The sequence below is a fragment of the Panthera uncia genome, chromosome F1, assembly GCF_023721935.1.
Source record: "Panthera uncia isolate 11264 chromosome F1, Puncia_PCG_1.0, whole genome shotgun sequence".
Classification (NCBI taxonomy): domain Eukaryota; kingdom Metazoa; phylum Chordata; class Mammalia; order Carnivora; family Felidae; genus Panthera; species Panthera uncia.
In genome coordinates, this window is record NC_064813.1 from 42,218,811 (window position 1) to 42,288,108 (window position 69,298).

At 53.0% G+C, this 69,298-nt stretch overlaps 2 protein-coding genes across 6 annotated transcripts; both read right to left on the reverse strand.

Moving 5' to 3' along the window:
- Positions 1–8,975: 8,975 nt before the first annotated feature.
- NUAK2 (NUAK family kinase 2) lies at positions 8,976–27,529 on the reverse strand. 3 transcript variants are annotated; one of them, XM_049634486.1, is made up of 8 exons: positions 27,048–27,514; positions 17,845–17,965; positions 15,198–15,349; positions 14,797–14,862; positions 12,778–12,897; positions 12,070–12,202; positions 10,439–11,128; positions 8,976–9,521 (listed from the first exon to the last, which is right to left on the reverse strand). In XM_049634486.1, the coding sequence occupies exons 1-8, from the start codon at positions 27,291–27,293 to the stop codon at positions 9,364–9,366; spliced, it is 1,686 nt and encodes a 561-aa protein (XP_049490443.1). In that variant the 5' UTR covers positions 27,294–27,514; the 3' UTR covers positions 8,976–9,363. The 3 variants fall into 3 exon arrangements, with proteins under 3 accessions (XP_049490443.1, XP_049490442.1, XP_049490444.1); XM_049634485.1 differs by having other exon boundaries at positions 9,427–11,128; positions 27,048–27,529; XM_049634487.1 differs by lacking the exon at positions 27,048–27,514 and adding an exon at positions 25,135–27,041 and having other exon boundaries at positions 9,427–11,128.
- A 15,309-nt stretch (positions 27,530–42,838) lies between these two features.
- KLHDC8A (kelch domain containing 8A) lies at positions 42,839–52,207 on the reverse strand. Of its 3 annotated transcripts, none has more exons than XM_049634489.1 (6): positions 50,139–52,207; positions 48,821–49,423; positions 45,910–46,074; positions 45,444–45,659; positions 44,733–44,834; positions 42,839–44,288 (listed from the first exon to the last, which is right to left on the reverse strand). In XM_049634489.1, exons 2-6 carry the CDS (start codon positions 49,194–49,196, stop codon positions 44,095–44,097), a joined length of 1,053 nt encoding a protein of 350 aa, XP_049490446.1. In that variant the 5' UTR covers positions 49,197–49,423; positions 50,139–52,207; the 3' UTR covers positions 42,839–44,094. The 3 variants fall into 3 exon arrangements, with proteins under 3 accessions (XP_049490446.1, XP_049490447.1, XP_049490448.1); XM_049634490.1 differs by lacking the exon at positions 50,139–52,207 and adding an exon at positions 49,782–50,131; XM_049634491.1 differs by lacking the exon at positions 50,139–52,207 and having other exon boundaries at positions 48,821–49,610.
- Positions 52,208–69,298: the final 17,091 nt, after the last annotated feature.

Consider the following 69,298-nt stretch of genomic DNA (forward strand, 5'->3'; position numbering starts at 1 on the left):
TTTTTTGTTTTTGAAATTAAATGTTTATTTATTTATTTTGACAAAGAGCCCACAGGTGAGCCAGGAAGGGGCAGAGAGAAAAGCAGAGAATCCCAAGCAGGTTCTGAGCTGTCAGTGCAGAGCCTCTGATGCGGGGCTTGAACCCACAAACCGTGAGATTATGACCTGAGCCAAAATCAAGAGTTGGATGCTTGACTGAGCCACCCAGGTGCCCCTTTGCAAATGTTTTTTTAATGTTTGGCTTAATGAAAGTGAGCTAGGTTCTTTTCTTAAAAATTAAAAAAAAATTAAGTTGCGGTAAAAAATACATAACCAAAACTTTTCCATTTTAACCATTTAAAAAAAAATTTTTTTTTAACATTCATTTATTTTTGAGAGAGAAAGCGACAGAGCATGAGCAGGGGTAGGGGCAGAGAGAGAGACAGGGAGACACAGAATCCGAAACAGGCTCCATGCTCTGAGCTGTCAGCACAGAGCCCGATGGCGGGGCTCGAACTCGTGAACCATGAGATCATGACCAGAGCTGAAGTTGGATGCTTAACCGACTGAGCCACTCAGGCGCCCCTCCATTTTAACCATTTTTAAGTGTGCAGTTCACAGTGTTAAGTACATTCACATTGTTGTACAAAATCAGATTTTTCTATCTCTTTCAGCATTCAGTCTGTTATGATATCATATACCCTGAAGCCCCAGAAAATTCCACTGTATACTTACTAGAGAAGAGAATGAAAAGGTAAACGGCATTGTCGTATTATTAGTAAAACCGCTTAACCTTCTGTATCCTCTGGAAGGGATTTGGGGAACACCCCCAGGGGTCTCCCAGGACCACACTGTGAGAACTGGGGCTCTAGAACAACACCAGAGATCTTAGTGATGATCAGTACCAGCTCTTTTGCCCCTTAAATTAATTCGGGGTGGGGAGGGGGTGACATCGAGCCCATCATCTGATGGGATTCCAAGCTGGTTCTTTCTGAGCTAAGCGGTGGGGGTGGGAGGAAGCTGAGGCTGGGTCCCTCACCTCACTAGACACATGCCGTGTCTCTCCCAGGCACGCGGGCATGGGACACAAGCGGAACAAGCTGATTCAGCTGGGAGAGAGCTGTAAGTCTGCCAGGGCTTGGGGCTCTGAGAGGCATCCCAAGGAGGGAAACCCCTCCAGGCAGGGAGAAAAGAATGGATGAGGCTGATGGTGACTCTGGCTCCTTGGGAACAGGGTTGATGAGGCTCCTCTTGCTGCCCCACCCTCCCCCAACCAGGGCTGGCAAGAGAGGGAGGTGACCAGCTCTATCCCCTGTCCCTCCTGGGTGTACATCTGCTCATTGGGACCCGGCCCGTTGTTTCCCGTGAGAGGTAGCTGAGAGTGAGTCTAGCTATCTGACCCCTCACATCTCAGCTGGGTGACCTCAAGTGAGAGCCTGCCCCCAGGACGGAGGCGCCTCGAGCCCCCAGTCAGCAGGACTTATCCCTTTACTGAAGAACCTAGTGACCAAAGAGTGCGGACCCAAAACAGCTGGTGGTCTATCCCTCGTCCATACTGGTGGTTCCCTTACAACCAAACCCAGTGGGACTTGAGTATCTTAAGATTTTTCTGTGCCAGACACACACCCTTGGCACACTTATCTCGTGCTGTTCACGATCATCCTGTAGGTGCTAGTTTATAGCTTCAGCTTTATTATATAGAAATTCCTTGAGGGAGGGGACCGTCCCTTTATTGCTTCTGTATTTTCCGTGGCACCTAGAACAACAGGAAGGTCTCAATACATGTTGATGGGTTTATTAGGGGATGGGTTTTCACTGATTTAATGATCAGATTCCCCTTTATAAGGGGCTGGGGCTGGGGCTGGGAAAGCAGGCGGAGGCCCTTCATTAAACATTTATGGAGTACCTACTCTCACTCCTTGGGTTTTCTTTGATGAGGTATCCCTTACGGAGTGTGTTGACGCATTGTCTCATTTAATCCCCGCAGCAGCATGATAGGCGGGAGTAAACTATGAGTGACTCTCTAAATAACGACAGTGTGCTCTCCTCTGCCTCAAGAAAGGATGCACTAAGCTGGGGATGTTGTCTCCGTGGCACTAGGGATGTGTGTGTGGGGGGGGTTCTCTCCAGAGCCGTGCGGGGGTGAAGGGTGTCCTGCTCATGATTAGCCAGAGTATCCTGGCAGAGGAGAGCCTGGCATGCTGTGAAAACCATTCCGCATTCCTGGCCCAGCTTCCACGCTCTCTGAGTTACGTTCCCGCTGAACTGTGGCCTCCCTCGTGTGAAGCTGCCCACAGTAACGGTGCCCAGCAGCAAACCCAGGGGTCTGGTTGGTTTGACAGCAGTCATTATTTTTCATTATAAATCAATGGGTTGGCACTTGGATGGTATCTGTTCATCTCCCGGAGCCTTGTGAGTCTGCCCCAGACTGTCCAGCACCTGTTGTAAGCAAGGTTTCTGCAGCAAAGCGTAAGCCAGCCCCTGAATGGTGAAAAGGTCTCAAAAGAGACTTGGCCGCCACCTGAGGCTCTGTTGACGGGCCACCCAGCTCTCCTCAGGCCCCACCTGGCCTCTCCGGTGGCCTTTCCATTCCCAGAGGACTGGGCACTGGGCTGGCAGGCAGAGACAGTGGTGTCCCTTAACAGAGGGAAGATCCATGCTAGTGGTTGGCCTGCTTCGGGTATGAAGTTGCTACCCACCGAGGACCCACCGGCTTGGTGGACAGAGCAGTGATCACAGCCGGGGATCAGGAAGGCTGAGAGACACTGCAGGCCAAGCCAGGAGGGTGGTTCAGAGTCCAGCCAGCCAGGGAGCTGTGAAAGGTCATCGCACCCTTTCCCCCAGCTTCCAGGTGGGGCGTGTGGCCAGTCCTGTGGCGGTGGCTGCATCCAGAGGCCCCGCAGTGCAAAGCTCAGGTCAGTGTGGCCGGGAGCCCGCATTCTCGTCCTGAGGAGAGAGCAGTGATGTGTTAGGAAGGAGGTGGTGCTGAGGCAGAACTGGATACTTCCCTCCGGAAATGAGGTTTTGGCCTCTCGGGCTGGGAAAATCCTGGCCGGCAGTGTCTGTTTATCAGGGAAGCTGAGTCAGACTGGAACCTATCTCCTAAAAAGCTTCTGCAATTTCTAGAATTCCATTGGTCAAAGCCAGCCTCCCACTCCCACGCCTTCCTTTTCTCTGGGGAATTCCTCTGGGGGAGGGCGACAGAAGGGAGAGACTAGCCCTTTCCTGGGGACTGGGGACGGAAAGCTGAAATCAGAGCTTTTGCCCATTTATGGACTTGAAGCCCCCTGCCCCCACCCCAAGATGACTCATTCCTCCAGTTTGACCCAAACACCTCGGCTGGGACTGAAAGGGTAACATTGAGGAGGCGGCATTAGCCCTGGGAGAGGACTGGAGGCAGGAGAGACAGGGGAAGAGATGATTGAAAAGGATGGGGACTTCCAGTGAGGGGAGAATTTTAGAGCCAGAAGGAGGCCGAATGAGGGAGAGAGGTTTGTATTCCAGGGAGAAGCTGCCTGCCCAGCGGTGTGAAATTCCTCTAAAGGCAGCAGGCCCCTCAAGGTAGTTTTAAGGGCCTTCTCAAACTCCGGTGGGATTCGGGCCATTTGCCAGTCTTGTTAAAATGCAGATTCCCTGGCTCTCAGCGGGCTGTGCTCAAACTCCCCTGTGATTTGAAGCAGGAAGTTCTGAAACACAGGAAGGGGGCTGGCAGTCAGGGAGCCGGCTCTTTCTTCCGGCCTTGGTTGTACAGGGCGACTTGCACCCCCTTTGCCAATGTCAGAGGCAGGGCCCCGGCCCCAAGGCGACATTTCCAAGGGTCTTCTGAAACCCGTGAAAGCCTTTGAAGATGTGCGGTTCCGAGTACAGCCCTCTCATTGTGCAGATGGGGAAACTGAGTCTCAGGAAGGTTCAGCTCCGTGAAGGACATTTTCTCCCCAACCTTCTCCCCCCGCCCAAAGAGAAAGCCCTTGGTCCTCCTCAGGAGGAGAAAGCTGATCCTAACCAGCAAAACTGCCTCCCCAGCTTAGCACCACACATGTCACCCCCCCCCCACCCCCACCACCCGCTTTCAAGCTCACGGGCAACTCATCAGCGGTGGAAAGACCTGCCCTCCAATTCAATACAATCCTAGAATCTTTACAACTCAGGACGCCACAGATTGTCTAGTCTACACTCAAAGCAGAGATTTCTTTTTTTTTTTTTAATGTTTATTTATTTTTGAGAGAGAGAGAGAGAGAGAGAGTGGAGTGTGTGTGTGTGTGTGTGTGTGAACAAGCGGGGCAGGGGCAGAGAGAGGGAAACAGAGGATCCAAAGCAGGCTCTACGCTGACAGCAGAGAGTCTGATGCAGGGCTCGAACTCACAAACCATGAGATCGTGACCTGAGAGTCCAAGTCGGATGCTTCACCGACTGAGCCACCCAGGTGCCCCAGGCAGAGATTTCTTGTAGCAATAACTCCTAAGTCTCTATCTCTCGCCCAACTCACAACTTTCTCCCAAATCTCAGACTCCTTCTATCTCTTATCTCCACTGAAGTCCTCGTGCTCCCTCGCTTCCCTACAGCCCTCCACTTGCGGGCTTTTACCGGCTCAGCTAGTGCAGACGTCATCCCTTCATCCCTCCAGGCCAAAAATTATGGTGTTGACGCCTACCCCCCCCCCCCCCCCCCCCCATTCTCAACCCGCCCCCAGAGGGCCCTAAAAAAAAAAAAAAAGTCAGATGATGCCACTCCCTCCCCTTGCTCAGAACCTCCCATAGGCCCCCCCCCCCATTTCCCTCAGAATAAAAATCATAGCTTGGGGGCACCTGGGTGGCCCAGTCGCTGGTCTAACTCTTGATTTAGGCTCCGGTCATGATCTCACTGTTCAAGGGATCCATCCCCTTGATGGGCTCCTTGCTAACAGCTCTCTTTTTTTGGGATTCTTTCTCCCTCTCTGCCCCTCCCCCGCTTACTCTTTAAAGAAACAAACAAACCAGTGTGGTGTGGAGCCTGCTTGGGATTCTCTGTCTCCGTTTCTCTCTGACACTTCCCCCCACCCCTCCCCCCACCCCACCCCCTCCTCCCCCGCCTCTCTCTCAAAATAAATACATAAACTGAAAGACAAAAAGCCATAGCTTGTATGATGGCTCGCAGGGCCCTATGTGATCTGAGCCCTCACTCTCCCTCACCTCTCTTGACCCCATCTCTCCCACTCTGTCCTTCTTCACTCGTTCTGTTCCAGCTTCACTGGCCCTTCTAGAATTTGCCTGACCCGCTCCCACTTGGAGGTCTTTGTGCTGGCTGTTCCCTACCCCTGAAACACTGTTCCCCCAAATATTCACATGGTCAGCTCCCTCCCCTCCTTTCAGGTATTTGTCGAAATGCCACCTTGTCAGGGAGGCTTTCTCTCATCATTTAAAATTTGATTCCCTGTTCCCTCCATCCCTGTACTCCACCCCTCTTCTCCTAATACTTATGACTTGTGAACGTACTGTATAATTTACATATTAAAAAAATTTTTTTAATCTTTATTTATTCTTGGGAGAGAGAGACAGACAGAGTGTGAGTGGGGGAGGAACAGAGAGAGAGGGAGAAGCAGAATCCGAAGCAGGCTCCAGGCTCCGAGCTGTTGTCACAGAGCCTGACGTGGGACTCGAACTCATGAACCGTGAGATCGTGACCTGAGCCGAAGTTGGACGCTTAATCACCTGAGCCACCCAGGCGCCCCAACTTATTATACCTATTGCTTTGTCTCTCTTCTTCCACGAGAATGGAAGGCCCCGTGAGAGCGGAGATTTTTGTCAATGTGCTTCACGAACATATCCCCAGAGCCTGAAACACTGCATGTTGTGGGCAAGTAAATACTTCTGGAAGGAATGAGCGAACACACTGTGCAGCTGACTGCCTTATCTAACTGAATTTTGTGCCTCGGTAGCCCCTCCTCACTGGTCCTGGTCCTGCTTTTTGGGCTACGGGCCTGTGAGTGTGTCCACATTTTCAGAAGACCACCCCTGTCATCTATTATGTGGTTCCCCATAATCGATGCCCCCAAATGCCCTCTCTTGCCTAAAAATGTCCAGACTCTTCAGCTAATCCTTTGTCCTGGGTCCACCTCGGTCCTCAAGATGTGCTCTGGCTGTCAGTCTTCAGATTCTGACAGGCATTGCTGAAGGAGGGCTATAGCGGGACCACTGCCCCCCACCCATCTGAATTGCCATTTCCCCTTCATGTGAGCCCACAGGAGGGCCCAAGGCAGCCCCACTGCACGAGCTGAAGAAGCTAAGAGGGGGCCGTCCTGATGGTGGGGACAGGCTAACAGGCCAGGGGGGTGTCCCTCCCTCCACACAGAGGAGCCTCGGTTCTCCCCAGCAAAGGGGATTTCCACTCAGGGACAGCCGGGATGGACTTGCCTCAAGGAAGGGCTAAGAATGGGACAGGATTCTGACGGAGACTTTTCTGTCTCGGTTTCAGAAGGCCCCTCCTGTCTCTCCGAGTCTCCCCCTCCCCCGTCCCCCTCCGTCACGCCCGCACGCCCCCCCTTCCCCAGTCCGTTGTCTGAGTTATTCACATTCCGGAAGCGCTGATGTGGCACTAAATATTCCTAGGGCTCCAGCCTTCTGCCCCAGGGGCCCAGCGTCATCTCTCCGAGCCTGCTTTCTGGAATGTTTTTGATACGAAGCTCCCTGGTAGGTGAGGAGAAGGGCCCTGCAGCATGGGATCTGCAGCCCAGAGTCTGATCTCTCTGGGGCTGTGGTAACAGACCTTCTCTCCCACCTAGATTCTTCCCCAGCGGGCTTCCCCCATATCCACTCCCTCTCCTGCCTACCGTGCCTACTTAGAAGAGGTTGAGCAAATGGACCCCGAGGAGGACAAAGACCTCAGGACCAACCACCTCTGGGTTCCCTCTCCTTCCCGGAAATTCGAGGCACCCCACCCCCCTTCCCAGATATGCTGATAGGACATGGCTGCAGGCGCTGTGGCCTCTCCCTCCCCCCACATTCCTGGCTTCCCTCCTCTGTGGCCTCCCCTCTCCCTTCCCATCCTGTCCCCCAACTTCAGCTTCTCCCCACTCCCACTCACCCCCTTTTTTCTCAGTTCCCTTTTGGGGCTTGTGGAGGTGAGGGGAAGGCACTTCGGGAGAGGGAAGTGCCAGATTCCTTGTGCCCGGAAAAGAGCCTGGCATATAATAGATGCTCAACAGGTATCTGTAGTTCCATTCACTGCCCGGCTCCCTCCCAGCCCGATCCAGGTTCGATGAGCCCCCCAACCCCGCTAAGATTTGGCATCCTGCAGATCTGGATTTGGGTTCTGGTGTTCCCACTTGCTAGCTAGGCGAGTCACTTCGTGTTTTCAAGTCTCAATTTCTTCTGTACATGAGAATGATAAAACTTGCACTGAGTTAACGAGGCCATCGCGAGCATCAAGTAACAGACATAAAGTGCTTGATATATATGTCCTTAATAAACGGTAGCGCAATTATTATCTCTTAATTGCAATTCTCTTCCGTCATCCAAACTCCCTTCCGACCTTACCTGAACTGACAACAATTTTTCTGCTGAATTTTATGTATTTTTATGCATGCCAGCTTGCTGGCCGGTCTGCAACCTCCTTGAGGCTGGGATCTTAAGTGTGGCACCAGGGACACAGCAGTTCTGTCCTCCACAGAGCTTAGCACACAATAGGGCTGGATTCCAGAATTGAATGAATAAGCGAGCACAGCCAACTCCATAGCTGAACTCCATGCTTCTTGAGGGGGAAAGGCGCTCCCTTCTATTTTGCCAGCGTCACCCAGGGTCTCGCCCAGAGCCCCAGCACTCGGTAGGACCTCCGGGGTGCCAGACGTAGGACCTCCGGGGTGCCAGACCGAAACACCCCCGTAGTAAGCCTATGCACCTTCTTGTTTGCTCTGGCATCTTGACCCGGTCGTTGCCTTGCCTCCTCCCGCTTCTGGCCCAGACCCAGTGACTGTGCCTGCCCCCCCGGATGCAAAGAGGAGACACTAAGGTCCAGATGCTGTACCCCAACAGGCACTGACGGCCGGCAGCAGGACAGGTGTGCCGTGCAGCCGGCCAGGACTGGGGATGTTCGGGGAGGGGGGGGGGCGGGTGTTGGGAGCAGCGAATGCCAGCTGCAGCTTGGGTAGCGGGGAGGGAGCCCGCCTGAGCCGGAGCCAGCCGGCTGCTGGCCTGCACTTTGTCCTTATCCTCCCTTTCATCCCGGCCCGCTGCACCCGGGAGTTTCTCAATGGAGCTGGCGTTTGGGGAATGCTCCGCAGGGGGCCGAGAGGGCTGGCCTACGAGGGGGGCATTCCAAGCATTCTTTATGTCCCGGCGGAGTCTGGCGGTGGGGGCCAGAGGGGTAGCAGCCGCGCAGCACTGGAGGAAAGGGGGTTTCTCTGGAGGGAGAGAATAAAGGCAGAGGGGTGGTCTTTAAGCTTGGGGCGGGGGACAGAGGTGGTTGGGGGAGGGGTGGGAGCAGGGCTGTATGATGCAGCAGACTCAGCCCTTCCCTTAGGGCTGAAGTCGAAGAGGAAGAGCAAAGTGGGAACCTCCGTCCAGGGCTCTCCCACCTGTGTGCTCCACAGGCTAGAACCCCGGACGGCCGCAGCACGGGAGCCTTTTGGAACTAAGAGCTGAGCTTTGTTGTTGTTGCGTTTTGCTTTTTTTTTTCTTTTTTTAATTAAAAAAAAGAATTTATTTTTGAGAGAGAGACAGTGAGAGCAGGGGAAGAAAAGAGAGAGAGGGAGACGCAGAATACGAAGCAGGCTCCAGGCTCCAAGCTGTCAGCACAGAGTCCGACTCGGGGCTCGATCCCACGAACTGTGAGATCATGACCTGAGCCGAAGTCGGTTAGAAGTCGGATGCTCAACCGACTGAGCCACCCAGGCGCCCCTGTGTTTTGCTTTTTTTTAAGCAGGTGCCCCAGTTCCCGCCTATGACAGCCCAGGGGAAATGTGGGTTAAGAGAAGGCTCGAAGGCCTGCACCCCACCTGCCCAAACAGAACAACAGAGGCTATCTTCCGACCACGGTTCTGGTTTTAATGGAGAGGTTCTTTCTAGCGACAGTGGAAGGGAAGAGGGACCATCAGGTAGACAGAATCAGGGCATGGTGGGAGGGAGCCAGAGACCCCCTCCCGGACAGTGCAGTGGGACATGTGATTGATCCCCTCCCCCCATGATCAGTAGGGAACCACTGCAAAAATATCTCCCTGTTCACAAAACTTAGGCATCGCAGTGGACTTCCCCAGAACATAGTATTCACATTATTGAAAAGAGCTAGATTCACTTTTTTAAAAACACAGGGCTGAACACATAAAAATAAATAAGGGCATCCCAGGGTCCGGAAAGCCCAGAGCAATAGACACTCCATTCTCAGTAGCAGGAGCAGCTTGGAGGCCAGAGAGGTTCAGAGTCTTCGAGGTCCAAGGTGGGGTCCAGGGGAATCTGGGCCCCTTGAGATGAAGTCCGATAGCAGCAGCCTGAGCCTTTTTGAGTCTTTTAGATCCCTAGCAGCGACTCCAGGAGGCTTGGGCCGGGTTTGGAGGACGGGAAAGAGGAGAAAACCTTCGAGGAGATAAAGGTTGGGTTCTCTTACTGTTGAGATAAATAAGGGTACACCGTAGGAGACCATTCCCAGGACACCCCAGGCACATTGCGGGGGGTGCCACGTTCCAGTTTTAGTGGTTGATGGGGATGGGACCTGTATCTGAGGAGTTCCCATCCCCACCTTAGCAGGAAGTCACCACGCACAAAACTTACTGCAAGAAAGGAGACTGGCACTGAGAGAGTGTTCTTTCCTGGTGTCTGTGGCCCTACTGTGTGAACCAGAAGCAGGCAACCCGGACTCTCGGCCACAGGCCTTCCCCTCCTCCCTCTACTAGCTTTCCCTCTACTCTCTTCTCTGCTCCACAGGGCCAAAGGCTTGGAACCCTCAATGCACTTGACTTGCCCACTTCCCGTCCAGCCCTCTCTAGGGCTCAAGTGCAAACCACCTCAGCCTTCCTGGCCAGGATACTAGTCTTAGGAGGCAGGGGCGGTGGTGGTCTCCCCTCAGGGTGCAGCTGCATTTTAGAGCCTACCCAGGATGGGGCGGCGCCCCCCCAACCCTCAGCTGAGCTTTGAGCAGACCCCCAGTGCCTGTCGGTAGGCCTCTGTCACCTCCTGGCAGTCTGTCAGGGAAAAGCAGCTATCCCCCAGGGGGTCCTGCCACCAGCGCCTCAGGCCTCTGCTTCCAGAACCCTCTGCGGGGGGCTCCTCAAGCCCCATGAGGTTGTCCACAGACACACAGCCCCGCAGCAGGGGCTCGGGGAGCCGTTCAGGCAAGTCCAGCTGGTCAAACGACTCAGAGGACAGGATGCTGTCCTCACTCATAGCCCCGGAGGGGCGGCTGGCCCGGGCCAGAGGGTGAGGGGAGGCCAGTTCATCCAAGGAGCCGAAGGTGGAAGGGGCTGGGAGCTCCAGGGCTGTGCGGGAGAACTTGCCATTGTGTTTGAGGATGCCTTTGCGATGGAGGGGCACCCCTGAGGCCTGGGGGGGCTTCTGCTCCTCAGAGTCCCCACTCACAAACACATCGCCGGTGTCCAGGAGCTCCCCAGATTCACTGGGTTCCGGAGAGGAGTAGTAGCCAGATTCCCGCTGCCGAGACTTCTTGAGGATGCCCTTCTTGGGGAGCAGGGGGGCAGCCTGCCCTGGGCTCGCAGGGCCCAGGCTGGGCTCGGGGTCTGCCCTTGCCCCTTCTGACAAGGTTGGTGCCTTCTTCTTGAGAATGCCCTTCGGCAGCTTGAGGTTGCCCCTGCCGGGGCGGAGAGAGGGATCGTCAGCCAGGTCCCCCTGGCGAGACTGGGCCATGTCGTTCTCTTTGCGGGACTTCTTGAGCGAATGCTGGCGCTCCAGGCCTGGGGCGATGCTCCCGCCTCCAGGCGCGTGCTGCTTGAAGAAGCTGCAGACCTTGGCCCCATTCTCCAGGAGCGGGCGAGAGGACCGCCGCAGCCAGTCAGCCATGGAGGCCCGGCCAGAGTCGCTGCCAGGGTGCCCGCCCTCGTGCAGAGCCTCCTGCTCCCCCACGCGGGTGGCGTAGCCCCAGTTGACCCACCAGTGACTGGCCACATCCTCCAGGGTGGCTCGGCGGGTGGGGTTCACCATCAACAACCACCGGATCAGGCCACAAGCATCTGGAAGGCAAGAGAAGACAGGGGCTTCAGGCTGGCAGCCACGAGAACGGGCACCCCGCGGCCCCTCTCACTGGTTACCCCCATTTGGGCTAAGGCTTCTCAGTCCTGTGTCAGATATGTCCACTCCCACCTGGGCTCCGTACACGCCACAGCCCACGTGGCTCCCCACAGCCTCCAACTTTCAGGGATTGACTCTGCCCATTTCTTCTTCCATCCCTCGACCCCCCAGGACCCCGGCCCCTTCTTAAAAAAATTTTTTTTTAATGTTCATTTATTTTTGAGAGAGACAGTGTGTGTGTGTGTGTGTGTGTGTGTGTGAGCAGGGGAGGGGCAGAGAGAGAGGGAGACACAGAATCCAAAGCAGGCTCCAGGCTCTGAGCTGTCAGCACAGAGCCCGACGCGGGGCTCGAACTCACAGACCGTGAGATCATGACCTGAGCCGAAGTCGGAAGCTTAACCCGACTGAGCCACCCAGGCGCCCCCTGGCCCCTTCTTTAGCCTTGTTGTACGTTAGTGTATTCTCCTTCTCTTGGCTGAATGAGACCCTGAGGGTAGAGACTGTGCTCAAGAGGAAACCAAGGTTCTCACACCCTGCTTCCTGCCTTCTCCACTGGGTGTGAAAGGACAAAGAGACTTCCAAGGATGAGGACTCAAGCAGGTGGAAATGAGGAAACTGCAGCAAAGACGGTCCAAGTTCAACCACCAGGAGCCCTTCCCAAATAGGATATAGCATCTCCCAAAGGAGAGAAGAGATACCCCTTCCTTCTCGGAGGTCACAGACCCTGGAGGCAGAGAGATGACAGCAGGAGGGGGTGGTGAGGAGCTACCCCCATCGACAGTGGGTCATCTTCTTTACTTCCCTGCCCCCACTTGGTTCCTGCCTCAGAAGCTAGGGAAGGACACACAGGGCCTGGATGAGAACACCCACGCCTCTCACTCACCAGAGGGTTTAAGCGGCTCCCTGTAGGACCCGTTGCTGATCTGTTTCACCAGCGTCTTATGGTCCTGCCCATCAAAGGGCATGGTACCATGGACCAGGATGTACAGAAGGACACCCAAGGACCAGCTGTCCACCTGAGGGAGGGCGGGCGAGAGACAGGGAGAGTGTCAGCAAGGATGCCCGCATGCCCCAGGCTGGCGGGCTTGTGGCGACACCAGAGAAGAAAGGGGTACACGCTGGAGAACTCAGGGGCTGGGGCACCTGAGGACCACATCCTTCTAGTAGTACCCAGGAGCAAAGCTGGTGACACTGTAGAAGGGACTGAGGTTCGTGAGGAAAGGTGTGGTCAATTGCCTGCCCTTGGGAGGGGCAGCCACAGACCAGAGCAGTGGTGAGGTCACCCTTCTGGGCTAGGATGGGGTGGTTGTGAGAGCGCCCGCCTCTCCAGGGAGTCTGGGTGGGTGCCAGGAAAGAGAACGGGAACCCGGAGGGTTGAGGGGGCACAGAACCAGACCAGGGGTCAGGAGACGTAAGTTCTTGTCCCAGTTTTACTGTTCTTGTGAGGACCTGGCAAGTCACTGAAGGGTAGGGGGCTGAGCTTTGGGCTCTGGAAGGAGGGAAGAAGCTGGAAAGCTAGCCCACCCCTCTCAGAGGATCTAGAGCCACAGGGGGTGCCGAGGCAGGCCGTGGGTGGAGAGTAGAGACTCACCTCTGGGCCCGTGTAGGGTTTCCCGTTGACGATCTCAGGGGAGGCGTACAGGGGGCTCCCACAGAACGTCTGCAGGAACTCGCCCTGGCGGTAGAGGTTGGAGAGCCCAAAGTCTGCAATCTGTAGGGTCGGGTCAAACACAGGTGGGGGTCATACCAAGGCCTGGATTGTTCTGCAGCTCTTAGCCTGCCCCTCTCCCGATCCCAGGGAAACCCCGGCCCTCGCAGGAGGAAAGTGTGCCCGTGCCCCCTGCCCCCTGAGCACAGCTCAGGCCCTGCAAGAGACAGCCTTGCGGAGGTCATGTCCATGAGGAATGCCTAGGTGTGTGGGGTCTCCAGGGTCCTCAGTGTTCCCCAGGCCCCTTTGCTCATGCTGTACCCCACTCCAGGGATGCACTCTCCTGCCTATAAACATCCTCCTGACCCGGCAAGCCCACCTCCCCTGACACCTCCTTTTCGCACAAAGCACAATGGCTGGCTGCAGTCCCTGCTCATCAGTCTTCCTCTTCGTACTGTCCTGTCAGTATGTCCCCCGTGCTCACCTCCTTCTGCCCCTCCCCCTCCTGCAGCTCTTCCCACAGGTGTGACCCATGGATGGGACTCAACAGACAACTACTAACTGAAGGAAGGGTCTACCAGATGTACGGAGAGAATCAACTTCTCATGCCAACCCCATGGCCCTCAGAAGCAAGGCAGCCCCATCAGTGACTACCACGTGAGGCCTGGCCTGCCCTTCCTAACAGAGGGCTCATCTCTGCCCAGATCTGGGCGGGAACATAATGGCAGAGCCGGGGGTCAGCCCAGTAGAACTAAGAAGCAAGAGTGAAGTCAGAACAAAGATCAGAGCTGTGGTCAGAGCTCAGGAAAAGGAATCTTCTCCCAGGATTCCCTGAGCCATCTGATACTGCGGGCTTGAGAGGCCCCAAGCCCGTCTTCTTACTTCCCAGGGAGACACCTTTTCCCCTAACTGTCCTCAGATACAAGCAGAGGCCAATGCCCTGCTTCTCCTGGCCTCTTCACCCCCAGCAGAGGGTCATGTGTGCCCAGGGTGGGGAGGGGCTGTTTATGAAGCTCTGGCTCCTTCATTTATAGTTTTATTGGCCTCTTATCGAGCAGTTACCATTTGAAGCCCATAAAGACGCAGACGATTGGTACAGATGGGAAGGTTCGTGCCTGTCTGGTTACGTGAGTTTACTGGCTCTGGCTCCCCTCCCCCTGCTTAGCATCAAAGAAAGCCCCACCCGGCTCCAGGAATTGGCTGGGTAAGGGGAATGAACTCAGTGCCAGGGTGCTTCAGGGCATGAGTTCAAGGGTCACGGAAGGGAAGGGACTGTGTCCTGGGTTCAGGAAGATTCTGAGGAGTGTCCGAGTGCAGGATCAAAGCCCTCCCAGGTACCTGCAGGGGTCAGCCCTTGCCATTTCCCCCTTCTAGCCCCGAGAGCTGAGCTTATCTCATCAGCATGAACCTCTCAGACCTAAGCTTAACCACTCAGGCATGGGAATTCAGAAGCTGCAGGGGGCAGAAAGCTGGTGCCGGGATGCGTGGTCTGTGGAGAAAAGTACCAAAGGGCTACCCAACTGCGACAGATTAATGTGCGTGTGCATGCGCACAGGTGTGTGCGTGCAGGCAGGTGGGGAGAACTCGGGCTGTGACCCTCTCTCCCTGCCAGTCCCAAGGTTATGTGCAAAGGCTGATCCTGGATCTTGACTCCAGTTAGCCTTATGGACGTCAAGAGCACTGGCTGAGGAGTCAGAAGACTTTGGTTCTAGCCCAGGCTCAGCCACTCCCTTGCCATGGGATCTTGAGTAAGTCACCGCTTATCTTGAGGCCTCAGTTTTTCATCCATAAAAAGAGGTACTGGAAAGGAAGGACGACGGCTGAGTTCTCTACTGCTACCCACATCTAAGTCTCAGCTTTGCTCAACTCCTTCTGGAGTCCCCTAAGCACTTGGAGATAAACACTCGGCAGAAAGGCTGTGGTGGGGTAGGGAAGCTGCTGGAAACAAGTAGCGGGGCTCACCTTAATATTTCCATTGGCATCTAAGAGGATATTCTCCAGCTTGAGATCACGGTGGACAACCCCATTCTGGAAGAGAAAGGGCAGAAGGATGGTCAGGGAGAGGTCGCCACGGAGGGACAGGACGACACGAAGGCCTCGTCTGGAAAGTGAGGTAAACACAAAGGGGGCCAAGTTGGGGGAGCACAGGCAGGCGAGGGATACCCATCTCACTGGAACACAGCGCAACAGACACAGGCCCCTCCACTCCCGAGGGAGTCAGCCAGAGACGCCAACATCCCCCGAGAGGCCCAGAGTCCAGATGGAATTTTGCCTCTGTTTCTGTCTCCCTGCGGGATCCTGGAGGGGTCATGGAATCTCTCTGGCTCAAACCAGCCCTGGAGAACCGGCAGGAGGTCGCTCACCTGGTGGCAATAGTGCACGGCCGAGACGATCTGCCGGAAGAAATGGCGGGCGTCCTGCTCACTGAGCCGCTGCCGCTCACTGATGTAGTCGTACAGGTCGCCCCGGCTGGCGTACTCCATGACGATCACAATCTTGCTGCTGTTCTCAAACACTGGGGCAGAGCAAGGCAGGAACGTGAGGTCCCTCCAGAGTACACTGTTCCCCACTGGAGGGGGGGGGTCACACACGCCTCCCTGGCCCCAAACCAGACAGGACCTTTGTCCAGGGATGTCTGCCAATGGGACGGGACAGTGGCAGGTAAGAGCAGGAAAAGGGGCCTCTAAAGCTCCCACCATCTTCCAGGAACCACGAGGTAAGGCCAAGGGAACTGGCTTAGCCTCCTTCTCTTTGGAAGTTCAGGCTTTTGAGGAATCTTAAAACTACCCCGCAAATTTCCCAGGAAGGCAGGAATCAATGGATGAGAATGAAAAGTCAGGTTCTCTGCCTCAAAACCTGGTACTGTTTGGCCTTACGACCACGGGCAAATCTCTTCTAGATACATCAGTAAGAATACAGGTTTGGGGTTTGAATCCTGGCCCCATCACTTATTAGCGGGGTGACTTTGGCCAGTTTTTCAACCAGGGTGCCTCAATTTCCTCATCTGAAGAGTAGGATATAATGGCAACCTCACAGGACTGGGTAAGAAATAGATGAAAGTCAGTGATAGCTCTGGGGCTGGCTGAGCAGGCGGGCGTAGGGTCTGATATAGAAACAAGCACTCGATAAATCGTACCTACTGTCATAGGCACGATCAGTATCCTCGTGCATAAACTTGAAAAATAATTCCCATAATAATGTTTGCCTTGAGGATCAGAAGAGGGATAAAAAGGGATAGGAAGGTGGCTTGTGAACTACACAATACCATGGAAAGCGGAGATAAGATATCTATTACCCTCAGCATCTTTGACTTCCTGGCAATCAGCCTCCCCCAAGCTCACGTGCCACTCAGGCTTTGCCCTGGCTCTAGCCGCCTGGAAAGGTAGGGAAGGACTGGTTCACCAAACTGGCCCTTTGGCTGGGTATGTGTCAGAGCACGTATGTCCGTGACATTGCATCTTTGTGTCGAACGAGTCCTAGGAGTTTGGCTTGCTCAGCCAGCCCCAGAGGCACTGTTGTCTAGCCTGTGACAAGGAGCTGAGAGAGCAGGCTTCTCCCAAGAGGGATCCCAGGTGCCAGGCTATTGGATACATGGCCAGGAGCCAGCAGGATTGTGCTCTTTTTCCACTCCCACATGAGTGCGTGGACCTGACGCATGGTGGCCCAATCTCCCGGGGCCGGGGGCGGTACCTAGATGAGATCCCACGGTTGTGGTTCCCCATATGTCTGTAAGGGTGCGTACGATCTTTGTGTCATGAAACTGGAGGTCAAGAGCCAGCCAGAGTACATCCTGGAGAGCAGCTAGATTCCGAAGACCGGAGCCTTCCCCTGGTTCACATCTCCCGAAGACTGGCAGGGGACGAATGGGGTGGAGGGGCCTGCCTGTCACATAGTAACTGTGACACCCCTACAATCACAGAATCTGAGGTGCAGGCAAGTCCACGGCCTAAGCTTCAAGACTCCGTTCCCAGACGTAGCTGGAGGTATGGGTGTGGGGGAGAATTCACACACACACACTCTCTCTGCCCAATCACCAAGCTCAACCTGGCTTAACCAATACTCTGTCATCTACCCACTCTTCCCTGGGGGAAATACAGAGAGATACAATTAGCCTTCTCAACCATTTGCCCGGGATCCCTGTGGGACAGGCTCAGGCCACGGGGCCATATCGGTGGCTCTGCTCTTAGTCTTTCCACGAACAGAACCCAAGAGAGGAGACTTCTGTCTTACTTCCCACCAGGAATATTCAGACAGAGGGCAAAGCCGCAGGCTTCCCTTCCTCCCTCCCTCCCTCCCACTGCTACTGTTATGGCTGGTTTCTCATCTAACCGATATTATGTAAAGGCTGGAAGCAGACAGGTGTGCATGGGAGGGTGCTCCCCCTCTTTTACTCATCACTCTCTCTTGCTCACTTTGTTGTCTGGGTCACAGGGAGCAGGGCAGATGCAGTAGAAAGCCGGCACTGATGTCAGAGCAAGAGGAGGCTAAGAAAGATGAGAAAAGGTAGGAGCCGGCCCCATGGCAGGAATGGTTCAGAGCCCAGGTCAGATTCTAGGAGGCCGGCTCTTGGGACGTGTGAAGGATAACACCCACGCACCCGAGACAGGTGCAGGTCTCTCCGTTCGTTCCAGCCTCCCCCAGGACGCTAAGGATCTCATCGGGTTGGGGAGGTAGGGTTCAATTATGGAAAACCTAAGAATAACAACAAGAAAGCCTACGGTCCACGGAGTTCCTCCCGTGAGCTAAATACACAGTGACATTTAATTTGATCTTTGCAACTACCCTGTGATGTAGGTGGGACTGTCCCGGTCTACACATGAGGCACTGAGGTCCACCCAGAGCCTAATTAAATTAGTTGCCCAAAGTCATAGAGCTGGGTTTCAAATCCACCTTTTGTCCAACTCTAAAATCTGGGTCTTTTCCACTTCTTTGTGTCCTGTTCTGACTGCTGCTACACACACACACACACACACACACACACACACTGCTTCGAATGCCCTGCCTCTGTACCTTCGTGGATGGCAATGATGTGGGGGTGGTTGAGTGATGACATGATCTCAATCTCTCGCCGAATGTGCATCAAGTCTTGCTCATCTTTGATTCTGTCTTTCCGGATTGACTTGATGGCCACCTGGGAACAGAGAATGCAGGAGACTGAGGAGAAGGTTTTGGCAGATAAAGGCATCCATAGATATTCTGGGAGTGCTGCCCCTGGCCACCTGCCGCTGCTAGAAGTCCACAGCGTGCACCCAGGGAAGCCATTCCATCCCTCACCAGGGCAGGTGACAGAGAGGCTGGAGAGCACCTTCCCTAGAGAAGGTTTAAACCTGGGTCGGGTGCAGTCTACACAGCAGGGAGGCATAGGGGCCAATGACCTCACCCAGAGTCCACAGATGAACAAGGAAAGTACAGCCTGCATCTGTAAGGTCCATGCTTTGTGATTTACAAAGCAAATTTACCATACGGCGCCATGATTACGATGGGGCCGGTTTTGCTCAGCACTGGATCCCTGAGGCCACGCGTCGTGCCTGGCACACAGTACGCACCGAATAAGTATGTGTTGCATTAGTAAGTACACTGGGCCTCCCAACAGTCCTGAGAGGCAGGCACAGAGTTTCATCGTCTTCATATATAGGTGGAGAAAACCGGTACCCAGAGAGGTGAAATGACCTGTTCAAAGTCATATTAGTTACTAACGGGCATAAGCACGAATGAACTTTGAAACCATAATGCTAAGTGAAAGAAGCCAGACACACAAGTGCAAATGTTCAATTCTCCTTATACAAGGTAACCAGACTAGGCACGCGCACAGGACAGCAAGTAGACTAGAGATTACCAGGGTGGGGGATGGCAGAGGTCGGGGTAGAGGTGGGGGCGGCCAGGAGCGTATTGTTTAATGTGTCTGAAGCTTCTGTCTGGGGTGATGAAAAGATTTTGGAAATGGATAATGCTGACGGTTGCACAACACTGTCATTGTGCCTAACAGGTCACTGAACTGCAAATTATATGTTCTGTATATTTTTCCACAAAAAAAAAAAAAAAAAAATTATCAAAAAAACACCCATCCCTTCAGTCGAGGTCAGGAATGTCCCTCTCCTAGCAACAAACAAACAAGACAGCGTCCTCTGGTCTTGGCTATCTCCCCTGCAAAGGTGAAAACACCATATAAGGAGTCAGCCCTCGGGCTGGTAAGTGCGGTGGGTTCAGGAAGGGCAGGAAGGGCGGAGGCAACAGGAAATGGAGAAAGAAGTGCCAGATGCCATCGCTGGTAAGCAGGACTCTTAGCCGCTGAGGAGTCTCTGTCCTTTCCCTGCTCTGCCCCACTCAGCAGCCGCAGGGACAGAAAGAGGAGAGGGACAAGGGCCCTTCCGTGTGTGCAGATGGCTCGGGCCTGGGAGCGCCAGGGGAGTCGGGGAGACCTCCTCCGGGCTCTTGTCTCTTGTCGCTGTGCCCAAGGGAGCAAGTCCCGCCCCCGCTCCGGGCCTGGGTTTTCTTTTCTGTGAAACACAGGCTGAACTAAGAAGTGTGAGGTGTGTTCCTGCTCTCAAGCTGTGAGATGAGCTGTCCAAACGTGGTTGGGGAGGGGGGGGGGAAGTGGTGGTGGCTCGGGCGCTGGGCAGGGGCCCGGGAGGGCTGTCACAGGGCTGGTCGGCTCCTGACAAGTCCTGTCCCAGGACACCAATGGTAAATTCAGGACTTCCTTTTCGGGGGGCGGGGAGGTGGACACGTTGTGAAAAAATCTGAAGGCACAGACCGAGGTAAACTGCTCCCCATTCAATTTCCCGGGAGGGTTCGCCTCCCCTCAAGGTTCAAAAGGAGACAGGGAGAAAAAGGAAACCAAGCTCCAGGGGAGGGGCCTCTAATCCACCCTTTCACAGGGCTCTGGAGGCAGACAATGGCTTCCGGCTCGCAGGGACAGTGGCCGAGCGGGCCTGCGCTCCCCATCGGACAAGAATGCGGAACAGCCTTAATCCCATAAGGGGAGCTGCGCACAATGGCCAGGCCCGGTCACCCCGGCAACGGGCCAGGGATGGCGTGCCCTCCGCCCCTCTCCTCCCCTGGAGCTGCATCCTTGAAAGAGGGGAGGCCCAGCTCTTGTGCCCTCCCGGAGCAGAGCAGGGAGGACAATGGCAGCAGGAGGGACCTGTCGCCAGGGAGCCTCGTCCCCAAGATACCGGGGAGGCCCCCGCTGCAGCTGCCGGGGACAGGGCTGCACCTCAGCGCCTTTCTTTGCGACCCGCCCCCGCTTCTGCTCCAAACCACCCTGATGAGCCAAGCAGAAAATCTCTGGCTGAGAATTGAACGGAGGGGTGGGGATGGGGAGGTGAGGGCCTGAATCCTCCTCCCGCTATGAGGAGTCAACTTGCAGAATCATTCTTGCACACCCTTCTCTCCATACCTCTTTCTCTCCCTGAAGGGGAGATTTTATGGACTAGTTCTTTTCTAAACTTCCTTGTTTTAAAAATCAGACAGTAGATAAAAGTCGTATGAGCTCTTCGGATAAAGGGCCTTAAGTATTGTGTTAATAGACAGTAAAAGAAAAATCACATAAAAATCACACAACTACATAATGAAACAAATAGTTGAGAGCTTACGATGCACATATATGTAAGAACTAGGCATATTACAACTGTACACACAAACCTATACAAGGAGATAAGGGGGGAGAGATCGAACAAAGATAAAGCCTAAAAGAAATGAGGTTCCCGGGGTGCCTGGGTGGCTCAGTCGGTTGAGCATCCGACTTGGGCTCAGGTCATGATCTCAAGGTTCGTGAGTTCGAGCCCTGCGTCGGGCTCTGGACTGACAGCTCAGAGCCTGGAGCCCGCTTCAGATTCTGTGTCTCCCTCTGTCTGCCCCTCCGCTGCTCTCACTCCGTCTCTTGCATTGTCTCAAAAATAAATAAACATTAAAAAACCTTTTTTAAAAGAAATGAGGTCCCCCCCCCCAAAAAAAAGGGGTCTGAGCAGCGGTAGGAATCCCTGAGTGGATAGAGAACACAGAAGTTGAGCCCCAAGATCCATTTCTTTCAACTCTGGAAGTCTAGGATTCCAACTCAGAGTTGTTCATCCTCAGTGAACAGTTCCATTCTTCCGCAAGCCCACTCGGGCCTCGAGGGCCAGGTCAAAGACCCCCGCGACACCCCCACATCCCTCCACCTCAAGTTATCCCCATTAGGTCCTAGGAGACTACAACTTGGTTAGCACTTCCTATGAAGGAAACAAGGTAAGTCATCAGGCCTCCAAGCAGAGCGATGTGTCACTGCCCTGGTAGGGCTGGGCCACTCTTCCCCAACCTATCCCTGCCCCACAGGACAGGCCCCTAGCCATGTGCTGTCTAGCTTGTCATAGTAAAGAAGATGCAGCAACAGCTCAGGCCTAGAAGGAGCTCGGCATCCAGAACAACTGTTTACTGTTCAACAACTGTTTACTGGTGAACATAAATCACAAATAAATAGTTATTGGCTAAGTCATCGGGCTGATCCCTGACTGATGTGACCAGTGCCCAGATAGGATTTTCTGCCCTTCTGCCATGGGTGGAGAGTCAGTCTCAGTTACAAGGACTAATTTGAGGGACCTTTGTTCTGATCTGCAAGTTGGTTGAGCAACCATTCTCTAGAATTAAAACAAACTAACTAGAGCCAAGGAGGAGGGTAACAATTGCTGAATGGATCACCCAGAGGTAGGCAGGCCACATGCCTGGAGATAATCCTGGTTCATCCTGGTATAATTATTAATAGAGCCCCTTTTACTCCCAAAGTACCTGAGTTTAGATGACATGTTATGTCGCCACCCTACTCAGAGGGGGCAGGAAACCCAGGCGCAACAATTATGTGATAATGTAAATGTGAGTGCCAGATCAGGTATCTGATCCTTATTTGTCCCTATGGCACCACGCAACTCAAGACAAGTCACTTAAATGAGCTGGTTCACTAGTGTGGCTAGTTTTAATGTCCTCATCTGAAAAATGAAAGGGCATTTATTTATTCCTCAAACACCTGCTAAAAATTACTATGTGCCTGGTGCTATGCTAGGTATTAGAGATTTAGACAAAATATGGATAGTCCCTGCACCAAGACCCTCAGCCCAAGGGGAGGACTGGTAATTAAATCCATGCCAGTCTAGTGTGACGAACAGGACAGTTGAGGTCCCTGCCTGCCCAGGGGCTCCAGGAGCGCAGACAAGAGTTTCCTTTGCCTGGGGGAACAGGGAAAGTCATCTCTGGGAGAAAACTTTGTTTTCGCTCTTAAAGGATGAGTGGGGTTTGCCAAGCCAGGGGGAGCAGGGGGTGGTAAGGTAGGGAGGGGCAACAGAGCATTATAGGCAGAGAGAAAGGTTTGTGCAAAGGCCAGAAAGAAAGGAACCATTCATGAATTGGTATATCAGGACCTCTAAGCTCCCTTCCAAATTGTAGCATTTTCTGCTAAGGTTCTTCAGAAATGGGTCACTGGCTACTATGCCAGGAAGGTTCTGGCCAAAGATTGTTGTAACGGGTTTATTTCGATGCCCTAGGCTAGATCTATGTGAATCTGCCTGGGAAAAAAGTCCTATAGATGCTGGCCCACATTGCGAAGGGAGCGGGACTTATTCCCCACCCCCCACCCCATTTTGCAAATGGCAAACACTGAAGTCCAAAAAGGCACACTACTCTTCCAAGGTTCCCTGACGCACCGAGGTGGGATTACAGCGCAAGATGGAAGTGTTGCCTGCAGAAGCGGAGTTCTCGGAAGACAAAATTTCCCTGCAGGTGCCCTGCCCTGCCTCTAGCTCCCTGCTTCCCACCCCTGGAGAAGGGAATGCCTCGCACCCTGCCTTGGGCCCGTGCAGCGCCACCAGCAGCCCTGTCCCACTTACAGACACACAGATGTGCCGGGGAGATGCGAGTTGGGGCTCGAGTGGTTAAGCACTGCCTCCCCTGCAGGAACCCAGATCAGGAATAATCTGGATGTAGGAGAGGATGGCTGAAAGGCCTTAGAAAAAGAAGATGTGCAGGTGCTGGTCCCCGGTCCCGGGAGAAAGGATACAAGCTGGGCATCTCCGGTCATGGCTATCACTAGGAGTTGGAGCCAAGATCCTCGACTCCTCTCTGGCCTTGCACGGAGCAGCTGCCATCTGGGAGGTGGGGCAAGGAGCTGGAGGATGACCCATTTAGATAACGGAGGGGAGGTTAGGCCGGGCTGGGCTGGCCTGAGCAGAGTGGGGATAGGTCTGGGGGTGGCTCACCATCTCACCAAGCCTGCCAGAGAACCACGTAGGGAGCAGGAAAGGGCTCTAGGAACGAAGGGAGCCTGAGCCGCCTCCCCTGAACCCCATGCCGTGCCCGCCCCCTCCTCGCCACCCTCCTGCCCACTCTGCCAGGTTGCCAGGCAAGGCGCTTCCCTGCTCAGCCCTCTTGTGTGGTTTGGCCAAAGCCCAAGGACAAGAGTCGCCTGCAGCCGGAGCCTCCCTCCCTGCTGCTGAGCAGGGAGGTGCAGGAGAAGCTGGGAGGGCAGCGTCACGCAGAAGAGGCCTTTGGCAGCCGGCCAGGCGGAGCCCTCCTCTGGGAGCTGGGGCTAAAGGAGAGGACTCTGAACAAAGCAAAGACCAAAGTAGTTTGGCTTAGGAAAGCTCAGCACAACCCCTTCTCTCACTCAGGGCAGGACAGACCCAGGATGGGGTATCCCAGGAGAGGGGAGGGCCAAGCAAACCAGCCTGGCTGGGATAATGACACTGTGTGTGTGTCAGCTGCCGTGCTGAGCATTTTACATACATTATCTCATGTAATCTTCTGAGAACTCCACGAGGCGGGAATTATTATAATCCCCGCTACAGGGTCTGATTCCTTCATTGGCAGATGAGGAAACAGAGATGCAGAGAGGTCACATAGCTGGTAAGCGAGAGAGTCTGAATTGGAGCCCTTACAGTCTGAGTCTGAGCTGCCCAGCCTTCCCGACGAGGTAAAAACCAGGAATGTAGAGTAGTCCACCCATTCGGGATCCCTCGACATAGTCAGCATGTGTGGGGGTGGGAGTTAGTTCCCAGTGACTGTTCCCACCCTCAGCACTGCCTGGAGCTCTGGGAAAGGTGGCCCAGGCTAGCTGTCGGAATGACAAAGCACACGGAGGGAAGCCCGGCCTCAGCTCAAGGCAACTCCAAGTCCAAGACTCCTTGTTGGTCATCCATGGCCTGGGGTGGTCAAGTCAGGAGCCCGCGTCGCCGGCATGCCATTAACTAGCCACAGGACAAACCCCATCGTCTCTCTGGGCCTCAGTTTCCCCAACTGTCAATGAAGGAATCAGACCAGCCCAGTCATTTGCAAACATTTTGAAACGCCATGCAGCAGTCCAATATATAGAAGACACAGAAGCAGCTCTGTCCCAGATCGCTATCCACTTGGACTCCCCTAATGCTCCTCGTGGCACCCCTTGGAGAGAAGACTGCCATGCACATCACCCCAAAGGCTCTACCATTCCAGGGACCCACAGCAGGTGTTTTTCTTTTGAGGGGAGGGGTGGTAAGGGGAACTGGGAGAGTCACAGGAGGAAATGTCATTTGGATACCAGGAATGTGGTCAGAGACTAGAAGATCCAGGGCAAATATTTGTTTTTCCTTTGATGCCCTCCTGGAGTAGCCATTAATCCTGCCCACCCACCCCTTCCTCTGGAGGGTCCCATCTGGCCCCTGATAATCTCATCTAAGTAGGCTGGGAAGGGGAAGTATGCTAGAAAGGTAGAGAGAATATTGGGATGGGAGTCACCCAGCAGGCGTTCCTCTGAATCCAGTCCCCACCAACAGCCCCTGTTGAATTGCCTCAGTTCAATGAACTGAGCCATTCTGGTGTCCTTCTCCCTTACAGAAGATCCTGAGGCACCAGGTCAGTCTCTCTCTCTCTCTCTCTCTCTCTCTCTCTTTTTAATGTTTATTTACTTTTGAGAGAGAGAGACAGAGCATGAGTGGGGGAGGGGGAGAGAGAGAGGGAGACCCAGAATCCGAAGCAGGCTCCAGGGTCCGAGCTGTCAGCACAGAGCCCCACGCGGGGCTCGAACTCACGAACTGTGAGATCATGACCTGAGCCAAAGTCGGATGCTCAATCGACTGAGCCACCCAGGCGCCCCAAGGTCAGTCTCTCTTAAGGGAGGACAGTGAAGAGGCAGGGATGGGGGTGGAGTGGGGAAGACAGCTCCTCTCCAGAACTGAGAGATCACTAGCACAGCAGGCAGCTCTCCTCCAAGGAAGAGGGAGACCCTGAGCACATTCCCAGTAGAAGTACAAAGTGGTCTGTCGATTAGGGAAGTTCAGGGCAGACCCCGTTCCTACTGACCTTGGGCCCCTGCGCACCGCCAGAGGCGGGAGGCCAGGGAGTACCTTCTGAATTCTCTCTGTTCTGATGTCATAAGAGCCGGAATTCCTGCTTCAGCCAATGGGGTTTGAAAACTGAAAGCTGGTTTATCTCATTCCAGAATCAATGACATCAATCTCTCTCTCTCTCTCTCTCTCTCTCTCTCTCTCACACACACACACACACACACACACACACACACAGGTGCACATACAGTGACCCAGGTCAAGAGTCTGATGGGATCTCAACTTCAATCTCAGTTTCCCAGTTTCTGGGCCACCCCAGTCCCCCAGCCCAGCCTGTCTTTCAACAAGACGCACATGCTACGAGCAGCTATTTTCCAGCTGAGCGCCTGACAAAGCCTGAGCCCAGTGGTCTCAAGCCTGGAGCCTCACCGGGCCCTCACACTTTATAGAAAGAGAAAGAGAAAAGGAAAGCCAGGAAGTACATGATTGCCCAATAGCTGTAACCTGGCAGCAGGCAACTGGGGACAGTGCCAGGCCCTAGCAGGAAAAACATACTCGGTCCTATTGATGAGGCCATGATCCACTCCCTTTCTCCAGCATCCACTCTCCTTCACCAATGAAATGACTTCTTGAATTTCAAACCAGTTACTGGCTGCAAAAGCAAACAATCTGGGGAGGTGACTGCTCCCACAGCCAATAGGGTGAACCACGGACACACAGACAAACACACACACACATGCATGTCTCATAACCAGTACCCATTTGAAGGTGGCCAAACAGTCAGTCCCTAGATCACCTGCCCTAAAAACCTTGCTAAGAAATGCAAGTTATCTGGCCCCGTCCTAGACCTCTGGAATAAAATCCTCTACAAGTGGAACCAAAGAATAAGTATTTTAAAAGAAGCACTCCAGGTGATTCCTATGCATGTTAAGTGCAAGTTTGTTAACTCTTGGCAAATTTGCTACCCTTTCAGGGCTTGCCTTTCCGGATATAAGTATCAATTCTGACTGAGGTTTCTATGTATCAGGATCAATTTAAATTCACGTTTGTATCTCATTCAATTCTAATAGCAACTTGTGAGGGAGGCTGTGGGGTTTTGTTTGTTTTTGCAGAAGGGGAAACTGAGTATAGAGATAAGTTGCTCAAGGTCTCACAGATTACTACTATTTCTATTGCCTATAACCGCCCCTCTCGTAAATTAACTAGACAGGTTTCTGAAAAGGCCCCTCACCCAAAGGTATCTTGGGGCACAGTAGACTTTGCACCAGAGCCTTGTTTCACATTTCCCAGAATAAAAAACGCATCCTAATGAAACTCTGAGTCAATTTTAGAGCTGGAAAGGACCGAAGTGTCAAGCTTACTTCCCACCCACCCCAGTGCAGAACCCCACGGCATGCTGGGCTGCCAGATTATAAGAACTGAGTTGAGAAACTGGACCTCATACATTCATTCAACCACACACTCATTTACTAAACCCATCCTATGATCTGGCACCTTCTACTTCCTCTTCCCATTCCACTCTTTTGGACAGTCTGCTCCAAGTAAAATTCAACGTAAGTCTCATCTTCTTTGGGGAGTTTTCTCATCTCAAGACAGGGCACTATCCTCTAGGCACCCTGCATCAACCGTCCTCCTCACTTACTGGGCAATCATCATGTGCTGGCTAGTGTTGGGATTCCCAGGTCTACGACCATTGTCCCTACAATCACGGGCAGACAGATCTGCAATGGATACCCCAGGCCCCCGCCCCCACTACACACGCGCGCGCGCGCGCGCGCGCGCAACCTCAGCATGGCCAAGACTAAATGCTGGCCATCCCCCCGCCCCGAGGAAGGCACTAGCCCCTGGCCCAGCCTCCATCCCTCACCGCCCGCGGACAAGTCCCAAGCCCGCCCGCCCGGCCGCGCCGGGAGAGGGAGCCGCACTTACCAAGCGCCCCGAGCTCTCCCGCGCCTTCTTCACCTTCCCGTAGGTTCCCTTGCCCAGGGTCTCGAGGAACTCGTAGCGGTGGCGCAGGTTGTGCTTGTGGTGGTGCCGCTTCACTGCCTGCTTCTTCATCTGGGGCTTGGGCGACTTGATGAGCCTGTCGGGCAGGGGCCGGGCAAGCTCGGTGGCCGGGGCGGTGGCGGCCGAAGGAGCCGGGCCGGGCCGCCGGGGGAAAGCCAACGGCTCCATGGCGGCCGGAGGGTGAGCGAGGGCGGAGGGGGAACGTGCTGCGAGGGGAGAGGTAGAGCCCGGGGCACACGTCCCGCACCAGGGCTGGGAACTCACAGCAGCAGCAGAACGCGCGGCAAGTCGCCGCGTTCCAAGTTGTTATAAACGCTTCGAGCCGGAGGCCCTGGCCACGCCCCCCCGCGCGTCCATTGGCCTGCTCGCCGGCTGTGCGTGACCAGGACGTCCCGCATTGGCTCTCCCGGGCCTCCGGCCCCGGCTCCTCCCCCAGTCGAGGCCGGGAGAGGTGTCAAGGGAGCCCCGCCCACCTGGGCCCCGGAGGGACACGCACCGGGCATTGGGGACATCAGTGGGTACTACTGGGATCTGGAACTTTTGAAGGGCCCTGGAACTGCTCTTGCTTCCGAGTGGCACCCTGTCCTAGTTACAGCCACCTGTTGTCCTTCCACTGTACTGTGTTCTCTGTGACGAAGGGGCAATCTGACAGTTCTAGATGTCACCAAAGTATTTCTCCATCTGAGTACTTTGCCTCTCTCAAGCCAAAAGTCTATGAAGTCACTGGATCACTTCTTTAAGACTATAAGGGGGGAAGGGGGAATGGAGAGGGATGGAGACTGAATCCAGCCGAGTGGGAGGGCTAGTGGAGAGCTGTTCCAGGGTTCTCACTTCACCTGTCTTCAGTTAGATCTACCTCGATTGGATCCCAGAAACGTGGTTCTGGAAAGTTCCTATCTCGTCATCAAAGAACGCTTCTAGGGTTGAGTGGCTCCCTCAAGATGTAGAGGAATTTTTGAAGTTTTGGAAGGAGTTGGAGCAGACAAAGGGAAACACCCATCCATTAAAAAATACATTGCAATCCTATTATTTAACTTGTGTTCCCTAAATCTGTATATAGCTGTCCCCTCAAAGTATTCCTCTCTGTGATTTCAGAGCCAGGAGGACGGTTGGTAGGTCATGAGATTTGGCTTGGTATTTAAGGCCCGGAGCACTGTCATTTACAAAGAAACGAAACTATCCATAGTCTGTCCTCCTTCCTCTAGATGCGAAGAGTAATAGGGAGAAAGAGACGTTTCCCCTCGTGTCTTCATGCTAACTCCAGTTTTTGAAGTGGGTCTTATTTTGCCAAAAGCCATACAGCCTGTGAGAGTATGGTAGAGCTGGGATTCAGACCCCCAGGAGGATTGTGTCTCCAGCTGTGTATTCAGGACATCAAGATCAAGATCAAGATCAAGATCAAGAAGGACTACATCCCCAGTGACTGAATTTTGCATTTAGTGTCTGCCCACTTTCCTATTTCCACTGATCCTTTGATCCTTGCTAGTGTGTGTTAGGGATGGAGAATACATCCTTTGTAGCTAGAGAGGATCCACTTAGGCAGGAAACCAACCTCCCTTCCCCCAAATCTGGAGGGCCATGGGAGGTGGCAGCCAATTTGGTATTCTTCCCTCTGCCAGCCTCCCTTCTTGCTCTGAATCATCTGAGGAATTAGAACAAGGCCCAGGTAACAGTTCCCTTGACCTGTGTCCCCTGAGGTCTCTCCCCGGAGATCTCCATCCATCCTGGGGGCCCAGCTAGCTGGGGCCATCCAGATGAACTAGAGTTCTTAAGAGGAAGCACAGGATGAACAGGGCCGAGTACTGGAAGACCTGAGTTCTAGTCCTGCTGACATCAACCAGTTCTGTGACCTTTTACTAATCACGGTATTCAGTCATTCTACAAATAATGGGGCCCACTAGGTGCTGGGCCTATGGATATACATGATGGTGACAAGGCGTACATGGTTTCTGCCCTCAGAGAATTCTCAGTCTAGTGAGAAATAAACAAGCAAATCCTAGCCAGAGGAAGATGTGTTCAAGACGGGAGAAGAACGGAATGCCCTTGGGGTGTATAACAGGAGGGAGCCCCTAGCCTGGACAGGAGGAGGTCAGTCAGAGGCAGCTTTCAGAGACAGGGCCTTTTAAGCTGAGACCTGAAGAGTGGGAGACGGCCAGATAAATCAATATCTCCTCATAAATAAGGTGAAAGAATCATACAGATGAGCCTAAGTGTCCCTTGCAGGCTTAATCTAGATTCCTATGAATTCTTCCAGATATGCCCAAGACTGCTAGTGCACGGCTAGGCCCCCCAAAAGGCACTCAATGGATGCTTATGAACCAAAGAACATACCTGCAATGTGATTCAGAGACTAAAGTGAAAGCATCTATAGATGATTGATTTTCCTCCATCACCGCTGAACTGGCCATGGCCGTGGGGAGTCGATCTCCTGCGCCTCCTGGGCCCTCCCCACCCCACTTCAGCTTCCTTTGACCAGAATGTGAATCCCTCTTTAGGGGGCAAGCCAGGCATGATCAAAGACCCCAGAGAAAAGAGATCTGCCCTGTTCCAGCCAGGTGCAGCCTGATGGCCCCTGGGGGACTACAAGACAGCAGTGATGAGCGGACCTGGCTGCTGTCTGTCCACAGAGACAGGCAAAGCAGGCAGACACAGACTCAGACAGAACCGGAACAGTTTGCGACTCGGAAATGAGCTTCACCGCTGAAACTCAACTCTCAGATTCCTTAAAGGGAGACCTGGTCTGTCGCAGCAGAGTGAGAATTCCCTGACAGGGAATCTGATTATGTCAGGGGCCTCAGCTGCTGCAGATTTTTAGGACATTCCTGGGTCATGTGCTCGGACGTGGCTGGAAAGCTGGGCTGAGCTAGGCCATGTCAGTCCTGCTTCCCCACCATCCCATCCTGGGAAGGGGAAGCCTATCCACCTACCCCCACATCCTGTCACTGATCACTGTCTGAAGGGCTCTGGGGAAAACCGTTCTTTGGGCCTACTAGATGCCACAGTGGGCAAGCAATTAGAAACAAGTGTCTGTGCCAGTCCAGACACACTTTACAACCTGTGTGCATGCGTGTCTGTGTGAGTCTAGACTAGTAAAAGCAGATGTTAATGTGGCTCAGAGTGAGGACTTCTGTGGGGTGTGGAGGGCAGGGTGCTGGTGGGAGAGCAGGTGAGGGACACCAAGGCCATGTTTTGGGGGTGAGGGGTGAAGCATTTCTTCTGAAAAAGAAACACATCTAAGATGAGCCCTGGGGGGGGGGTGGTGACTAAGAATTAGCTCTCTGCTCCCAGGAAGTATACAGTTTAGTAAAAGAAATAAGATAAATGCACAATTTCTTGTATAACCCGAGGCAGATGGTGGGAAGGTGCAAGGTGCCATGTGAGGCTGAAAGTGTGGGTCTTACTCTGGCTCAGGGGTTTGAGGGAGGGCCTCACAGGGGGTCAGGTGGGCCTGGAAGGAAGAAGTATGAGGAACAGCCTTCAGGGATGGGGTCAGTGTAGACGATTGGAGGAGATACTGAGTGTGTTGGTGGGGAGAGGGGGTGCGGGAGGGGGGAGGGCAGGGAAGGAGTGTAGAAAAGGACCAGCCAAGCACTCTCTGGATCTGATGAGCTTTAGGGGGGCTCCCAGGCCCTAGAGCATCTCCTCCCTTGGGCTTTATCTCAGTGTTGATGTCTGAGCCCATCTTTCCTTTTCTTTGGGAAAAGAGCTACTGCAGGCTGGAGGGCCCAGCTCATCATGCCCTTCCAGCCTGAGACCCCAACCATTATATTTTCTTCCCCCGGAGCTCTGAGGACAGGTTACAGCGCTCAGTCACCCCCAGGTAGTGGACAATCTGGCTTTGAAGGTGCCGACCTTCCCCTCTCAGGGGCTGGTGGAACTGTCTGGATAGGAACTGTGTGTTAGAAGTGGCCCTCCAAGATCAGGAGGTGAGAGTCCAAAGAGAGGGGTTGTAAATTCTGGAAGTGGCTGACAAGTTAGGATCCCTGACTCAATGCTGCTCTCTTCTGACCAGCCTAAGCCTAGCAAGCTTTATGGGATGCCCAAAGCTGTGACCACAAGCTTTGTTCTGCTTAGGTAATTGTTCCTGCAATGAGCCAATCACTCGTTCGTGCATTCATTCACTCATTCATTCATTCCACAAATATGTACTGAGCGACGACAATAATAGGTATGAGAATATCTAACATTTATTGAGCCAGCCCTGGTTCTGAATGGCTTAGATACAGTGTTATGTCCAAGACCACCTGGCTATAGCCGGGAGTAACAGAGCTGAGAGGCCAACCCTATCAGTCCAGCATCGTAGCTCGAGTTCCTAAGGATAGCATTGCTTTGTGGTGCCCAAATGGGCTCTGGAAATACACGATGGAATGGTGAGCTGCTCACAGTCTAAATTCTGTAAGCCTTACCAGGAGCCTGGGGGGATTGTGCGCAGCAAACACTGAAAGCCATCCCCGGATTGCTGGATTCTTATGGGAAATGGAATGTCATTCACGGGTTAGGCCTGGGAGAGGCTTGACCCTAGCTCTTGTCCCCACACCAGAAAGCTTGCCTGTCTCCTGCCTGGAGTGGCGGGGAGAGCTCATGCAGATGAAGAGTCAGGGGTCCTGGGTTCCAGCTCCTCTTTTAACCACCAACCCACCCACTGCGGTCACGGCCAAGGACTTTCTCTCTCGAGGAAGTTTCTCATCTTTCAAAAGGGATTTGATTAAACCAGCTCTGAGTTCCATTTCGACTCTGCTGTGACTCCTCTGTAATGTCTAAGAAAGGACACACTTGAAATCTTCGTCATTCCCCTTCCTTTGCCCACCTGGGAGGTCATCCCATCACTAAGAGACACTCTGGAGCCCCACCCCCTTTCCCACCCCCGGGGCCGGAATGATGTTTTGGCTCAGGAATCTGGCAATCCAGATTCTGTCACTCACTGGCTATGACTATCTCTCATCTCGTGGCAACTCCGTGGGCAAGAACTGTTGTCTTTTATATATAGCTAACGCTCTGTGCGCTGACCACTGCATAAATGGGGTCTATCCTCACCCCATTGTGCTGACGTGAAGTAGGTGCTGACGTGTGATTACCCCCATGACACGGATGAGGAAACTGAGACAGAGAAATTCAAGAACTGTGGTGTCATAAAGTTGGCGAGTCATGGGGTCAGATTGGAGCCCAGGCAATCTGGCTTCAGAAACAGCACCCCTTACCTTTTTTTTTTTTTTTTTTAATATTTATTTATTTATTTACTTACTTATTTTTTTTAAATGTCCAAGTTAGTTAGCCTATAGCGCAAAATGATTTTAAGAGTAGGTTCTAGTGATTTAGCGCCTACATATAGCACCCAGTGCTCATCCAACAAGCGTCTTCCTTAATGCCCCTTGCCCATTTAGCCCGTCCCCCCGCCCACCACCCCTCCAGCAACCCTCAGTTTGTTCTCTGTATTTAACAGTCTCTTATGCTTTGTCCCCCTCCTTGTTTTTATGTCATTTTTGCTTCTCTCCCCTTCTATTCATCTGTTTTGTATCTTAAGTTCCTCATATGAGTGAAATCATATGGTATTTGTCTTTATTTGACTAATTTGGCTTAGCATAATACCCTCTAGTTCCATCCATGTAGTTGCAAATGGCAAGATTTCATTCTTTTTGATTACTGAGTAATACTCCATTGTGTATATATATATATATATGTATATGTATATGTGTGTGTATATATATATATATATATATATATATATATCTCACATCTTCTTTATCCATTCATCCATCGATGGACATTTGGGCTCTTTCCGTACTTTGGCTTTGTCGATAGTGCTGCTATCAACATGGGGGGTGTATGTGTCCCTTCAAAACAGCACACCTGTATCCCTTGGATAAATCCCTAGTAGCACAATTGCTGGGTTGTGGGGTAGTTCTGTTTTTAATTTTTGAGGAACCTCCATACTGCAGAAACAGCACTCTTAGCCATCATACTTCAGCTTAGAGAGAATACTTGATTTGCCCAGAGTCTCCAGTAAACTCTGATTCTCTATGTCATACTTTACCCGACCTGAAATGTGCCTCATACTTGTCTTGTGGGCTTTCTGTGGGGATGAAACAAGAGGTGAAGCTGTCAGATTGATGATTTCCTATGTCTGCTTGGGGGTTTGCTGAGCCCTGGTCCTCTCAAGTCCCCCCCCCCCCCCCCCCCCCCCCTCCTGGCAGAGATTCGTGTGTGTGTGTGTGTGTGTGTGTGTGCGCGCACTATGACAGTAAGGGGCTTATCAGACTCCCTGAGCTACAGCTGATCTCATCTGGGACACAGGACTGTTAAGATAAGCTAAGAGCTAGGAAGTGGTCATTGAAACTGCCCAAGGCAGGAGCTCTGTGCTGGGGAAAGGAGAGGAGGGATCCTGACTTGGGGGAGAAGAGGAAGGGCCTGAGAAAAACTCTCAGTGCTGGTGTTGTAGCCAGAACAGGGATATTCTAAGAGTTGGGAGGTGGAGTGGGCGGCTGTTTGTGCGGATTTAGTCCAGGGCTTCTAGGCAGTAATTTGGAAAGGGTCTTCTTACCCTATTGTTAATGGCAAACCAAACCGATCCTTCTCTTTTCCTGCCCCTCATTCCTATGTGCTGTTCTCAGTGTCTGAAGCTGTGTATCTCCCATAGCTGTGAGGTTGCAGGTGAGGCAGGAGGCACCTATGCTTATGACTGGGGTAAAAGTTTTTATAGGACATAAGAAAGAAGTCCTCATCTTTACAGGGTCAGCGCTTTTCATATCCACCATGGACCCTTCACGGATCCTGTGAAGACAGGACCTTTGCTACAGGATCCTGCGGTATAGAGGCCGTCGAAGTACATGAGGCCAGGGGTACATGAGCCCCAAAAGGGCAGTCAGAGAAAGGGATTTTACACCTAGCCCTACCCTTAGCTGGCTACATGACCTGGGGCAGGTGCTTTGTTTCCCTACACCTCATTTTCTTTCTTTCTTTCTTTTTTTTTTTTTTGTTTATTTATTTTGAGAGAGAGACACAGAGAGACAGAGCGTGAGCAGGGGAGGGGCAGAGAGAGAGGGAGACACAAAATCCAAAGCAGGCTCTAGGCTCCGAGCTGTCAGCACAGAGCCCGACATGGGGCTCGAACTCACGAACCATGAGATCATGACCTGAGCCAAAGTTGGACGCTTAACCGACAGAGCCACCCGAGCGCCCCATTACACCTCATTTTCTAATTGATAGAAGGAGACCTGGAACATGGAGACTCTTTGAACACTGTTAAAGGCTCCCTGGTGGCTGGGCATTTATGGTGGTAGGTCCCGTGACTCTGAGCTCAGTACATCATACTCCATTTATTTATTTATTTATTTATTATTAATTTTATTTTTTATTTTTTAAAATTTACATCCAAATTAGTTAGCATCTAGTGCAACAATGATTTCAGGAGTAGATTCCTTAGTGCCCCTTGCCCACTTAGCCCATCCCCCCTTCCACAACGCCTCCAGGAACCCTCTGTTTGTTCTCTATATTTAAGAGTCTCTTATGTTTTTGTCCCCTTCCCTGTTTTTATATCATTTTTGTTTCCCTTCATTTATGTTCATCTGTTTTGTCTCTTAAAGTCCTCAGATGAGTGGAGAAGCTTTGTATTTTGATGAGGTCCCAGTAGTTCATTTTGCCTTTTGTTTCCCTTGCCTCCAGAGACGTGTTGAGTAAGACGTTGCTGCGGCCAAGATCAAAGAGGTTTTTGCCTGCTTTCTCCTCAAGGATTTTGATGGCTTCCTGTCTTACGTTTAGGGCTTTCATCCATTTTGAGTTTGTTTTTGTGTCTCGTGTAAGAAAGTGGTCCATGTTCATTCTTCTGCATGTGTCTGTCCAGTTTTCCCAGCACCACTTGCTGAAGACACTGTCTTTATTCCATTGGATATTCTTTCCCGCTTTGTCAAAGATTAGTTGGCCATAAGTTTGTGGGTCCATTTCTGGTTTCTCTATTCTGTTCCATTGATCTGAGTGTCTGTTCTTGTGTCAGTACCATACTATCTTGATTACAGCTTTGTAGTGGAGCTTGAAGTCTGGGATTGTGATGTCTCCTACTTTGTTTTTCTTTTTCAAGATCGCTTTGGCCATTCGGGGTCTTTTCTGGTTCCATACAAATTTTAGGATTATTTGTTCTTGCTGTGTGAAGAATGCCGGTGTTATTTTGATAGGGATTGCATTGAATATGTAGATTGTTTTGGGTAGTTATCGACATTTTAACAATATTTGTTCTTCCTACATACTCCATTTAAATGCTGCTCCCTTGAAGGGGCTGAGTGTGTTCTTCCTCCTTGTCCTGCCTCCACAGCTGACATCCTACACTCACGGAGGTCCACAGAGAACCAGGCAGGTTAGGGCATGGGAGGTACACCCAGGAGGGAGGAGAGGGGAAGGTCTGCCCAGTGCCACCTCCCTGCCCGTGCCTGGCTCCCACTGGCACCCTGAGCCTTGGCCCTCCCAGGCTGATCCTGGAATGTAAACCCCAAACAAAGCACATTCTTGAGCCGGGTCATTAGCTCCTGACCCTCGGTAAGGAAGGCAGGAGCCCGCATTTCTCTTGGCCCTGAACGACATTAGCACAGTCTGGTGCTGGGGGCTGTTATCACAAGCCTGGATTACTAGGCTGGCTGTCACCCACAGCTTATGAAGGGCCTAATCCTGACCTACTCCTCCTGTCAGAGCCTGCTGCAAAGGGAAAGGGGACCCAGTCCCTAAGCAAGGGGATTTGAAATACTGCTGATTTCCTGGACTGGATTCTTTGTGCCAGCCACAGGCTGTAGCTGGGCTCAGAGGAAGAGGGAGCATTGTAAAGGTTACTCTCAGAGTGCTGTCTCTGGGCTCTTTGATTTTCTGGCTTCATTCAACTCAGTTGTCTGCTACACATGTATTCTATTCAGTTATTTGCTATACATTTAGACATTGTGTACCCAGCACCCTGTGATGCTCTGGGCCTCCAAGGGTGGATGGCATTGTCATGGTCCTGAGAAGAATCCAGAAAGTTTTGTGTATGGGTGTGCTGTGTGGAGACGGTGGCTGCCTTCACCAGGTACACAAGGGACAGGAACCCTGCTCAGAGGCAAGGAGGGGTGGTAGGAAGGTGGGACTGTGGTCAAGGGGCTCAGAGGCCCAGACTGAGGCTGGAAATCACCCGAAGGGCTGGGGAAGCTGAAAGGGGATGTTAAGCTCTGTAAGGACACCTGGATTTGGAGATGAGAAAGATTTCTTTTTAAAAAAAATTTTAGGGGCGCCTGGGTGGTTCAGTCGGTTGAGCTTCTGACTTCGGTTCAGGTCATGATCTCCCGGTCCGTGAGTTCGAGCCCCGCGTCGGGCTCTGTGCTGACAGCTCAGAGCCTGGAGCCTGCTTCCGATTCTGTGTCTCCCTCTCTCTCTGACCCTCCCCCATTCATGCTCTGTCTCTCTCTGTCTCAAAAATAAATAAACATTAAAAAAGGTTTTTTATGTTTATTTATTTATTTTGAGAGAGAGAGAGAGTGTGTGTGTGTTCGTGTAAGCAGGAGAGGGGCAGAGACAGGGAGCTGTCAGCGCAGAGCCTATCATGGGGTTCGATTCCCACGAACCAAGAGATTATGACCAGAACTGAAATCAGGAGACGGATATTCAACTGACCGAGCCACCCAGGCGCCCCAATAAGAAAGATTTCTGAAAGTGCAGGGGCTCTAGCACCGATGTGGCAGGTGGGCTGGAGGAGAGTGATGGGCAGCACAGCCACAGGGGGAGGCTGTGATGTGGTCTTCATGCAGGAGGATGAGCGTGTGAACCCAGATGGTGGCCATGGGCATGGGGGAGAGGCCAGCCTGTGGGGTGTGTGGATGAGGAGAGTGAAGGCGGGGTGGTCATTTGTCACCAGGGCTGAGCCCGCTTCCTGCAGGTGTTGGAAGCAGAGGTCTGAGGTGAACAGAGACCAAGTTGGAAGGGCAGCTCCAGTCCAGTCGCCTTCTCCCGTAGATGGGGACACTGGATCTGGATAGGGGAACCTGGGAAAGGGATGTGTAAATTACTATTCCTTGACAAATTCCCTTAAGAATGTGAGTTGCACATTTTCTGTTGAATGGGAGGGAGGGTGCCCCAAAGTCCTCCTTCTCTTCTCCAGAAAAGGAGGGCAGGGCAGGCCACCTTGGGAGACAGTGAGTGGGACCTTAGGAGTCCCTAGCCCTGAGGGCACAGCCACATCTTCCCGAGGAGGAGCCAGGATGGCTCAGCCAGAGCCCAAGTAGGCCACCAGCTGAAAACCTGGGCGTCCTCGCCCCCCTGTCTCCACAGCAGCAGTGTGGAGGGTGGAGGGAGGCTGGGGGGAGACAGACTTCTCTCTGAACCTCCTAGAAAACTTATCAACTCTAGGTGTCACCTGAGGCATGAAGTCTTCAGACACTTTCCCGCCTCCAGCCCCTCACCCCACTGACCCTCTGAATCATCTGCCAAATATTTCCTCCTTGGAGGAGGTTTTGCATGGGAAAACAAAACAAAACAAAATGTCTCGGGAGTCAGGACTGTCCAGTCGGGCTAAATGAGAAACTGGGACTGGGCCTCTAGGAAAGTCTTCCCAGTTCTTCCCCTAAAGGAACCATCCCCTAAACTCACTCAAGGCATGTTTATCCAGCGCTGGCTCTGTGCCGGCCATGAACTAGGGGCCGAGTCTGTGAGGGCAGGTGAGAAAGACCGGGTTCCCCCATTTCCGGAGCTCATGACAACTTGTGGAAGTCACGGTTTCCCCATCTGTAGAACAGACTGACCCCAGTCTTTCCCAAACTCACAGGGATATGAGGGCGCAAGAGGCCCTCCAGGCTTTATGCCAAACCCACGCAGGTTCAGGAAGGTCCTGAACAGTCCATAGCCCCAGGGGACCCGGCCCTGGAGAAGACGGCCTGACATTTCAGCAACTCACCTTCCACCAACCAAGGCTTCGGAGAGGGGATGCCTGGGTTGGGCGTCTGACTGCAGCTCAGGTCATGATCTCCCAGTTTGTGAGTTCGAGCCCTGCATCGGGCCCTGCGCGGACAGCACAGAATCTGCTTCGGATCCTCTGTCTCCTTCTCTCTCTGCCCCTCCTCAGCTCGTGCACTCTCTCTCTCTCAAAATAAATAAATAAACATTAAAAAAATACAAATTAAAAATAAAGAAAAAAAGGGTTCTGAGCCTGGGCACCGGGGCCAAGTGTGTGAGTGTGTGCGAGGCGTGAGAGCACGTACATGTGTGTGAACAGATATACATATAGGTGTGAGAGGTGACTGGGTAAGTGTGTCTACGTGTGTTCCACACGTGGAAATGGGAGGTACGCTGTAAGAGATGTGGCCAGCACGAGGCATAAAAGTGAGCTGTGTGAGTTGTGTGAGCACGGGTGATGATCACGTGAGTGTGAATACACAAATGTGCTTGGAAAAGGTGTCTGTGCAAGAGCGAGGGGTATGTGAGTGTGTGAGATAAACATGAGTGGGCATTTGGGAGGGGTCTGTGAGCACGAAGCGCGTGTGTGTCAGGGGGCTGGCTGCCCCAGAGCACGCTGGGTGAAGTCTCAAGAAACCCCTCCGATATGAAATGCCAACTGCACGTGACCTACAAAGAGCTCGCTCTTGGGAAGAGGCGCACTTGGGCCTCTGGGCTGCAGACAATGGCTTCTTGGTGCTCTGCTTTGCACCATCGGGAACATGGGTGCTGGGGGCCCTTTGAGCCAGGCCCACAGCTCTCTGGGAGCTCAACCGAACTGGGATATTTGGAAACACAGCCCATCATGTAAAGCATTAAAACAAAGGGCCATATCACGATGGAGAATGCCAACCGGGCATGAGTTAACACAGGACACTGGAGATGTTTTGCCCTTGCAGCCAGCTGGCCTGTCATCCTCTCTCCAGAGACCATCTCTTCCGCCCTGTCACTCCTTGCACTGTGGGTGGGGATGGGCGAGGCATCACACTTTTTAAGCTGACCTTCCCCAAACCCTTCTTGAGGCATCAGTCTGCTATTCGAGGTCTGCACAGACACCTCGTTGCCTCCTGACCTCTTTTCACACCACTCCCCACTCCTGGGTGCACTTGGCACCCCAAGTCTCCGTCCCCTTGAGAGCCAGTTATAACAGCAGGATCCTCCAGGAAGCCTTCCCAGATTAGCTCAGTCTTCAGGGGACTCTTGTTGCCTCAGTCGTCCATCCACAGCATCCACTGAGTTGAGCTGGGACCCCCCCAAACGGTATGTTGACCTCCTAACCCCTGATATCTGTGAATGTGACTTTTTTAGGAAAGAGGGTCTTTGCAGATGTAATCAAGTTAAGGCGAGGTCATACTGGATTAGGACAGCCCTAATCCAGTGACTGGTGTCCTTACAAGATGAGAGAAACGTGGACACGGACACCCAGGAGAGAAGGCCGTGGAGACAGAGGCAGAGTTTGGAGTCGTGTGACCATGAGCCAAGGAACACCAAGGATTTCTGGAGCCACGAGGAGCTAGGAAGAGGCGAGGAAGCCCCCTTCCTTGACTTCAGATTTCTAGAATTGTGAGAATCCATTTCTGTTTCCTTCAGCCACCAGTTTATGGCATTTTGTTTGGGCAGGCTTAGGAAGCCAATGCGAATGGCAGCTTTTATTTTGCTCAACCTGCCTGGGTCCTTTTATGTGCCGCCTCTTTGGTCTCATCCATTGGATAACCCCAGTTCTCTGGAGCTGGAGGCCTTTGGCTCAAGGCTTTGGTCCAGTCTGTAGCCACCTGGGGACATGGATAGATGACTGACCTTTGTAGCCACTCCCCTTACTGCAGAGCTCGGAGGCGTCTTGCACACCTCTGAGCTGGGTTAGAATTTCCCTCCCCTCACTTACAAGTTGTGCCACATGGGTCAGCCACAGGGGCTCTCTGGGTCTCCGTTTCTTCTTTAATATGGGGGTTGGAAATGGCTAACCCTACCCCACCTCCCGTGTAAGATCTCGGCCAGCCAGAAAACCCAATGCAAGTGTAAGAGATTATTAGAAAAAAAAAAAATCTGGAGAAAATGAAGCAATGGAGGGGAGAGACTTCTTTACTCCTTGTGGTCCCAACCACCCCCCTCCCCCAGAGCTTGGTTGCCCAGCAAATGGACCTTCCTCCAGAGAAGGCCTGGGGAGCTTGGTCCCCATGTTTTCCAAGGACTCCAACCCCAACTGGGATTCTCGTTTTAGATGGTGTCTTGGTGATTTCACTTCCTTCATTTTCCTCAGAAGAGGACCTTGGGATATCCCACAAATCCGATCGTGGTGCTCATCTGCTTAAAATCCTTAATTTGCTCCCAATTTCTCATATGGATAAATTCCTTAGCAAGGTACGCGAGGCCTGTCTTGATCTGCCCTGCCTGCACTTCCGGCCCCTAGAATCTCCACGATGTGCAAGCTGTACCCCAAATAAGCCAGACCCTTTCTCCCAGCTGGCTTGAGAATGCCCCTACCTCTCCTTCAACAACAACAACAACAACAAGTCAGCTACTCACCTAATATACACGAATCATTTCACTTACGGGGCGGGGGGCGGGGAGGCTCTTTTTCTCATAGCGAGGAATTATTTTGTCCATTTTACAAATAAGGAAACAGACTCGGAGAGGTTAACAACATATCCATAGTCAATCAGCACACGACAGTCATGATTTGAGCCCATCTCTCTTGCCTCAAAGCCTGAGGTCATCCTCCTCTGCCTGGCTGGTCTCTCTCTTCTTTCAAAGTGCAGTTTGGGATTTTCTGGAAACCTGTCCTGACACCCCCAGTCCTTCTCTGCTGCCTAGTCACCACTGGTAGGGTACCTCTGGATTGCACTAGCAAAGGCCCGACACTTATCTCATCAAATGGAAATGCAGGTTTAGTCCCTTGTCTCCCTTCTAAGATTGCAACTGCCCAGAGGGCAGCAACTCACATCTAGTGCCAGGCACTTAATGGGTGTTGAATGTCAAACAATGGAACAGCCAACGGAATGAAAAAGCTGGAAGGGAGCTTTCCTGGGATATAAATGTAGAAATATGCTCATTTCTTCTTCTTTTTTTTTTCTCGATTTTTAACGTTTATTTCTGAGACAGCGAGCACAGGAGACGGCCAGAAACAGGGCGACAGAGGACCCGAAGCAAGCTCTGCACAGCGAGACAAAATCAAGAGTCCACCACTTAGGGGCGCCTGGGTGGCTCAGCGGGTTAGGCGGTCGACTCTGGCTCGGGTCGTGATCGGGCGGTTCATGAGTTCGAGCCCCGCGTCAGGTTCTGTGCTGACAGCTCAGAGCCTGGAACCTGCTTCAGATTCTGGGTCTCGCTCTCTCTCTGCCCCTCCTCCATGTGTGCATATATGTGTTCTCTCTCTCTCTCTCTCAAAAATAAACATTAAAAAATTTTTTTTAAGAGTCCACTGCTTAACCCACTGAGCCACTCAGGCACCCCTATGTTTATTTCTTATTAGGGAGCCCTTTCTACTCTTTCCTTGTTAATCCTCAGACTCTTTCCTTGGGAAAAGAATCTCCATATTTCCAGGTTTGGCACGTGGAACCCCTTACACGGTGCGGCGCGGCTGATTTCCTCGCCTTCCCTGTATGCTAGTTCATTTGAGGCAAAGCGGTGCTGTGGTCACAAGTTTTGAAATCAGACATGGCTCAGTCGCTTACTAGCTTGTGACCTTTGACAAGTTACATAACCTCTTCGAGCCTTAGTTTTCTCATCTGCAAAACGGGAAACTGCTTACCTCATAAAGTTGATCTAAGGCTTGGAGTACTTGTGAGATGGCATCATCATCACTCTTGTTATACAGATTGGGAAATGAAGACGAGAGGAGGGGAGGGATCTTTCCAGGGAGGGATGGTGATAGGAAAGCCTATGGCAGGAGAGGAGGAGGGAGGCCTGGAGTCAGGCCATCTCACCACAGATCCTGAGCTGCCTCCATGGCACCATGAGGTGCAGACCAAGGGGTTTACCACTGACATTCCCTATTTCCCCAGCTCGGTGAAGCACCCCGAAATGGACCTCCAAGACATAAGTCCTCAGCAGATACCAGCTCCACCTGTTAGCGGCCCTCATAGATTCTAGTGGCTAGCCCCCCATTCTCATAATGGGAAGAACTTTTTTCAGACTGGCTGTACCCCTGAGGTTCCAACCATTTAAAAATACTCAGTCCCATCCACAGATCTGGTACCATTTTGTGTGCTTGGAAAGCCCCCTCCCCCAACACACACACACACACACACACACACACACACACACGGGGCTTTGGTTTCCTCTTGGAAAGTGGGGAGGGACCCCTCCTCTCAGGGAGAATGGAAGGGGATGGCAAAGTAACGTGGAAGGGGAAGACCAGACCAGGGCTGGACTTTGGAGTGGCTTCCCTAACATGCCGTTCCATCCCTCACAGGATCTGTGGTTCCTCCAGGATCTTCTAACAGTTACTTCAGCAGCTAACAGAACCGAAGTATGGGGTTCCAGAAGCAATAAGAAGACACCCCTCCTCCCAGTCCGCTCACCAGGAACCCCCCCCCCCCCCCCCCCCCCCCCCCCCCCCCCCACCCCTGCCACAGGATGCCTCTAGCCAGGTGGGAAGGCAAGGCTGGGCCAGCAGGGGGCAGCACCCTTGGGGCCTGAGGAAGGGACAAACACCCCCGTCCCTCGAAGACCCCAGGGGCAGAGTCACTTCCTCCAGGAGTCTCCCTCTGTTCCTGCCTCATAAGAATGAATGACACCATCACACAGGAAGTGCTGACTCCCCCACAGCCCTTGGGGGGGGGGGCAGGTTTTCCTTTGTAGTCCCCGTGCTGGCACAGCTTTTCAAAATAACCGGAAATCAGAAAGAGGCGCTCTACGAGCCAGGAGGGGGCACGTCCTTCATGGCAAGTCAGTGAGCGATCCCCGTCCAACTTCAGGCAAGACAGAAGTGAACTTCGGCTGAGTGAATTGAGGCCAGGCATGAAGAGGTCAGCCTTTCCTAACACAGAGGAGTCTAGGCACTGAGAAGGACTGCCCTGTACTGGGAGTGAGGTGACCGGGCAGGAGGTGCTTTGGAGGCGGAACCCACAACAGCTGGTCGCCTGGGGCCCTATTTAGTCTGAGACAGTCAGAGGGACTATTTCATGGGGTCCCCTCTACCCATCAAGACACCCACCCACCCCACCCCTGCACCAGGTACCCGAGAGAATAGGAATATAGATTTTAATTGTTGTGCTGCTGCTGTTAACCAGAGTGCAGTTAATCCATCCTTCGTGGATTTGGATGCCACAGTGTACATGAGAAGGTTTTGCCCAGAAATGCGCTGGGGCCGCGGGTGACAAAAGGGCGAGGGGAGGGTGGCGGAAGGAGAAAGTGAGCGAGGGGAGGAGCGGGAAGCAGAGCCTGGGCTGGGCGTCTGCTGCTTCCCCATCGTCACATTACCCTCGAGGACCTGAGAGGCACGGGTCCTTCCTGGCCGAGGCTACTGACCTGAACCAGTCCCCGTGAACCTGACTCCAAGGCCAATTCTTGCTGAGGGGACTAGGGCTAGGGCAGGCCCACGGCTGACCACCAAATGGGGAAGGGATGTAGACCAAGGGAGAAGCGAGGGGTTTGGGACTCTTTGCGAACCTTCTCCGTTTGCCATCCCGAGAGACCCTCAAAATAGTTCAGAGCTGGGGAGAGGACAGTGATAGCAGCTGTCTTCGGCCCTGCCCACCCCCTACCCTGGACACGGGGGAGGTGGAACTCACAGGAAGGGGAGGTAGCCGGGACTCCTGTGTCTTTCTCTGCCTGAGCAGTAAGGGGGGGACTCTCCTCAGAGTTCAGCTGGCCTCCAGCTGGAGACTGGCTGAGTCCCTGGGACTTCGCATGGTTTCCTGGGATGGGTAGGGTTTGGAGGCGGAGGGAGGTCCCTCAGAACCCCGGGGCCTGACCCCACTAGCTGCTGACAGGAGCTGGCATCCTGGGAAGTCGCGCACACTGCTTTGACGAGACCATTCCTCTTGTGGAGAGTGGGCTGATCCGGTCCGGGGCACAGGCGCTGTGCTGAGAGCTAGGAGTCAGAGACACACAGGGCTTCCACCGCGTCGCTCAGACCCTGGTTGACGCCCCCCACAGCCAGGAGGCAGTTCTTGACGACAATGCTGGAGCAGGCGCAGCGGGGCGTGGGCATGGTGGGGAGGGCCTCCCACTTGTTCCTCCCGGGGTGGAGCGCCTCTGCTGTCTCCAGGACAGTGGGCTGGTTCCCTGAAAGCGCCAAGGGAACCGGACCTTACGAAGAAGTCCAGCCCCCAGTCCATGCCCCGCAGCGCCCCGCCCCCCCTCTGGAATCCACAAGCAGAAGCCAAGGGACTTTAGTTCCTGGGCTGCAGAAACGCTCCTTCCCTACCCTGAGCCCTCGCTCTTGTCCGACAGCCACTTTGCCCCTCCTGCCTTCTCTCCGTCCTTCTGTCTCCTCGAGAGGAAGGCTTTCTTTCCCCACCCTCTGCTTTTGCCAGAAGTTTCTAGTCACTGCTGCCTCTCTTTTGCCTTTTACTAAAAATCCGCCCCCATGGGTTTGTGAAGCCCAGCTGGGAAGAGGGGTTTTTGAATGATTTGGGGGAACGCGGTAGGCAGGCCGTGCGCAAGCAGCCGGTGCCTTCTCCTGCTCGGGCACGGTGTCAGGTAACAGCCTGGAAGCCCCATCCTTACCAAGTCCTCCGGCCACTATGACCCGTCCACTCAGAGCGCCGGCCACAAAGTCTGCCCGCCGCTTCCTGAGGAAGAACGAGCGTTCCATCTTCAGCCATCCCCCTGCGGGCCGTGGATCACGGCAGGATAAATTTAGAGAGAGTGAGACGCTTGGCGGTGACCTCCCCCACCAAGTACACACTGAGTCCCCAGAGCTCACATCCTAGGTGGGCGTCCACCCCATCTACGCTTTGTGCTCAGGGCATAAACTACGCCTCCTGCTGTTTGAAATGATGCACTCCGGGGCCTCTACACCCTCTCCCAGGCTTGCTACAGTCCAAGGAACCATAATCCCCTACAATCAATCACCTTGTTCTAACCTCTGTTCTCAAGGTCTCTGAGCTGGAGAGGAGGTTAACTAGAGGCAGTGAGCGTGGGAGTCGGGATCCTTCTGTGTCTGCATCGGTAAAAAGCCGGAAAAGCCCTCCCTCACCGGGCCCTGCCTGAATGTCGTAAGAAGAGAAAATGGGAAAGGCTTTGATAAAAATAACCAGCTAACCCAGAATAGCCCTGTCCAGAGGAGAGAATGCGATCCCAAGAGGAGGCCTGAGTGGAGAGGGCTGTTCGGACCCCTGAAAGGCTCACCCCCCTGGATCAGCGGCCTGGGCGGGCGCATGGGATGGGGACTCAGCCAGAGGGGGGTGGGCGGCTAGAGGCTGGTGCCCTGCTCACCTTGTTCCATGTCGAACACGTCCATCGTCCGGAGGAACTTGGGCTGCCGGTAGAGCCGCCCCTGCCTCAGGCCTCCCAGGCTGTACAAGCGGTCATCCAGGGTCACAAAGCTGGAGAAGGCCCGCTTACAGGGAATGTTGGGGAACTTGGTCCAGGAGCGAGTCTCGATGTCAAAAACCTCAAAGGCGTTGACTGCATACTTGGACTGTCGTCCCCCTGGAGGCCAGACCAGGGTTGGGAGGGTGGGGGGAGGGAAGGGGGGTTGGGCCACAGTAAGTCCCTGAGGGCAGGGGGCTGGGTTTCCCCTTTCCACGTTTACCCAACCACACAGGGAGCTCCCTGAGGGGTAAGGCATCGGTGATTACCCCTAAGGAGATGCTCAGCACACAGACACGGACCGCTTCCTGTGGAAACTGACCCAAGGGAGAGAAGGAGGGATAGATGTGGGACAGTAACCTGTCCTTACCTAGCACATAGATCTTGGAGCCTCGGAGGAAGGAGGTGGCAGCATATCTCGGGGTGGGCATGGGTGCTAGTGACACCCACATGTCCTTGAGCATGTCATAGTGTTGGAGGTGGTTGTGCGGACGGAGGTCCAGGCCCATCCCGCCTGCCGCATACACTCGGTAATCTAAGGAGAAAGGCCACACACAACCCCTGGCTCAGCTCACGCACACTGTGAGACAGGCCCATCAGTAATGACCTACCAAGCCAGGCCCCATCAACCCCTCGCACACCAGCACGGAGGCCAGGCCAGGTTCCCAACCGCTGCTGTGCCGGGGTGAGGTTGACGGAACCATGGAGAGTCTCTGCCATGGTTGAGCCTGAAGCCATGTCAGGCCTGAACGCCTCGATGTCCAGCCCGTGGCGGAGCCTCTCACAGGGTAGACTGCGGTGGAGTCGAGGCCTGGACAACCCTTTGCAGGTTTTGTCCCCTCTACACTCCTCCCTCCTGGGCAGCCAGAGGGGATGCCGAAGAGGAGGGGTAATCCTCTGATGTCCTCCAATAGTGGCCTGTTCCTTAGGTACTCCCTGCTTGGAACTCTCCAGACCCAGCAGGAGCCTTTGGAAATGAGGTCAGCCCTGCTGTCGCTGGCCCTGTGGGACCCTGGACTGCTGCTGATTCTTCCCCATGGGGGAATGCCATCCTCCTTCACACATGAGGTGGCTTGTGGGCTCCAGAAGACATCCTGAGCTAGATGGGATAGGGTTAGGGGTGAATGAGGGTGAGGCTTTGGAGGAGAGAAAAGCGGCCCCTTTAAGGAACCCTGCCAGGGCAGTAAGCTGGGCACTCTGAGAGGAGAAGTGAGTTCTCTCCCTTTTTCTATTGCTCTTGGTTGCAGGTAGCCTTTCAAGGCACACCCCTGCCACAGGGCATCAGAGAGGATGAGCGAGGCACCCGCGTTTCCCTGGGCCTCACCCCAGTGCCTCCTGCAGCCTATCAGAGACACAGCTTCCCCTCCTCCCCCAGCCCACAAGCCACTCTTCTTCCCGGGGACCCACCCCTGCCCGGGATTCTATCTCCCAGTAGCTGGTCCTCACTGCTTCCAGCTCTAGGAGACCTTGATTCTGTAAGGGAATTGCAGGGAGACTACTATTTCCTTCTACTGAGTACTATTTCCAATCTTATTGAACAAGGAAGAAAAAAAATCCTAACCTTAGCCTGCGGCCAGGAGACTGGCCTGCTAATATTAGAAGGACTTCCCTTACACAAGCTCCGCCTCTCCCATCCCTGTGTCACCTGAAACACACGTCCAGCCGACAGCCCTCACTCCTGCCACACCACTGCTCCTGTGCCAGCTCTTAATCATCCCTTTGGGTTCGCCTGGGTGTCCCTGAACTGCAAAGCGGGGCTGAGAGCACCGGCTCAGTACCGCCCAAGGTAGCTGCTCACCCTGTTCACCATGCGTTATGGAAATAATCCTTGTCGGTTTCTTCCAAATAGAGAATTTGGTCATCTGTGACCCCAGCCTCTGCTTCCGTGTCTGCCACACAGGCATGTGAAAGCTTATTATACTAACTCCTAAACCCATTCAATGCCACAGTTAAGAGCACAGACTCCATCATTACTCACCAGCTGTGTGACCTTGGGCAAATTATTTAACCTCTTTGGGCCCCACGTTGCTTCTCTTTAAAATGAGGATAATAATAGCACTTATCTCATCAGATAGGTTTTTGAAGATCAAAGGGGCTAAAATATATAAAGCACCCGTGGTAAGGATTCAATAAACGTTAGTTCTGTCTTTCAGCACCATCTACTGAAGCCTGGGAACAAAGGAATACCCTTTCCCTCTTTTTCTCCATGGGCCCTCCGGCTCTTATCCTTACTGATGGCCCGTGGAGGCCTCACTGGCCACTACCCTGAGGGATTCAGGCTTAGAGTTTCTCACTGGTCACCTTCATTGATCAGACTCCGACTTCTGAAAGTAGGGGCCAGACCTTCTGCCTCTTTCCTTCCTCCCTGGGACCTGGAAATGTGCCAGGGACACAGCAGACCCTCCAGAAATCCTGGCCTGATCTACAGTAGACCCCACAGGCAAATGGGATGGTTTTGCAAGAGAGGGAGGGAAGGTTGCATCCCACCAAGGCTGTCTGTCTGAGTTGCACTTGGGGTCTTCTAATTCCTGTTGGACCATTTCCCATAATACCCTGTGTGTTTCAGCCAAAGAACTTTTGAAGCCTGCTCTATGCTCTGGGCTGTACCAGGCCCAAGGAGAAAGAATGAGGGGTTTTGGGAAAGTGAAATGAAGATCCAGTAACCTCGTGGTCCCTGCATGCACCCCTTGAGAACTGTGAACCTGGGCGAGGTAGGAGCACAACCCTCAGGAACATTCTAGTCTCCATTCACTAGTATCTCTGAGACTCGGAGGCAGAAGGGGAGGTTGAGGGTAGTGGGAAAGGCCCTGCAATCAGGCCTCAAAGCCCCACCAGAGGGGCCTAGTGATGGTACAGGGATGCAGTGAACACCCCCAGGACCCCAAATATGTGTCTGGAGGTGGTGTCCCTCGAAGGCAGATCTCAGGGGATGAGGTGCTATGGGTGGGAGGCTCCTCATTCTGCTGAATGAAGGGGTCTGCGGAGACCCTGCACTAAGTCTCCAGCTCTCCTCTCTGGCCAGGCCTGCCCAGCTTGTTGGCAGGAGGCTGGTGGAGTGGAGTTCTGGCATCACATGAAATTACTAGACACTTCACCTACTGAGTCTGTTTTCCCATCTGTAAAATAAGGCCTGTGGGTCTCTAGTTTCCGTGTCTATTGTAGGGATCAAATGGGATCGGGATTGTGACAGCGGGCCCCCAACTCAGTGTTAGTTCCCATCCCTCTCCCCGTGGTCCCCCACGCCCTTCTCTCGTCCCTCCCTCAGCCCTGGCCCCACTCGCCTTTGGCCGTGACAGAAATGCCCATGGCGGCCTCACGCAGCACGCTCCTCTTCTTCCACTTGCCCTCATCGATGTTGTACATCTCCACGACCTTCAGGGGCAGCTGATTGGTGCCCACACCCCCGATCACCATGATCCGCTTCCCCAGGGCGGTGACGGCCACCCCGGCCCGGGCCGTGGGCAGGGGGGGCAGGGCGGTCCACTGGTCGGCCTCGGGGGAGTAGACCTCAAAGCAGTCCATGGGGATGCCGTTGTCGTCACATCCCCCGATGGCATAGACCTGCCCCCCGGTCTCCAGCAGGGAGCAGTAGACCCGGCGGCTGGGCAGCGGCGCCAGGCGCTTCCACTGGAAGTCCTTGACGTTAGGCACCTCCATGGCAGCCCCGGGGGCCCCGCCCGCCGCGCCCCAGTGCCCGCGGAGCGCCACGGCGCCGCGGGAGGTGCGAGCCCGGGGGGCCGCCCGCTACTCCGCGCCCCCTCTCGCCGCCTCCATCTGGCTCCCGTCCGCCGGCTCCCGCCCGACCCCGGGGCAAGGGCCCCGACGCCGGCCAGCGCTTCACAGTCCCTCCAGACTGCGCGGTCCGGCGGCGTCCGCGCCTGGCCCTGCGGGAGGGATGGGGCGAATCAAGGGCGGTCGGGGCCCCGTGCCCTCGCCTCCTCGCACCGCCGGCGGGGCGGGCTGGCTCCCGGCTCCCAGGTCCTGGCCAACTTCAAAGGGAAGGCGGCCGAGGGCGCCACCCCGCGGCGGCATCGCGCCCCGCAGCGCGGTGTCCCCCGCCCCTCCCGGCCGGCGGCTCGGACACCCGCGGGGCGCACGGGGGGCGGGGGCTTTCCGGGGCTCGCGGCGCCCGGCAGCCTCCCGGCGGAACAAGGAGTTAACACCTCCGGGCGCCGCCGCCTCTCTCCCCCCGCCCCTGCTCCCCTGCCCGCGCCCTCCCGCCCACGCCCCCGCGCCACTTACACAGCCAGGCCCGAGGAGCGCGGCGGCGGGGCGCAGACAGCGCATCACCCGGGAGCGGGGAGCCCCCCCAGGGCTGCGGGGAGCTGGGGACAGGGCGCGCTGTCCTTCCCCAGCCCGCATACCGCTGTCACACATGCAGACGAGGAGAAGGAACGAGCAGCGCGGAGAAGCGGAGCCGCCCGGGAGGAGGAGGCCCGCCAGGCTGCTCCACGCACATCCCCGCCCGCAGCCGCCACACCTGTGCAGGAAGCCGCGTGCGCCCGGCGGCGGCGGCGGAGCAGGCCGTGACCTCTTTACATAAGCGCTGGCAGCGTCCGCCCGCGGGGGAGGGGAAGGGCCCCTTGGGGAGACGCTCACCTTGTCTACAGGGTCAGAGAGGCGGGGCACTGGAGCCAAGTACCCAGATGACAGGAACCAGACTCCTTCCAGCGTGGGGGTGGGCGGTCTGTGAGTGTTTGTTTTGGATGAAGAGGCGGAGAGTCCAATTACCCGGTTTATCTACAGTACACAGACCCAGTTCGTGACAGGCTGGCTCAACAGTCAGCTTTGCTTTGGGGGAGGTATTATCAAATGGTTTAACCTCATAGAAACAAGTCATGTGGGTGTGACCCGGGGAGACCTGCCCCGGGTGCACCCAAACATAACGTATACACCGACCTGCACACACGTAGGCAGAACTTGCACATCACCCTACCCTCTCTCACCCGGAAACTGACATATTCACGGAGTAACTGACAAAGGTACAGACATGTGGATACCTAACTGGAGACACCCACATAGACAAACACATAGGGGGACCCCCCCCCCCACACACACACTCTCATCCCTTTTTCACACACCTTGGGAAGGGGAAACCCGGTTGTTCAATGTTGGCACTCAGCACCAACCCACAGGGCTTACCAAATAGTTTCTCCAAGCCACATTCTCAGCCTTTTCAGGACAGTAGACCCCCGGTAACACATCAGCCCATGACACCCGTGGGTCCCCCTGGTCTAATGGACTTCCAGGCCGATGGGGTCCTCCTTCTTCTTGGTTCCCTTGAATAGAGTCAAGTCTCCAAACGCTCAGGTTTGGCAGTCTGACACCTGAGTTTGAATTCTGGCTCTGAAATTGTTTTACCACCCTGAGCCCCAATTTCCTTATATTATTTGAATTTATCTCTTTTTATTTGGAGATAAATTGTAGATTTACATGCAGGGGGAAGAAATAGCACCATTTACCCAGTTTCCCTCGAAGGTAACATTTTGCAAAACTTATAGTACAGTAATATCACAACCAGGATATGGAAATTGATCAATGAAGGTACAGAACATTTTCACCACAAGACAAGGATTTTTTGTGTTGCCTTTTTACACCTACACCTGCTTCCCTCCCACCTTTTGTTCTCCAACCCCTGGCAACTACTACTCTGTTCTCCATTTCCCTCATTTTGTCTTTTCAAGAATGGATTAGTTAGATAAATAGAATCATAAAGTATGTAACCTTTTGGGATTGACTAGGAACCCCACCTCCGCCCCCAACATAATTCTGTGGAGCTTCATCCAGGTTGTTGCATGCGCCAGTAGGTCATTCCTTTTAATTTCTGAGTAGTGTTTCATGCTATGGATGGCTCCTGGTAGATTTTTGTGAGGATTAAATGAGATACTGTTTGTGAAACAGTTCCATTTCTGACACATTAGCAAGGGCTTGGTAAATCCCTATTAACACCATGGCCAGCAACTATTATCAACAAAATGCAGAAAAAGGGAAACGGAACAAATACAAACTTTTGCCCCTTGTTTAGAAATGACTTCCTGTGAGAAACAGAAGCCACAACTCATCTTAATATCTTGTGTTCTTGGCTTAGAAATTGAACTGCTTTTTTTTTTGTTTGAATTCTCTGTGCTTACAAAGTAAGCACCTCTAGAACCTTCAGAGGAAGGTTGTGTTCTGTTTTCTCTATTCAGTAAGAACTCATAAATTCCAAAAGAATGTGGTCTGAATTAATGAAGTTTTACAGGAAATGCCAACCGTTTCTCTTTCTTCCCAAGGATCCCAATCCGCCCAGAGGAATAGGGAACAGATCCTCGACCCCCAACTTGAACTGTGTTCAGAAGACCAGCACAGGGTGAGTAGGAAGACTGAAAGCCATAGGTCTTCCTCAAAGGGTCTCGTGGAGGACCCGTCTTCAGCTTCTTTTGTCTACTGAGCCTTTTACCAAAGCAATGGGGCAAGGCTCCTGGAGTCCCCACCCACCCCAGCTGGGGCAGCTTACAAAGCAGTTATACACAGTTCCATAAGATGTTGTGTTTGCAGAACTCCTCGAACGAACCTAAGTCCTCACACATCCATTTTCTCGTAATCTTAAAACAACCCTGGGAAAGATGACGGGGGCAGGTATCGGTTTCCACTTTTTACAGGTGAGGCAGCTGAGACTTAGTGAGGTGAAGTAACGGACTTACGACCGTCCGAGGGCCGACACCAGGGTCTAGCTTGTGAATTCCGAATCTAACCCTCTTCCACTTTAACACCGTTAAATCGCAAATGAAAGAATTGTGTATTCCTAAGGACACCAAGCTTTTCAACTGTCACCTGGCTTCCGGCTTCTTGTCCAATTACACTGAAGGAAGGAGCCCAGGCCCCCAAAGGGTTCCGGCAACAGCTCTGCCCATTGCCATATTGTGTGCTGGGCAGCATAACTGGGGAAGGACTGGAACCCAATCCCAGAATAGGCCCCCTTCTAGCCTAACGCTCATGTTCTGCAAGCACCGCCCTCCATGAGGACCGCGGGATCTAGGGACTCAGACCCTTGGAAAAGTACTGAGAATAGGATGCCTTTCAGGTCGTGGCCTGATTGCTTGTTCTGGAAGTCCTGGCTTCTCTCCATCTCCCCAACTCCTTCCCCCATGGCTCTTCCTCTCAGCCAGGTGACATCCTTTAATCCTTACACTGAGTGCACATTGAGGAAACTTGTAACCTAGCAACCGCCACTTAAGATTCCCTGAGTCACGGGCGGTTTTCCATGCCTGGGCAGAGTGCACCCAGCTGGGGCCTGAAGGGGCACCAAGCAGAGGCGGGGAGTCCGGTGACCCCTTTGATTCCTCACCACCCCGTTCCACCGGGTGGCCATTTCCCTGTCGGGGTGTTCTTCCTCACGTCAAACCCAAATCCCTCTTGCTCTGAGACCTTGCAATCGCATCAGGCCTGGGTTTCTCTTCTCTCTTAAAAAGGCTTTGACTCTTTGCCTTGGTCACAAGGTGGCACGGGGAGGGGAGAGAAGCGGGGGAAGGAAAGTTGATGAAAGCCTCCAATGATAAAGCCTTTGGTACTGTGGAGTCTTTCTTTCTTATGTGATATTGCTGCGTCAGACTTGTTGAAGGGGTGCTCAGCTCCAGAAAGAGTCACTCGGTATTTTTTTTTTTCTAAAGTTGCACCTAGGATCTAGTACAGTCTCTTTTATACAGAATACAATGCACAGTTTGACTCGGTAGCGACTGGGTTTATTAGATATTCAGCAGGGGCCCGCCGTCACCACCTTGGGGTAGCTCATGGGGAAGCTGAGGGTGGGTAGGGACAATTTCGTCCCCGTTAACTAGCAGAGTCCCGGCGTGGATGGAGGAGGTAGGTAGGGCCACAAGGGACTGGGGGAATCCCAGGTGCAGGGTACATTTTGGGGAGACAGGAGAGGGGAGCTGTTTAGTTATTAGAAGCTAGAACAGCTCCTTCTCCCTCCTCGGAAATACAGTTTACCTTCCTGTGTGGGGGGGGGGGGGCACCTGGACGCCCTCTGCAGGGTACCGTGAGGGCTGGAAAGATGCATCTTGAGCTCCTGGAGGCCGGGATCACCTTCTCTCCTTAGTTCTTTGTCTGCAGTGCCTCACAGGGCATGGCGTAGGGGAAAGTGTGTGGACTCTGGCATCAGGCAGACTGGGTCTGAATCCTGCCTCGGGCCCCTCTAGCTGTGTGACCGCGAAGAAGTCACTTATACCCCTGACTCTCAGTTCCTCATCTGGGAAAAGGGGAATAAGAAAATCTGCTTTCTAGAGTTATGGGCAGAAAGAGATGCCTGGTGTAGATGCTGGGCATGTAGGAGGTAGTCTATAACGAGTAACTTCTTTCCTCCCTGTGTGACGACAAGTTCCTGCACCCTGACTTTCTGCGTATCCAGACCGGTGAGCCCAGACAGCAGGTGCCCATTTCACACAGCAGGCATCTCACCGGGCCCCACGCTCCTGTGCCCCACTGTGTCGGGGCCTACGTCTCGGACAGGATTTCTACCCTCTGAGCGCACGGAAATCTCTCCCACTAACTAAATTGCATTCTGATCTGGAGAACAGCTGTCGCCCTTCCTGCAGAGAATCACCTTCTCATCCCTCACCAGAAGCCTGGCTGTGTTTAGGGGGTGGAAGTGACGATGGCTCATCCAATCAGAACTGAGGCCGCCTGTAGACCGAGGGAGGGGTAAATTCCTCCCCCACACCGAAAAGCCTCCCTGGGGCGTCCTCCCGCCCCGTCCCAACAGCAGCCCAGAAGAAGGATTTAGGGCTCCAGAGGACTCGGCTGGAGATGATGTGACACAGGTGCCGGCAGTCAGAACCATAATCGGCATCTGTTCACGTGGCACTGCCACCTGTGGGGTTGGCAGTCTGGGGTCCCGAGGAATGGCCACCTCCTGACCCTGCAGCCTTGACTAGATGGGCGGCGGCAGAATCAGCCACCTTCCTTCAGCCACCAGCCCCGCTCCCTCCTCCCCCAGGGCAGAGTGGGGGGCGGGGCGTGGGGCCCAGAGCGACTCAGTGGGTATCAGTTAAGGGGTGCATCTGATGGAAAGTGCGGCTCGGGTATGTGATGGTGGGATGGGGGGAAGGGATCATCTTGGTTTTCAGACTCAGGAGCTGCATGATTTAGAAGAGTCAGGAAGCTGCCCCCTCCTCTGCTGTTTCATGCATAGAGATGAGAAGGACAGGAGCAAGCGAGACCTTCTCTGAAAGACCTCGGCCCCTGCCCTGTGCTGACTGAGGAGGTCGTAAGAGGAAATGGGACTTGGAATAAAGCCTGAGGATCTGGGTTATAAAGAGGGAAGAACTTCAGAGGCCCAAGAGCCTCAGAAAATGAAAAGAGCGGCATGAGGTGGGAGGAGAGGCCGTGGCGTCACCTGCCCTGGGAGATACTGGAAATAGGTAAGACACGGGACCAAGAGCCAGGAGACTTCTGTTCCAGCCACATTTTGCCCCAACTGGGCCGTGCACCTCCGGACCAGTCTGTAAAATTAGAAGGGAGAGAGAGGAAGAGCACAGCGGGCTTGAGGTGTCTCCCAGCTGGGTGTTCTTTACTCCGAGGGGTATCCGGGGTGTGAAGTCCTACAGGAAGAGTCACTTAGCCATGGTGACAAAGCAGCAGGCCCCAGAATGGACATCCTCACATTCTTCTGAGTGGCACACATGCAGGGGTCTGGCTCCATCGGCGCTCACGGGCACCGCCAGCTACCCCAGGTTCAGTCATCAGACGGGACTTGGTGAGGACCCTTGCTTGGCTCGGCTTCTCATTTGCAACAGCTGCAGCTTTTGCTGACGGGCTGGCTCCTTGTGGGCACTGGGCACCCACTGGTGGCCTACCCATGTTTCCTGCTGGGTCCTGACAGTTCTGGGGAGCCTGTGGCCTTCCCACAGGCTGCCAGGACAAGAGGCAGAGGACTCAAGGGTTCAAGTCGTCCTGCTTCTGGCCTTTCCTCTAAATGCAAAAATGAGGGGTGCCTGGGTGGCTCAGTCGGTTAAGCCTTCCGCTCCTGCTTTTGGCTCAGGTCATGATCTCATGGCTCATGAGTTCAAGCCCCACGTTGGGGCTGGTAGTACGGGGCCTGCTTGGGAGTCTCTCTGTCCCTCGCTCTCTGCCCCTCCCCCACTCATGCGCACTCACACACTCTCTCTCTTTCTCTCTCTCAAAATAAATGAACTTTAAAAATAGATAGATAGATGGGGCACCTGGGTGGCTCAGTCGGTTAAGCGGCCGACTTCGGCTCAGGTCATGATCTCGCGGTCCGTGAGTTCGAGCCCCGCATCAGGCTCTGTGCTGGCAACTCAGAGCCTGGAGCCTGTTTCAGATTCTGTGTCTCCCTCTCTCTGACCCTCCCCCGTTCATGCTCTGTCTCTCTCTGTCTCAAAAATAAATAAACGTTAAAAAAAAAAATTAAAAAAAAAAGATATCTTAAAAATAGATAGATAGATAGATAGATAGATGGGGGCACCTGGGTGGCTCAGTCGGTTAAACGTCTGACTTCGGCTCAGGTCATGATCTCCTGGTTCATGCGTTCGAGCCCCGCGTCGGGCTCTGAATCGGAGCCTGGAGCCTGCTTCAGATTCCGTGTCTCCCTCTCTCTGTCCCTCCCCTGCTCATGCTGTCTCTCTCTCAAAAATAAATAAATACACACAAAAAAATGTTTTTTAAATAAATGCGAAAATGTGCCCTTTTGTCCCAGGTCACCAGGCGGGAGCCTGGCTGATCCCTGGGGCCAATGTAGGTGGCGGGAGGGCGAGGGCGGTGCTTATACCCTGACCCTTCTAATGCAGAGGACAGCACAGCCTTTGTGGGGGCCTGGGCGACTCTGCAGAGGGGCGGAGGGTGCAGGCTGGGAAGGCAGCAGCCACTCAAACACGGCTCCTTAAATGCCCATTAGTAAGTTAATATCGCCATTTCCAGAGCCAGCAACATCCTCCATTCTTCTTAATTAAAAAGAGCTCCATGTCCTGGCAGAGCTGAGAGAGGGCTCTGAATGATTTACACACCAGCCCCGCTGCTTCGGCTAGGAAATCAGCAAGGAAAATTGATTGGCAGATGGGCCAGCCTGCCTGTCATGAAGGGCGCGCGTGTGTGTGCAGGAGGGGCGCGGTAAGGGGGGCTGGCTGTCCTGCTGACAGGCTCCGAGTGAGCAAGGCCAGCCACTCCCTCCAGTCCCATAGATCGCAGCCTTCTGACAACAGAGGGGCAGAAGTAAGGGGCAGAAGTAACCAGAAGTAAGCTCTCCTGCTTACTTCCTGCTGGGGTCCCTCATCCTGGCAAAACTATCTTTTTTTAAAAAAAAACCTTCATTTATTTATTTTGAGAGCAAGGAGGGGAGAGGGCAGGGGAGGAGCAGAGAGAGAGAGAGAGAGAGAGAGAGAGGGAGAGAGAGAATCCCAAGCAGGCTCCAAACTATCAGCACAGAGCCTGAGGGGGGGCTCGGTCTCTCTCGAAGCACGCTGGGGATCATGACCAGAGCCTAAATCAAGAGTCAGAAGCTTAACCGACTGAGTCCCCCCAGGCCTCCCAGGGGCAAAACTATCTTATCTGGAGGACAAAAGCTTGGGCTGTGAGGTGGTTGTCCCATTTCCATCCAGGAGAGAAAAGGGCCACTCCTTAGAGGCTCCCCTTATTTCCAGATGGAGGCTGCTCACCTGCTAAGGAACATTACTGGCTTCTATTTGGTTATTACCACTTACTTTGGGAGGAGGGTTTCTCAGGGCCTGCCTCTCCTTCTTTCTCTGCCTGTTAGCCCCATTTTGTCTGAGCCTGATGGGATCCAAGGCTCTGGCCCCTTCATGGGGCTGGGAAGGGGCGGTGGGGGGCCCACAGGCTGGATTGCTGTGAGATGACACTAGAGAGCCAGGAGGTGAGAACAGTCACCCTCAGAGGCCCTGCCCCTCTTCGGCCTCTCCCTTCTGGCCAGGCCCAGGGGCAGCTTCTACAACAGAGCGGGGGCGCCCGGGTGGCTCCGTCGGTTAAGCGTCCGACTTCGGTTCAGGTCATGAACTCGCGATTTGTGGGTTCGAGGCCCGCATCAGGCTCTGTGCTGACAGCTCAGAGCCGGGAGCCTGCTTTGGATTCTGTGTCTCCCTCTCTCTCAGCCCCTCCGCCGCTCATGCTCTGTCTCTCAAAAATAAATAAATGTTAAAAAAAATTTTTTTTAATAAAAATATATAAATGAAACAGAGAGGCCTCATTCTCCACACCATGCTTCTGCTCACCTCCAAGAGCCCCTTGATGGGTGCCAGAGAGGCAGGGTCCAGTTCACCCTCCAGCTGGGAAGAGGGGCCCGTCCACCGTGGCTGGGGCCTCTACGGAGGTACAGAGTGGCTTTCACTCTGGCACGGTCTCTCCTCACCCCTTCCCCTTCTTCCCTGTTGCTTCACATCACAAACACACGCGCGTGCACACACGTACATGCATGGGCACAAGCACGTGCACGCACACAGGCCCTCCTCCCCAGAGGTTCTGGAGAAGGGGCCGGGTGGAGGCATGTTAAAGAAGAGGGGTGGGGACTGTGGAACAGACAGCCTCCAGTGCTCTGCTTTAACCCCCACCTCTCCCGGGAGCCCGGCAATCTGCCACAACAGTGAGGTTGCCATCTGGTGTGGTGACCTGTGTTCTCTGTGCTAAAGACAGAGAGGAGGTGGGGAGGCATGGCGGACTAGTTGCAAGAGCACTCTGTGTGTGTCTCTAAGGACAGATGTCAGCGAGCCCAGGAAAGGGGGGAGACAGGCCAAGTCTCGGGTGAATCAGAGGGCCTGCCCGTCCTTACCAGCAGGCACTCCTGGGGTGGGCTGAGATGCCCGGGGAACCCTCACCGCTCTCCTGGTTGGGGAGAGAGCAGCAGGGTCTGAGCCCTTGAACCCCCTTCTAGAACACTGGTCTCAGGCTCCCAGGCTGGATCTCTTTCAGGTGTCACATTCCCCCTCCTCCCAGGGCTGGGCTCGGGCCTGTCACCAGGAGAATGTGTCGGCCGGCTCGGTGCCCAAGGAGCTACTGGTTCCTCCCTGGACATCACTGGGAAAAAGTAGAATGACACCTGTACTCGTGCCCTGACCTAATGGCTGGCACCCCAACAGAGACCAGCACCAGGGACCCTATGTGTCCTTTTGTCCTTGGTGGTCCTGGCCCAGAAAGGGCTCGTTGCTTCCTTGGATGCCGTCCCTCTCCATTAGTCCCAGCCTTAGGTGTTATGTTCTGAGAGGTCCCCTGGTGCAGACTCCACCCAAATCACAGGTGAAGGTCTCTTGTCAAACCTTCGGGGAGCGATTACTTACAGACCAAACCCAGCCCGCCGCCTGTCTTCGTACAGCTAGTGATCTAATAATGGTTTTTACATTTTTAGATGTTTGGGGGGGACCAAAATCCAAAGACAAATATTTTGTGATGCATGAAAGTTGTATGAAATTCACATTTCAGGGTCTATAAATAAAGTTATATTGGAACACAGCCACGCTCATTCACTTGTGTGGTGTCTGTGGCTGCTTTCCCGCTACAACGGTGCAGTGGAGTGGTTGCAACAGAGAGCATATGGCCCGCCAAGCATGAAATATTTACTATCTGGCCCTTTACAGAAAGTGTTGGTGTTCCCCGACCCCTCGCCTAGGTTATTTGAAGGGAAATCGTGGATGCCACCTTTTTCTTGAGAACCTGCTTCTCACCTTGACCGGTTAAATTGGTCCAGCAAGATCTCGAGACAAGGGTAGGGAACTAACATTTGTTAGGCACCTACTGTATACCAGGCACGTTTTTCTGTTTATCGCATAATCTTTACAGCAATCTTGAGAGGAACGAGCACTAACAGCTGCTTATATTGTGAAGGCGCGGAGGCTCCGAGGGATTAGGAAATTGGCCAAGATCTTATAGCTACTCAGAAGAAGATCCTGGATTCAAACCCCAGTCTGGCTGTAGCCGAAGCCTGTATCCTCTCCAGGCCACCATGACTCTGAGATGACCTCCAGCAGCCCCGGAAGGGCCCACCCAAGTGGCTGCTGGTTTGGAGATCCGCCCCCTGAACAAAGAGGGGAATTGAGACTCAGGCTTTAGGTGCCCGGACTTCTCCTCAGGTGCCCCGTGCCTGGTCTCTGGGTGAGGGGAGTGTGGTCCACAGGCAGCAACAAAGTGGCCCCAGTGGCGACTCCACATCGGCCCCTCCTCCCTCCTCCTGCCTGCTTCCTCCTCTCTTGCTATCTATTTTCATCACTTATTAGCTTTTCTTCAGGAAGGTTCAATTTGCATTTAAATAGAAAGCCTCTGGAATGGCCCTGATATAATGTTAAGGTGCTAATTACAGATTCATTCCTTTTTAAATATTAAGGCACTTCAGTTCATCTCAGGGGTGATGGAAGGCAGACAGAACGCTTGGTGTGGAGGGGTAATGGACGTTGAGCTGTTTACTGCGAAGCACTTACAACTCCCCGCCAGCAGAGGGCAGAGAGGAGGTGTTCTGCAGACCCATGGGGATAGTGTCTTGGGAGCCTAAAATCAACCTAAAAAAAAACCCAGCAATAATCCACAGCAATTGTCTCACAGCAATAATCCTTGAAAGAAGCCAGAAGACGGCCAGCGGGATGGAAGCTGCTAGTGTGGAGCACAGGGACACCCTCAGGTTGCCAGTTTCGTGAATTGCTTGTAAGCATTTCAGGGCAGGACCCATGCCTGTCTTGGGCACTCCTCTTTCCCATCACCGAGCCTGCGGTGGCTACTCCAAGAACCCTGAATGAATGACTGAATGAGTGAGTCCACCAACCAATCAATTATGAAAGAGATCATTCAACTACTATTATGAGTCAGGCATTGTACTAGATGATTTTCACAAGCCTCCTCGTTAAATGATTTAGTCCTTTGCATTTCCCCCAGAGCCGTGTAGAGGGTCCACGAATTCTCTTTCATCTTGAAGAACAGGACTTTGCATTTTACCTACTGATTTAAAATGTCATATTCCCATGCGATGGTCAGTCACGATAGTAAGATCGGGAGGGAAGTCAAGTTTCAATATTCCCCTTTCATAGGGGAGGAAACAAACCTGGAGCAGGTGAAGAGGTTAGCCTCAGAGCACCCAGGTGGGAGCTCAGCCAGGACCCGAACCCTGGTCTCAGGCTCCCAGCCTGGGTCTCCAACTTGCCCTTGGCCCCAAGTTGCTGGGGAGTCCAAAGTGCCGCCCAGCTTCTGACCAGGCTCCGTGCTTGGGCCCCAGGCAAGGTGCTCACTGAGCTGGCGGCCAGGAGGCCTCTCTTTTCCTGCCTCCGCACCTTGGCTTAGTGCTTCTCTGCTGCATACCTTCCTTCCTGCGTGTCGAAATCCTACTCATTCTTCAGGGCTCGGCCTCAATGCCACCTTCTCCGGGAGCCTCACCCTAACCCTGCAGGTGACAGTAAGCTCTCCCGTGTTCCCATAGAACTTTCTGTAAGCGCCACTGTGTTAGTACTCAATGACTGCCTCGCACGGTAATAACCATCCCCGATATTCTTTACACGTTTCATAGGATTGAAACCATTTTTTTAAAGTTTATTTATTTATTTTGAGAGAGACAGAGCAAGGGCGATCAAGGGAGGGAGGGGCAGAGAGAGAGAGGGAGAGTCCCAAGCAGGCTCCTTACAGCCAGCGAGGAGCCTGAGACGGGGCTGGAAACTGTGACGCCCGGAGATCGTGACCTGAGCTGAAACCAAGAGTCGGACACTCAACCGGCTGAGCCACCCAGGCGCCCCTATAATTTCTATAACAGTAATAATAGTTAACAAACGAATGGCGGTTGTTACTGTCATGAACTGACCTAAATTTTGAGTGTGTGCAAGTGGAATTTAGCCTGGAAGGCAGGCACTATTGTCATCCCCATTTTACAGGTGAGGAAACGGAGACTGGAGGGGCTAAGTGACCTGGCCAAGGTCATGCATCCAGAGCAGGGTACCGAACCCAGCGTGCCTGACCCGGGAGTCTTCATACCCATCTGTGTAGACGTCCTATCATTCCCACCAGATGGAAAGCATTTAAAAGCAGAAACCGTGTCTCAGGTCATCCGTGTTGCTCTTCCAGAGCCAAGCACAGCGACTTGTATGTAGTCAATATTGAATACGCGGAACTGAATTCAGACCAGAAGCCAGAAGTCCTGGACATTGGCTGTATGTCAGTCATTCTGTGCCCTAGACACTGATCTTTGCATTTTACTATCTGGGTTAAAACCGGCTGGGAAGGAGCCCTGAACTTCAAAGCCGGAGAGGCACAGCTGAGGAAGAAAGGCGCTTTGAGACCCTCTCCTCTCCCCACTCTCCCCATCTCCTGCCAGCCTGTCTGGGCCGAGCCGTCCCCCCCACCCCCCTCCCCACCCCGTTAGCCCACTGCCTGTCTCCCCAGCGGCAGGCACCACTCCGCACAGATAGATAGAAATGAAACTTACCTGACCCGGGGGGGAAAAGGATATCAGGTGATCATCTGCCAAAGACAAAGGAGGGGAAGGGGCTGCAGAGGGTCCCTCAGGGGTTGTCTCCGAGGCTCCTCCTAGGATCCCCAGGGTCCTGAGGGCTTCTTCCACAATTCACAAGTCCACGGCTGCTGCCTCTGGCCAAGGAGCTGGGATACAGCCGGGCCCGGCTGCAGAGGGCCCCACCCCAAACTCACGGAGGGAGGCTCGGGGACCCCTGAGCTCCAGGAGGCCTGACCCCCCACCGAGAGGACCCCAGCACACTGGCCAGAGCCCTGGCGTCTTTGCCTGCCTCCCCGGCGGCCGCGCCTGAGCCGCCAGGGCCCGCTCTGGAAGGGGAGAGGGTGAGGGGGCGGACACGCTCTCACACACAGACAATAACTGCCATGGAAACTAACCAACAAAAAGAAGATTTAGGGAGCCGGACTCCTCTGCCAGATGGGAGAGAATGGAAGCAAGAGAGAGTGGGGAGGGCGTTTCTGCACCGGGCAAACGCCCACCTTGGCCCTAATCCATTGATGGCAGGTTTCCTCCCTCTGGGGTGGGGGTGGGGGGCTGTGGGCAAAAGGCACCGGTGGTGGGGTGACCTTTTTGTGCCCCAAATAGCCACCCATACATACCTTTGCCTTTCCATGCTTGGATGGGGCATCAGCGTTCAGAGAGGGTAAGCACCTCCCTCAGAAACACTCAGCATCGTTCTACCAGGTCAGGCTGAACCCTTCAGGGCAGTTTGGATCACTTTGCTTGGAGGGATGGCTCACAGAAGTTTCTTAGATGAAAAGTCCAGTATTTCAAGGGATAAAAAAAACAAGGCTGCCTTTTAAGCCTGGCTTCCCCTGTCCATGAAGTTAAGCAGAGCGTCTAGACTAGAGAGAAAGCAGGCGAGCAGGGCTGACACAGACGTGGTACATGTGCTTCTCCTTTCTAGGACTTTGAGTCGGGGTGGGGGGGGGGGGGGTGGGGGGGGGGGGGGCGGGGGCGGATGGGAGGGCGATCATCTCTCTGGAGGAAAAGAGGATCTAACGAGGGGAACATTTTTGTATTCTCTGAACAGGTACTGTTGGGGTAAGAATGTAAACCGAACACCAGATATCCACTCCCCCAACTCTTTAGCTGTGAAACCAGGGGCAAGTTTCTTCGTCTGTAACATGGGACCAGTGAGGTTTCGGAGAGGGTTAAAGGGGGGAATGTGTGATGCCCTTAGAACAGCGCCCGGCATATAGTGACGGCCATTGTTATTGCTGTTTTCAGTCTTCCTGGTCCTCTGTTTCCTCAGCAATAACACTGAGATAGTAACACCAGTCTGTCTCATGGGAGTTAAATGTGAGGATTAATTATGAGATCATACTTGATGGGGTGGCTCTAAGGGTATAAACGTTTGTCAAAAACCATCCAACTGTGGGTTTGACTGTATATAAATGACACCCGGATTTTTACGTGAGTTTAGGTAACTAGGTTTGTCAGTCATGAACATTTCAATGCTCACTCCCTTATTTTATTTTTATTTTTAAGTTTATGTATGTATTTTGAGAGAGAGAGAGAGAGCAGGGGAGGGGCAAAGAGAGAGGGAGAGAGAGAATCCCAAGCAGACACCGCTCAGTCAGTGCAGACCCAGGCACGGGGCTGGAACTCACGAGCTGTAAGAGCAGGACCTGAGCTGAGATCAAGACGCAGACGCTTGACCAACTGAGCTGCCCAGACACCCCCATACTCACTCCCTTCTTAGGCACTGGCCCTCTCCCCATAAAGAGAGGAAGGAGAGTGAGTGATAGAAGTTGAAGAGAAGGGTTGCCTAGGGAGGGGGTGCTTATGCACAGGCCATATTGATGATGTAGGTGACGGGCCGCCTGTGGAGACTCAAAATATTCTGGATGTTTCCTGTGGCTTGAACATCAATTTCTCAGCTGCCGAGGCAACATCTGGGTAGCTGAGTTGCCGTTAGTGACGCGGCTCCTCATTTCAAAACCTCGTATGAGAGAGCGAATGGCACTCTGGTTTGCTTTAAACATCTGTCCCAGGAGCCACATCATCACCACAGCCCCTCTGCAATAACTACCCCTTTGTCTCCCAGACTCCCCTCTGAGCTGCTCTTTGGCCCCTGAACAAAGTGGCATGGTGACCATTGGCTGCAGGGGCTGTCACACCTAATGAAGCGTTGGCCCGGGGTGACAGCTGTCCATCAGAACTGTGTGCCACATTAGAAACGCCTGAGAGATCGCTACAGCCCAATTAAAGAGAAGGGGTGTGCATGTGCGTGCGTGCGTGTGTGTGTGTGTGTGTGTGTGTGTGTGTGTAAGGTGACTGAAGGGGGAGGAAAGTAGAATGTAATTAAGAATCAAGTGAAACTGATCCCTGGAGACAGATTACAGACCACAGGCAAACCGCTTGCCTAAAGGAGAGCTGCTTGGGTGAGGCTGGAGATTGGTGCCATGCTGCCGAACGGCCCCAAACCAAAGGGAAGCGTGCCGATCCCTATTTGTCCTGTGGGGCGATGCCTATCAATAAATGAGTTCCACAATCCATGATCTGAGAATAATGTGAGACTCAATTTGTGATGATCCGTTCTAAGCAAATATTTGGAGGCTCTGGCATGATGTTCACCTCCGGGGGCAGGGAAGAGAAGGGGAAGAGGCGGGACCGTGGAGCACAGGTGGCCATTAAGAGGACTGCCCTAAATGACAGTTCCCCGTGTGAAATCCTGGGGACCAGGAGGCCTGATGCTCAGCCCAGAACCTTTCCAATGATGAAAACGACTCTTTTGGCAGTGGTCTGATATTAGGTGATGAAATTAAGAAAGCGTGCTCCGGCTGAAATTAGCAGGCTGGGGTCCAGGTTAAAAAGCAAACAAAGGAAGGCAGCCTGGAGTCAGCTGGGGTGCTGGGATACAGATAAGTCACAAAGATGGCTTTATCCGCAGGTGTCAGGATTGATCAGCCCAGGGTCTATTTCCAAGGCTCTTCTCTACTCAGCCACCTCCCCTCCCAAAAGAAAGAGGCCCAAGCTGAAATAAGAAAAAGGTGCGGGATCTGAAATCCTGTCTAATTTAAGCTCTGCTCACAAAGAAGGCCAGAGAGCACAGGGAGGGGTGGAAATCAAGTAAGTAAATGTCAGCCCTGTAGTTGGGTAGAAGCCATTAGCCAGGCAGAGCATCCAATTAGAAGGCATTGAATTAGAGCAGTAAAAGAGGGGGCCTGACATCAGAGGGCACGGCGGGGAGGGCCGGGCGAAGTGGGCAGGAGGGAGCACGAGGCAAGGCAGCAGTCGGTAGAGGATTAGCGTAAGATGTGCAAATGGCGGGAGCAGATGCCTCCCAAATGACAGAGCCCCCATCCAGACACCCTTCATAAGATGCCCACACGATTCCTTTGTCCTCCCCCAAATCCTGTCTCAGGGAGCCCCGCCATCTCACGGCCTCTTTTGGAAAAGATTTCTCCCTTCAGCCTGAGCCCAGAGACAAAATGGGTAGCTTTCAGCCACTCCAGGGTTCGCACAACAGACAAAGGAAGGGAGCAAATCCCTTGGCAAATAGTGCCCGGGAGATTTCATTTTTCCACTTTTCAATCCAAACCTACTCAAAGAGATTCAGAAATACAGCTGTCTGCTGCACACGCGAGAAACGGGAACTTTGTTCGCATGGAGGCGTTTTCGTTTAATGCTGTAATAATTCTTTTGTAACGTGTTTGCCAAAGTTAAGTCTTTTTTTTTTTTCTTTTGCGTAAGCTCTGTTCCTTTGTCCAGGGGAGGAAAAGATGAACATCTCTCCCTTTTCTCCTAAATTGGAAGATTTCAGATTAAGTCTCTTAAAAGCCACATATGCCCACCTGCCACTGATTTCCAGGATTGAAGTGGGGGGAAACCCACTCTGAAAATGAAAAGAGAAAGTAGCTCTGATTTAGGATAATCGAGTCTCATATTTCTCACTTAAATAGCTAATGGGCACCTCACAAGCACAAAGCAGGAATGGTCTACCAGAGGTCAGGTATGGTCTGTGTGCTTAGGAAGCTTCTAGGCTTCTGAGGGTATAAAACACAGGACTTAGGGGCACCTGGGTGGCTCAGTCAGTCAGGCGTCTGATGTGGACTCAGGTCACGATCTCATGGTTCATGAGTTTGAGCCCCGCGTTGGGCTCCGTGCTGACAGTGCGGAGCCTGCTTCAGATTCTCTGTCTCCCTCTCTCTCTGCCGCTCTCTCTCTCTCAAAAGTAAATAAACAAACATTTTAAAAAACAACAGACCGGCAAACAACATAGGACATACATCTCCAGAGTGGAAGGAGGCATGTGTTAAGTGACACATGATTGGTCTGCTCTTCGGGAGTGGAACGGAAGAAGAAATCATAGTTATCTGAGAATGCCAGAGAACACCTAGTAAGAGAGGTGGTCTTTGACCCAGGTCCTCAAAGGGGTGTCAGATTTGGGCGAAGAAGAGTGGAGGGCATTCAGGCAGAAACAAAGTAGATCCACGTTTGCAGACTGACCATAGATTTTCAGATGAAATACAGGACACCTGGTTAAATTTGAATATTTACATACGTATACTAAAAATTTATTTGTCATTAATCAGAAATTCTGATTTACCTAAGGGCATCCTGTATTTTTTATTTACTAAATCTGGTAATCCTGTGACAGGAGCAAACGACCACTCTCACAGGTCAAGTCCCTGCAATATTCCAGGTGCTTAAATGTGTTATTTGTTACCCATTGCAACTATCTCTACAAAGGCAGCACCCATTGTACAGGTGGGGAAACGAAGGTTTACAGGGCTTCAGCAACTTGTGACTCTGCTCAAACAGCCAGTGGCAGAGACGATTTCACCCTCAGCTGGGCCAGCTCCCAAGATGCCTTGCGAGTACCGAAAGGCCAGGGGAGGGGAGGGGAGGCGGGGGAGGCAGAGCTCTCCTCTGAGCAAGGGAGTGAAATGATCAGAGCAGTGTTTGGAATACTGATCTGGCAGCAGACTGCAAAATGGGTTTGGGCCAGGTGGGGGGGATGGGAGAGAAGGACGCCATGCAGTTTTCCTTTCTATGGTGCTTTGCGGAGCACCCGCTAGGCACCAAGGGCATGTTGATGAAAAGGAACAGCAAAGTCTTTGCCTTATAGCCTAACAGATTGACAAGCAACTGATTTCGATAAAGAGTGATGGGTTCTTTTTTTTTTTTTTTTTTTTAAGTTTATTTATTTTGAGAGCGAGAGAGGACATGGGGTGGGGTGCAGGGAGAGAGGGAGAATCCCAATCAGGCTCTGTACTGTTTGCACAGAGCTTGATGCAGAGCCTGATGTGGGGCTTGAACCCACGAACCTCGAGATCATGACCCGAGCCGAAACCAAGGGTTGGAGGCTTAACCAGCTGAGCCACCCAGGCGCCCCAAGGGTGAGGGGTTCTATGAACGAGGAAGTTGGCCTACTTTGAAGATTGTCCAAGTAGCATACTTGAGGGGACAGGAGGGTTGAATTAGAGTCATGGAAACGGGCATGTACATTGCTTTTGTAAACCAAGATTTTAAAATATATTTAGGACATGACCAAGTGATTTAATTCTTAATTATAAGGATAGTTGGAGGGGAGTGCCTGGCTGGCTCAGTCGGAAGGGTGTGCAACTCTTGATCACAGGGCTGTGAGTTCAAGCCCCACGTTGGGTGTAGAGATAGCTTAAATAAATTTTTTTTTTTTAAAGGAGAAACAGGGGCGCCTGGGTGGTGCAGTCGGTTAAGCGTCCGACTTCAGCTCAGGTCACGATCTCGCGGTCCGTGAGTTCGAGCCCCGCGTCGGGCTCCGGGCTGATGGCTCAGAGCCTGGAGCCTGCTTCCGATTCTGTGTCTCCCTCTCTCTCTGCCCCTCCCCCATTCATGCTCTGTCTCTCTCTGTCTCAAAAATAAATAAACGTTAAAAAAATTTTTTTAAATAAATAAGTAAATAAATAAATAAAAGGAGAAACATAGATCATTAAAATCCAGTGATCACTCCAAGTTCTAATTACATGCTCCCCCCTCCTCCATGGGCTGTGGATGTATTTGTGTCTATTCAGACACCAAACAGTAAAGCATAGTGGCTAAGAGTAAAAGCTCCAAAGACTTAAATGTAAGAGCTGCAATTATAAAACTCTTAGACGAAAACAGAGGGATAAATCTTCGTGACCTTGGATTAAGCAATTTTTTTCAGATTTATTGAGATACAATTGACATACAACATATGTAAGTGTTACATGTATAAGTGATGATATGTATATATATATATATATATATATATATATTGCCAACTGATTACCACAGGAAGATTAATTAACACCTCCATCACTTCACATAATTACCATTTGTTTTGGTGGTGATAACATTTAAGACCTATTCTGTTAGCAACGTTTTTTAAAGACTTTATTTACTTAAAAAATTTTTTTAATGTTTATTTATTTTTGAAGGAGAGAGAGAGAGCATGAGCAGGGCAGGGGCAGACAGAGAGGGAGACACAGAATCGGAAGCAGGCTCCAGGCTCCGAGCTGTCAGCACAGAGCCCAAAGCGGGGCTCGAACTCACAAACCGTGAGATCATGACCTGAGCTGAAGTCGGATGCCCAACAGACTGAGCCACCCAGGCCCCGCTCCTAAAGATTTTACTTTTTTTTTGTTAAAGTACTCTCTACACCCAATGTGGGACTTGAACTCACAACCCTGAGATTGAGAGTTGCAGGCTCCACTGACTGAGCCCGCCAGGCGCCTCATCTTAGCAACTTTTAAGTATGTCATGAGGTACCGCTAACTATAGTCATATAGTGGTTTCGTGGCTATGACACCAGAAACAGAAGCAACAAAAGAAAAAAAAATCATTTGTTCGGTATTTTATTTCTTTTTCCTTTTCTTTTCTTTTTCTTTTTTCTTTCTTTCTTTTTTTTTTTTTGCCTTATAATATTCCATTGTATTGAAATAATATTCCATTCCATCGACACATCTTTTTATCTATTCATCGATTGACAGACGGGGTTTCTTCTGGGGGTGATGAGAATGTTCCCACACTGACTGTAGTCAGGAGTGCACAGCTCTGTTTGGTAAAAGCCACTGAATTGTACGCTGTAAATAGCTGAATTGGATGGCATGTTAATTGTTTCTCTAAAGTTTTCGTTTTTGTTTTTTATTTTTCTTGTTTTTTAAGAGCAAAGCTGTGGCGCGCCTGGGTGGCTCAGCAGGTTGGGCATCCGACTCTTGATTTCGGCTCAGGTCTCCCGGTCCCCCGGTTTGTGGGATCGAGCCCCATATGGGGCTCCGTGCTGACAGCTCTCTCTTTGGAATTCTTTCTTTCCCTCTCTGCCCCTCTCCCGCTCTCTCTAAACAAACAAACCTAAAAAAAAAAAAAA

Bases quoted from the DNA above. Each gene is read 5' to 3' on its own strand.
- NUAK2 (XM_049634485.1), bottom strand. From the start codon at position 27,293: ATGGAGCCGTTGGCTTTCCCCCGGCGGCCCGGCCCGGCTCCTTCGGCC. The intron at 12,898-14,796 runs GTGAGCCCCGCT...CCGACCCTACAG, and splicing joins ATGCCAATGGAAATATTAAG to ATTGCAGACTTTGGGCTCTC. The intron at 12,203-12,777 runs GTGAGTCTCTAC...GCCCTCCCTCAG, and splicing joins AACCCTACACGGGCCCAGAG to GTGGACAGCTGGTCCTTGGG.
- KLHDC8A (XM_049634489.1), bottom strand. From the start codon at position 49,196: ATGGAGGTGCCTAACGTCAAGGACTTCCAGTGGAAGCGCCTGGCGCCG. The intron at 46,075-48,820 runs GCGAGTGGGGCC...CTTTCTCCTTAG, and splicing joins CATTTCTGTCACGGCCAAAG to ATTACCGAGTGTATGCGGCA. The intron at 45,660-45,909 runs GTAAGGACAGGT...TCTGGCCTCCAG, and splicing joins CTCCAAGATCTATGTGCTAG to GGGGACGACAGTCCAAGTAT.